At 47.2% G+C, this 71435-nt stretch overlaps 1 protein-coding gene across 1 annotated transcript; it reads left to right on the top strand.

Moving 5' to 3' along the window:
- Positions 1–27782: 27782 nt before the first annotated feature.
- SLC1A5 (solute carrier family 1 member 5) lies at positions 27783–65956 on the top strand. Its single transcript, XM_079985547.1, has 8 exons — positions 27783–28692; positions 46231–46273; positions 50082–50192; positions 52408–52574; positions 54514–54747; positions 55583–55777; positions 60009–60143; positions 62470–65956. Exons 1-8 carry the CDS (start codon positions 28160–28162, stop codon positions 62696–62698), a joined length of 1647 nt encoding a protein of 548 aa, XP_079841673.1. The 5' UTR covers positions 27783–28159; the 3' UTR covers positions 62699–65956.
- The last annotated feature ends 5479 nt before the right edge of the window (positions 65957–71435 follow it).

Here is a 71435-nt window from a genome sequence, read left to right as displayed (position 1 = left end):
TATAATATAATATAATATAATATAATATGCTTGTGTGTGTGTGTACGTGTAAGTGTATGTATGTGTTCTTTTAAAGAGAAGGAGGGGTAGGGGGGAGAGAGAAAGAGGGGGGTGAGGGGGAAGGAGGAAAGGAAAAAGGAAAAGAAAAGGAAAAGGGAGGGGGAAGGGCACAAGTAGCAATAGCACTGATACGGGGGGGGGGATATTTTTATTTTATTTTAATTTTTAGAGAGGGTGGTTAGTAGTAGCAGGACGATGGAGGGAGGTAAGGCTCAAAAACAGACAAACTAAGAAACTAAGAGCGGACTAAAAGGAAAAGAGAAATAATGATACTACTACTACTACTAATAATAAGGATTAAAAATAAAATAATAGAAATGATAATAAATGAATGAATGAATGTTCCAAGCTGATTCTAAACTTCATCGCAACACTTGAGGGACAGCCACCACTCCCTAGTGGCCTCTCGGGGCTGCTACCCCTCTGCAAACATATTTGCAAGCAATGGGTACAAGACCCTGTCTAGGCATGAACTTGGAGGGCTGCTCTCCCCCTGCAGTGGGGGAAGAGACAGAATGGTGTCTTTTAAAGGTTATACCTTTTGTCCTGCGCTTGAAGTGCTCTGTCAACAAAGCCAGCGTCACAATCTCAGCAGAACTGGCTCTTCAGGTGACTTCCCTGCAAACAACTACAGATGCAACTCTGTTTAAAAGGTGACGTCTTGGGAAGAGGGCGGGCAGTTGCGATCGGAAACATTCTGGCTCTTAACGCAAATGAAGAAGGATCACAATATGTGGGTCAGGTTTTTCAGCAGCGTCGAAAGAAGGGGCTGACCGACACTCGGTGAGCCGGCTCTGTATCTAGCTGGTCATCTTTGGGTAATGCCAAAGGTCTCTTGTAAAAAGTCATCCGTGAACTGAATGGGCTCATCTTGCTCACTTAGGGCTGCAATACCAAGCAATCCACAAATTCCTTCTGCATATGTGCTAGTGTTGCAGAAAGAACACCAGAGAGTCTTGTAGCAAGGTAAAAGGTAAAGGACCCCAGTCAAAGGTGACTATGGGGTTGTGGCGCTCATCTCGCTTTCAGGCCGAGGGAGCCGGCATTTGTCCGCAGACAGCTTTCTGGGTCATGTGGCCAGCAGGACTAAACTGCTTCTGGCTCAACGGGACACCGTGACAGAAACCAGAGCGCACGGAGACGCCGTTTACCTTCTTGCTGCAGTGGTACCTACTTATCCATTTGCAATGACGTGCTTTCGAACTGCTAGGTTGCCAGGAGCTGGGACAGAGCAATGGAAGCTCAAGCTGTCGTGGGGATTCGAACTGCTGACCTTCTGATCGGCAAGTCCAAGAGGATCAGTGGTTTAGACCACAGACAAACACATCTATTGGAACTTGAGCTTTTGTGTGCTAAAGCCCCACCGGCAAAGAAAGCCATAGTCCATGAGATGTGGCTAGAGGGCTACATTTATTTACTTACTTGGAGCGCTAGTGTCCAGCTCTTCAGCCAAGAAGGCTGCCAGAGCAGCTATCTGTCTGTCTGTCTGTCTGTCTGTCTGTCTGTCTGTCTATCTGTCTGTCTGTCTACAGGTGAAACTCGAAAAATTAGAATATCGTGGAAAAGTTCATTTATTTTAGTAATTCAACTTAAAAGGTGAAACTTACGGTATATATGAGATAGACTCATGACATGCAAAGCGAGATCTGTCAAGCCTTTATTTGTTATAATTGTGATGATTATGACGTACAGCTGATGAAAACCCCAAATTAACAATCTCAGAAAATTAGAATATTGTGAAAAGGTGCAATAGCTATTCAATCCATAACACCTGAGCCTTTAAGTGGTCTCTCAGTCTTTTTCAGTAGGAAGCACAATCATGGGGAAGGCTGCTGACCTGACAGTTGTGCAGAAAGCCATCAATTAGACCCTCCATAAGGAGGGAAAGCCTCAAAAGGATCTATCTATCATCTATCTATCTATCCTCATCTATCTATCTATATAATAATAATAATAATAAATTTTATTTATACCCCGCCCTCCCCAGCCAGAGCCGGGCTCAGGGCAGCTAACACCAATAAAATCACAACAAAAACATAATAGGGGAAAAAGAGGGGGGGGCAATTTAAAATACAGGTTAAAATGCAATTTAAAATGCAGCCTCATTTTAAAGTAGCCAATAAATCAAGAACATAAGGGGAGGGAAACATAAGGGTCAGACTGAGTCCAAACCAAAGGCCAGGCGGAACAGCTCTGTCTTGCAGGCCCTGCAGAAAGATGTCAAGTCCCGCAGGGCCCTGGTCTCTTGTGACAGAGCCTTCCACCAAGTCGGGGCCAGTACTGAAAAGGCCCTGGCCCTAGTTGAGACCAATCCAACCACCTTGCGACTTGGGACCTCCAAAATGTTGTCATTTGTGGACCTTAAGGTCCTCTGCGGGGCATACCAGGAGAGGCGGTCCCATAGGTATTTGATAGACAAGGAGGGAAGAGGAAAATCAAAACCTAGGCATGGATTTCTAAACAGCTGTCCCTATAAAAGCCAGCTGGCATAGTTCAGGGGCAAGGAGGTTCCAGCGAAGCTGATGAAATGAGCCCTCCTGCTTCCTGTGTCTCTGCCTGCCGCAGCCTGATGCAACGGCTACCCCCAGGTGACAGCTGAGGGACAAGGAGGCCTGATGGAGCTGGCTTGCCCCAGCAGAGGCATTTGGCCCCTGGGTGTCAGGTTCCTGCCCCTGCTTCAGAGAAACGCCATCCTAGGAGGAAGTAAAGGGAACAGTTCAAGCAAGTACAGTGGCGCCTCGCAAGACGAAAAGAATCCGTTCCGCGAGTCTCTTCGTCTAGCGATTTTTTTCGTCTTGCGAAGCAAGCCCATTGACGGCTTAGCGGATTAGCGGTTTAGCGGATAAGCGGCTTAGAAAAAGGGGGAAGAAAGGGGGAAAAAAAGTCGGAAAAACTCGCAAGACATTTTTGTCTTGCGAAGCAAGCCCATAGGGAAATTCGTCTTGCGAAGCGCCTCCAAAACGGAAAACCCTTTCGTCTAGCGGGTTTTTCGTCTTGCAAGGCATTTGTCTTGCGGGGCATCACTGTAATGAAATGAGAGCGGCCACCTATTTTTTTTTTTTTTTTAAATAGTATTTATTCAAATTTTGAAAATACAAATATAAATACCAAAAAAAAAGAAAAATAAAAAAGACGGAAAAAACACAAACAATTAACAAAAAAAGAAAAACAAATCAAACCTTTACATAACTTTCTTTCTTTTGCTTATTTCCTTGACCTCCTCACACCTCCCTTTTTTGTATTCTAGTTCAATTAGATGTTTCAGCAAATCCTTTCCAACTTTGTTTTTATCCTAATAATTTATCTTAATATACTGTAATTCTCGTCTTTCACCAATTAAAAAATCAATTTTAACCTAATCCTTTATATCATTTCTGCTAAAACCACATTACTTCATTCCAACAACCTTCTAACATTCCTTAATTTTGCAATGTTTCTGTAGATAGACTTTAAATTTTTTCCAATCTTCTTCCAGACCACCTATTTTTTTCTTAGTATTATTTTCTACTGGTCCCGCTTTCGTGCCTTGAACAGCAGCCCGGCATACAGAAAGGAAGTTGGCGACGTTTCTCCGCTGCAGAGCAGAAATAGTTTCGCCGGCTTGATTTCTGTAGCAGATGAAAAGGCATAGGAGCGAGTCCAGAGAAAACAAACAGATGGCAATCCTGACACCGTGTAAACACCTACAAGCTGTTCAAGCATGGCCATTCAAGGGCATCAGATGAGATCTGAGCTCATACGTAGGATTGCCACCTTTTTGGCAATCACATTTTTGAATTGAAAACTTTTCCCCCAACATATTAAACACTAGCGTTTAGGCTTGCAACCTTTAAAAATAGCCCTGTTCCTGCAACGTTAATAGCCTTGAAGCTTCCTTGGTTTTCTGGCATGGGGATGGCGCATGGGTGTGTTTTTTCTTTAAATAAATTTTATTAAGTACAAAATAGAAAAAAAAATATACAAAGAAATAAAGAATATACATATAACCAAAGGAAAATGAGAAAATATAAAGAATACAAGTATTTTACCTCTTCACATGCATATAATTATTTGCACCTCTATAAAGCCATGTTCACGGAAAAGAGAAAAAATGAAAGATGAAATATAAGAGAAAAAGAAAAGAAAAAAGTCAAGAATGTGAGGCATCTAATCATAAGCTTGCATTTTTATTAAAGCTTATATGTTTAATCAGGGCTTGTATTTTAAGAATGAGTTTAAAAATGTTCTGTTTCATGCCAGGCAGAAGACCATGCCTAAAAACCTTGGCAAGATATTTTTACTCCTAGACAAGGGGCCCCCCTGATTTATAGCAGAAAACAATTCTCAAAGTCGTAAAAACGGAATTACAGGCTGACAGCCAAGGTTACACTGACCTTACAAATTAAGGGTGGATAAATAGTAAAATGAGCCATATCTTCTTCCTAAGGTTAAGAAGGTCAAGAGCAGTGAAAAAGCATCTAGCTGGCAGAAACAGAACATTTTCTGGGAAATCTTTTCTAAAGCTGTTTGTTTCTTAAACTAAGATCCTTTTAAGATTTCTTTTCCTTTTAAAAGGTTATTTATGTATTAAATATATTAGTTTAAATATAATTATGCAAAGGATTTAAGAAATGCTAGATTCTTATTTCATATAGTTGGAAGAGATCACAGGGGCCATCAGCCATCAGCCACCCCCCTTGCCAGACAGGAGACGCCATCGAGCACTCCTGATATATGGTTGTCAGGCCTTTTGTTTAGAAACCTTCAAATGAAGGAGATCTCTCAATGTTGATGTGAACTCCTTGACATGCATAAGATAAAAATTCAAGATTAATTATCTGTTTTGGAAGGCAATAGGGCAAGGAGGGCAAGAGGTGAGCTGGTAATTAAGATTCCTTGTTGAGACACATGTAAGATATATTACTACTTATTTGTCATTTATAGATAGAAGAATATATAGCTTTTTGATTTCCATAAAAGGGCAAGAAGGAAATGGGTGTATCTTTTGTGATTGGCTCTAGCAAACAGCCAATAGGAATTTCAACCAGGCTGATTGGACAGAGGCAGCCACAGGAGGAGCAAGGGGGCTGGATTAAGGAAATATAAGTGCTGGCCAGAATGGCAAGAGGCCAGGCCAGAGCTTGGTAACCATATACCACTGTGCCTCATATTTATTTGTCTGACAAATAAATTACTATTTTAATTTCTCTATTGCTGCGTTGAATATTTCATTCCAGCTAAGCGTTAACCACAAGCAGGGTGCTACATTTTATGGTGCCTCTGTGACTCGGATAAGTGGTCTGCTGGAACGCAGCCCCTTCGCCCTACTGGGCAGGGTACAAGAGAGAGGACCTCTAAACTGCTTACCCAGCGCGCACTGGGAAATTTTTCCAGGGGAACGCAGAAGACTCGTCTGTCTGATACCCTGCTCACTGGCGGCGACGGACCGGGGGGAACCAGCCAAGGGTAAGTGCACAAAGGGGTTTTGGCCCTCCAATTAATTGGGAGGAAGAGAAGTCTTGATCAAACTTCTGCGTCTCAGTAAGGGGGAACTGAGTACGCTAGGTGGCTGGGTACATCAGATGGTGATCTGGTGTAGGGAAAGGTTGGGAGGTAGAGTGTGGTGAAGTATCCAGCGCATTGTATGTGTGAGAAAGTACAGAGCAATTTGTAGCTGACCTGAGTGTGGAGTGAGTAGTACTTCGGTTCCCAGTGAGGCGACTCCATCTGGGCAAGGAATCTCACAAAGCGTGTGTATGTGTGACTGAGTGGATACTTCACAGGGCCATACAATGGGAGTTGGGGGTTCAAAGGGGGGAAATACACCTCTTGAATGTATGTTAAATAATTTTAAGAAAGCCTTCTCAGGGGCATATGGAGTCAAAATGACGCCAGAGCGCTTGAGAACGTTATGTGAATTAGAATGGCCGAAATACAATACTGGATGGCCATCTCAGGGAACCTTTGATATAAATTTAGTAAGCAAACTTTGGTCTGATATCACCAAAGAAACTGGAGGGTGCCCAGAACAATTTTCATATATAGATTCTTGGCTGAGCACATTAAATAAAAATCCTCCATGGATAAGGGAATGCAAAGTCAAACGATGCAAATTATTGGCTGTAAAAGCCGAAGCTAGGAAAGGAATCTTGCCAAATAAACTCAAACCCATTTTTGAGGGACCAGAGGAAGAGGTGCTTCCACCTCCACCCTATGCTCCACATCAAAGGGAGCCTAATCCAAACACTCCACCAGTTGTAACTCCAAGGCAAGAAACTGGAATGAATAATGGGGGTGGAGTCACAGAGCTTGATTCCTTGATAGATTATGATAAATATCTTCAGGAGGCATTGGAGTCCTATAATAAAGCCCAAGCAGAAGTGGTTATTCCACCTGTGACTCCTAATAGACCTCCATCTACAGTCTCCTTTAGTGGAACAACTGATTGCCTACCCCAAACCCCTGTACATCCAAGTCCTAGAGAAATATTACAGAAGTTACAGGGAGACCTTGATCGGTCAGCAAGCAATACAGCCAGGCGTATAAAGCTGCTAAAAGAACGCCTTGGGACAAATACTATCCCCTATGATTTGAGGCCCCTAGAGCAAAGTGAAGAAAAAGGTCACGTAGTAGCCCCTCTTAGAAGAGTATTTGATGCACTTGAGGAGCCTGTGCTGGTTAACGGGCAACCCGGACCACGGCCACCTCGAACTTCGACCCTGCAATATATTCCATTCACGACTACGGATCTGATGAATTGGAAAACACACACCCCATCTTTCGCAGAAAAACCTCAGGCTATGATGGACTTGGTGACTTCAATAGTAAATACTCATAGTCCTACTTGGACAGATTGTCGCCAGCTCCTAAATACTCTTTTCACCACTGAGGAAAGGAGAGACATAATTGAAAAGGCACAGATATATTTGCGTGAGCAGGCCAGAGTGGGAAATATTTTTAATATTGATCGTCATCTTCAGGACAACTTTCCCTTGGAAGATCCTAACTGGGATCCAAACAATGCAATTCACCTGGCCAGACTTACCACCTACCGCCAGACACTTGTGCAAGGTATCCGCAGGGCATGCCAGAAGCCCACTAATATGTCTAAAGTCTCAGAAGTAGAACAGAAACCAAATGAGAGTCCGGGAGACTTTTTAGAGAGGCTGCAGGAAGCCTATCGTATATGGACTCCTTTTGACCCTGAAGCCCCTGAAAACAGCAGAATGATTACTGCTACATTTGTGGCCCAGTGCGCTTCTGACATTCGTAAGAAAATTCAGAAATCAGAAGGATGGGAAGGGATGCTGATGAGCCAAATTATGGCCATTGCACGCCGAGTTTATCGGAATAGGGATGAGGCTGAGAAACAAGAGAAGAAGAAGTGGCAGAAGGAAAAGATGGTAATGCTAGCCACAGCAGTGAAGCAAGATTACCGCCCCTTAAATGGAGGGAGAGGACGGGGAAAGAATCCACCACTGGGAAGGAATCAATGTGCAAATTGCAAGAAGGAGGGTCACTGGAAGCGGGAGTGTCCTGAACCCTTGAGGTTGGAAGAAGTACGCCCAGGTCCAGGCCCAGGCCCAGGCTCCGGCCCAAGAAACCAGGGACGGGGACGGGGAATGATCCGAGATGGAAGATATCAGAGACCTGGACAAGGACGGAGTAGAGACAATTTCATTGGACTGGCAGAAGAGGATTTTACCCAAGACTAGGAACGACCGGACTCCATAAAGTTAGGCTTCCAGGAGCCCACGGTCACGATTCAATTAGGGAGCCATTTAATAGACTTTATGATTGATACTGGGGCTGAATACTCAGTACTCCCAGAACTATTGCAGAAAAAGGCATCCAAAAGTGTAGTCATTAAAAGTGCCACTGGACAGTCAGCTAAGAGATCTTTCCTCCAACCTTTGGAATGCCAGATTGGGGGACATCGTTTAACCCATCAGTTTTTGTATATACCTGAGTGTCCAATACCTCTCTTAGGCAGAGATATGCTGTCCAAATTGCAGGCCCAAATCACCTTCACTCCTCGAGGTCCAGAAATGAAACTGCCATCAAAAGCAGCAGGAATAATTACCCTCTCAGTACCTAAGGAACAATCATGGCGCCTAATGTCAGCCTTGCAAGTCCAACCCACATTAGATACAGAATTAAACAAGCTCCTCCGAACTCTACAGGTGCCACCAGGAGTATGGGCCGAAAATAGCCCACCAGGAATGGCTAAGAATATAGCTCCAATTGTAGTAACCCTAAAACCTATGGCTACCCCTGTATCTGTAAAGCAATATCCCTTACCCCGGCGAGCAGCAGAGGGCATCCAGAAACATTTGGACCGCCTATTAAAATATGGTCTGCTTAAGCCCTGCCAATCAGAATGGAACACACCCCTTTTGCCTGTTCGAAAACCTGGGACAGATGAATACAGGCCAGTACAGGACTTGAGGCTCGTAAACCAGGCTATCGAGACCTTGCACCCAAATGTACCAAACCCATATACCTTGCTGAGTTTGATCCCACCAGAAGCAACATTTTTTACTGTATTGGACTTGAAAGATGCATTCTTCTGTTGCCGGCTGGCACCACAGAGCCAACCTATATTTGCCTTCCAGTGGGAAGACCCTTTGACAGGAACAAAAGGCCAGCTAACCTGGACAAGATTGCCCCAGGGATTCAAAAATTCCCCAACTTTATTTGGCACTGCCTTGGCGAAGGATCTAACAAGTTACCCCTCAATACCGGGAGAAAAGGTGGTTCTGCAATATGTGGATGATCTTATACTAGCGGCAAAGGATTTTGATACCTGTAAAGAAGGGACAGAGGAACTGCTCCACTTGCTCTGGGAAGCTGGCTACCGAGTTTCCCAGAAAAAGGCACAGTTATGTTTAGAAAAGGTCAAATATTTGGGCTTTGACATCTCACACCAACAACGAGCATTGAGACCAGAGAGGAAAGAAGCTATTTGCCTTATCAAGGAACCTACCACAAGAAAACAACTTAGAGGATTCCTGGGAACAGCAGGGTTTTGTAGACTATGGATACCTGATTTCAGCAGTCTGGCCAAGCCCTTACATGAAAGCACTCGAGGTGCAGAAAAGGACCCATTTGTATGGGGACCTGAGCAGAAACAAGCCTTTTTAGTTATCAAACAACGACTTATGGAGGCCCCAGCCCTTGGATTGCCTAATTCGGAAAAACCCTTTCAGCTGTATGTACATGAACAGAATGGGATTGCAGCGGCAGTCCTGACCCAGAGATTAGGAAGTTGGAACCGTCCAGTAGCTTATTTGTCTAAACAATTGGACTCAGTAGCAAAAGGATGGCCTCCATGCCTAAGGGCAGTAGCGGCCACTGCAAGCCTTGTCAAAGAAGCTGATAAATTTACCTTTGGCCAGACGATGTATGTGAATGTACCTCATGCTGTTCTGACACTCATGGAATATAAGGGTAGTTATTGGCTAACGAACCCAAGGATGGCTAGATACCAAGGCCTATTGTGTGAAAATCCCAGGATTCATCTACGAGTAGTGAATATGCTCAATCCAGCGACTTTGCTGCCCCTACCAGAGGTAGATGATGAAGAATCACATGATTGTCTCCAAATAATGGATGAAGTTTATTCCAGTAGACCCGATCTGAAAGATGAGCCATTGAAAAATCCAGATGTTGTATATTATACTGATGGTAGCAGTTACCTGCATGAAGGTGCCAGACGAGCAGGATATGCTGTGGTCACTAATGAGGAAGTTGTGGAAGCTGAAGCTTTGCCTGCTGGCACCTCAGCACAAAAAGCTGAACTTATAGGTTTAACTAGAGCTCTGCAATTGGCAGCTGGATGTAAGGCAAACATCTATACTGATTCTAAATATGCCTTCTTAACCCTGCATGCACATGGAGCTCTATGGAAAGAAAGAGGTCTAATCGGAGCCCACGGGAAGGCCTTGAAATATGGACCTGAAGTAGAAATCCTGTTGGAAGCAGTATGGGCTCCAGAACAGATTGCTGTAATGCACTGCAAAGGTCATGGACGAGGAAGGGATCCAATAACCAGAGGAAATCATGCTGCTGACAAAGCAGCCCGAGAGGCAGCCCAAAAGCCTGTGGGAGGATTTATAGCAGCCCTCATACCAGAGGTAGTTCCAGAAGAAGTTAAACCTCACTATACCCCAGAAGAGAGGAAGTGGGCTGAACAGGAAGGAGCGGTTGTGAAGGACGGTTGGATGATCCTGCCGGATAATAGGATTTATGTACCTCATCATCTAGCAGGCACAATTGTAAGAAATTATCATGAATCTACTCACCTTGGCGGTACTGCAACCAGAGAGAGTCTCAGTCGGAAGTTGTATATTATTAATCTATCACAATTAGCAACTTGCATTTCACAGAAATGTGTTCTTTGTGCTAAAAACAATCCCAGGCAGGGACCGGTACAACCTCCTGGAATTCAGCATGTGGGATACGTCCCCATGGAAAGCCTAATTGTGGACTTCACAGAGTTGGTCCCTTCTAAGGGATTCAAGTATCTCCTTGTGTTTGTAGATACTTTTACCGGATGGGTTGAAGCTTTTCCCACCCGAACTGAAAAGGCACGAGAGGTAACTAAGAGACTCCTCACTGAATTGATCCCGAGGTTTGGATTACCTAGATGCATTGGAAGTGATAATGGGCCAGCATTCATTGATCAAGTAGTACAAGAAGTATGTCGAGTCCTACAAGTGAAATGGAGACTGCATGCAGCATATAGGCCTCAGAGTTCAGGGAAAACTGAAAGAATGAATCGGACTCTGAAAACCCAATTGGCAAAATTAACCCAGGAAACGGGATTGGGATGGGTAGATGTGTTACCCATAACACTGTTTCGTGTTCGGTGTGCACCCACAAAAAGACTTAAGTTGTCACCTTTTGAGCTCCTGTATGGGAGGCCACCCTCCTTTGTTCAGGATATTCCAGCTGACCTTAAACAAATAGGAGACCATGTGACACAGGAACAAGTGCAATCTCTCTCCCGTGTTTTTGTTTCTCTTAACAGGTGGGCCCTCGAGCGCACGCCGTGCAGCATTGCCGAGCCGATTCATCAGTTCCAGGCTGGCGATAGCGTATGGGTGAAAGAGTGGAAACGCGATCCACTTGCACCTAAGTGGCGTGGACCTTACACCGTCTTGCTCTCTACTCCAACAGCGGTGAAGGTAGCTGAGGTGACCCCCTGGATTCATCACTCTCGTTTGAAGAAGTCTGAAGGCAGTTGGACGTGCAAAGGTGACCCCTCTAATCCTTTAAAACTGACTCTCTCCAAAAACCCCTGTATCTAGCCCTACCGGGAACGGGCTAGGTCACGGGCAACATTAGACGACCGGCCTGCTGCAGCCACAACCTGGAAGCTGGCTGACCTGCGCACGCCTGAAGCTTGAGGAGCGTCTGAACCAGTGACTGTGGACGGGAAGATTCTCTTATACAATTGATTGACTGCCCCCTTGTGGAACAATTATAAGGGATATTACTCATTGGGGATCCTCGGGATATATGTTTTGGTCTTGGTGGTTCCCCATTTTTGTCACTGGGGGAATTATATTGGGGCTAATATTTATTTGCTATCACAATAAGGTAATTTTTTGTGGAAGGAATGCATATGCTAGACATCAACATGATTTTATTATTAATCCTGATCCCTTGGGAAGGGGAAGGGTCCTTGAATCTGACCAAATTTGCTAAATATGGATTCCGCCATGACCACAATATGTGGGTAGGCTTAGCTGAGATGGTAGCCAATGTTGCAAATAGGACTAATTGCCTTGTTTGCTCTCTTGGGCCAGATGATTCAGAGGGAGGTATGCCCTTATTACCGATACCATTAAATGCCATTGGTATGGTAAGCGAAATGCCACACCAAACAGAAGTACAGAATTTCCCCGGATGGAACTCAACTAAACCAATACGAGTTATACCTGTGCAAGGGGAATTCTGTGTGCATAAATCATCAGATGCAGCTGATCCTACCATGATAGGCTCTTCTCATTGCCACTATACTTGGGATTATATTAAGAATAGTCAAACCTGGGCAAACGGTACTACGTATCGAACTCGGAATACCTTGCCCTGTGCACCTCCTTTTATTCATGCATGGAAAATGGTATGGAACATAACTGTGACAGAAGAAGGCAATCTAACATACTGCACTGTGAACTCTCTACCCCTTTTGATATTTCGCCTTCTGCACTCCACGTACCAAAAACCTCAGACCCGATGGTTGTGGTGGATATGTGGAGAATGGGCATACAAGAAACTCCCTTCCAAATGGAGTGGGACTTGTTTCTTGGGATGGGTATTACCACCAATGTGGATTATGCCCACTAGTTCGGCCAAGCGTACACGAAGAAACGCTGACATTTCTCATATAGCAGGAGGAAGTACCCAAAGTTGGAGCGGTACTGATGATTGGCCACCAGAGCGCATTATAGCCTATTATGATCCTGCCTCATGGAATCCTGGTGAGCTCATACAAGGGGCACGGGATCCTATTTATAATCTAAACAGAATAATTCGATTGCAAGCAGTAGTGGAACTTGTAACCAATGCAACGGCCCAGAGTTTGAGACTTATTGCACAACAGTTGGATGAAAGTAGAGCCGCCATTTTGCAGCTGAAAATGGGAATGGATTATGTACTTGCCAGGCAGGGAGGCCTATGTGGAGTCTTGAACTTGACAGGGAATGCCTGTTGCTTCAACATTTCTGATAATGGTGAGGCAATCCGTGTGTTGGCCACAAAGATGGAGAATATAGCACATGTCCCAGTACAAACATGGGAAGGATGGGATATGGGATGGCTCACCAATTGGTTACCTAATGTCGCAGGACTCAAAGGGATACTATTGTCTTGCTTGTTTTTCTTGACAGTAGTAATAATGGTTTTATGTATGGTGCCATGTATCATTTCATGTTTTAGAAGTACAATTAGCAAGATGATTTCAAATGAAACTCTACCTCATATCATGGCCCTATACAGAGCTTTACCTCAGGAATATGATGAAGGTCAAGCTATCAAGGACACTTGGGATGAAGGTCCTTGAGCTTGAAAGGGGGGAATGAGGCATCTAATCATAAGCTTGCATTTTTATTAAAGCTTATATGTTTAATCAGGGCTTGTATTTTAAGAATGAGTTTAAAAATGTTCTGTTTCATGCCAGGCAGAAGACCATGCCTAAAAACCTTGGCAAGATATTTTTACTCCTAGACAAGGGGCCCCCCTGATTTATAGCAGAAAACAATTCTCAAAGTCGTAAAAACGGAATTACAGGCTGACAGCCAAGGCTACACTGACCCTACAAATTAAGGGTGGATAAATAGTAAAATGAGCCATATCTTCTTCCTAAGGTTAAGAAGGTCAAGAGCAGTGAAAAAGCATCTAGCTGGCAGAAACAGAACATTTTCTGGGAAATCTTTTCTAAAGCTGTTTGTTTCTTAAACTAAGATCCTTTTAAGATTTCTTTTCCTTTTAAAAGGTTATTTATGTATTAAATATATTAGTTTAAATATAATTATGCAAAGGATTTAAGAAATGCTAGATTCTTATTTCATATAGTTGGAAGAGATCACAGGGGCCATCAGCCATCAGCCCCCCCCCTTGCCAGACAGGAGACGCCATCGAGCACTCCTGATATATGGTTGTCAGGCCTTTTGTTTAGAAACCTTCAAATGAAGGAGATCTCTCAATGTTGATGTGAACTCCTTGACATGCATAAGATAAAAATTCAAGATTAATTATCTGTTTTGGAAGGCAATAGGGCAAGGAGGGCAAGAGGTGAGCTGGTAATTAAGATTCCTTGTTGAGACACATGTAAGATATATTACTACTTATTTGTCATTTATAGATAGAAGAATATATAGCTTTTTGATTTCCATAAAAGGGCAAGAAGGAAATGGGTGTATCTTTTGTGATTGGCTCTAGCAAACAGCCAATAGGAATTTCAACCAGGCTGATTGGACAGAGGCAGCCACAGGAGGAGCAAGGGGGCTGGATTAAGGAAATATAAGTGCTGGCCAGAATGGCAAGAGGCCAGGCCAGAGCTTGGTAACCATATACCACTGTGCCTCATATTTATTTGTCTGACAAATAAATTACTATTTTAATTTCTCTATTGCTGCGTTGAATATTTCATTCCAGCTAAGCGTTAACCACAAGCAGGGTGCTACAAATGAAGATTTTAAAAGTAGATAAGTATTCACTATACACAACCATTTCAAATCTGCATTTATGTTCAATTATGTATTTTCATCTTATCCATATCTATCTTAATTAAAATATTTTTAAAAGACTTCCACGGTTTGCCCCACGCGTTTTTAATAATCCATCTGCCATATCCTCTGTTCTTCATATTTTTCCTTTAAGCCTCCTTAACATCTCACTTTATATTTTTTAGGTTACTCACAAGATTATTCCAAACACAGCCAGATTTTGGTAGCCGAGCCCTGGTTTTGTAAGTAATCATTTAGACACTTCCACTGTTTCATGACCACAATTTTGGGTTTTCTCCTTATTAGATCTGTCAATTTTGCTAGCTCCAGGTACTCGCAAAGTTTCCCCAACCATTCTCTTTTTGTTGGAATATTATTCTCTTTCCAATGGAAATGGAGAAAGCTATTGGAATGGGAGTGTTATTCATTTAATTTCTGCTCAAATGTACAAGAGCAGTGTGCCAGCCTTCCGTAGTAGGGCAGGGCAGTAAAAAGCAATCATTAACAGAAGGTGCTATTCGCCCCAGGGCTCCTCCAGACCTCTCTTACATTGTGGGTGTATTCTGCGCATTCGTGGAGTATCCATTCTGCTTTATCCAGGGCAGCTGTCTACCAACTCCACCTGGTACACAGGCTGAGACCCTACCTGCCCGCAGACTGTCTCGCTGGAGTGGTGCATGCTCTGGTTATCTCCCGCTTGGACTACTGCAATGCGCTCTACGTGGGGCTACCTTTCAAGGTGACTCGGAAACTACAACTAATCCAGAATGCGGCAGCTAGACTGGTGACTGGGGGCGGCCGCCGAGACCACATAACAGCGGTCTTGAAAGACCTACATTGGCTCCCAGTACGTTTCCGAGCACAATTCAAAGTGCTGGTGTTGACCTTTAAAGCCCTAAACGGCCTCGGCCCAGTATACCTGAAGGAGCGTCTCCACCCCCATCGTTCTGCCCGGACGCTGAGGTCCAGCGCCGAGGGCCTTCTGGCGGTTCCCTCATTGCGAGAAGCAAAGCTACAGGGAACCAGGCAGAGGGCCTTCTCGGTAGTGGCGCCTGCCCTGTGGAACGCCCTTCCAGCAGATGTCAAAGCGATAAACAACTACCTGACATTCAGAAGACATCTTAAGGCAGCCCTGTTTAGGGAAGTTTTTAATCTGTGATATTTTAGTGTATTTTTGGTTTTTATGGAAGCCGCCCAGAGTGGCTAGGGAAACCCAGCCAGATGGGCGGGGTACAAATAAATTATTATTATTATTATTATTATTATTATTATTATTATTATTATTTAGCTTGTACCACAATGTTTTCCCCAACGCTAGCACATCGTCGCTGTCCAGAGGGGGGTTTCAGCCCAACAAAACCCAGACAACCACACCCACCTACCCATCTGGACATTTGCGGCATGCCAAGTTACAATATTTCACCAGGAAGTTGCAAGATGTGCACTAACTGGAAGAGAAGTAGTGGCCGCCCCAAAACTCTCGTAGGCACGAATAGTATTGAAAGCGAGACCACATACAATCGCAGTTGTGGGCGTGAAGAAGACAGGCTGGTTATTATTTATTTTATTTCACTGTTAAATTTATATACCGGCCTTCATCCGAAGATCACAGGGTGGTTTGCAGTATGAAACACATAATAACAAACAAACAAACAAACTCATACCTATAGGATCGCCTCTCCTGGTATGTCCCACAGAGGACCTTACGGTCTTCAAATAAAAACATCTTGGAGGTACTGGGCCACAGGGAGGTTAGGCTGGCCTCAACCAGAGCCAGGGCTTTTTCGGCTGTGGCCCCGATCTGGTGGAACGCTCTGTCACAAGAGACCAGGGCCCTGCGGGACTTGACATCTTTCCTGCAGGGCCTGCAAGACGGAGCTGTTCCACCAGGCCTTTGGCCAGGGCACAGTCTGAACCCCCTCCTTCGGTAATCCTCATAGAACTCTAGCCCAATGGTTGCCATTAATTTGATTTTGAATTGATTTTAGAATGAATTGATTTTAGAATGCATTTCAATTATTTGATTGTGATTTTATGTAAATTGTGTTACTTTTATTGTTGTTAGCTGCTCTGAGCCTGGCTTCTGCTGGGGAGATCAGGATATAAATAATTTATTATTATTATTATTATTATTATTAAAACAAAAATACCCCCCAGCCCATTTAAAAGGCCATAGATTGTTTAATCAGTAAAGCCTGGGTGAAGAGGAATGTTTCTGGCTGGCTCCACTATGTTGACATTGGTTTTTCTGATCTGTGGTATAGATTTTAGTGTGGGGTCAGGCAAGAAGGAAGGATTGGGGTACAGTGCTGGCATCGCAAGAGGTAGGATGAGCTGGGATGGAGTAGCACATTGATAGACACTGCAAATACCAGTCCAGACCCTCCAAATGCCCCTATTTCCCAGCGACAACCCCAGATTTACAAAAGCCATCCCGGTTTCCGATTTGATCACAAAATGTCCTAACTTCCCTTAGGACATCCCTATTTTCATCGGAGAAAGCTTCTATCTGCTTCTTCGGACTAAAGAAGAGTTAACGCACTACAAAGCTTTTGCATGGAATTCGCTTTACAGGCAGGAAAATGTGTGTCTGCAGAGATCTGCACACATGTAGCCTCATTGTGCGTAATTACTGTACCTACATGCTGAATTTGCACCATTTCCTACAGAAATGGACTTCTATGTAAACATTCCGTGTTATGTGAAGTGGCATTTAATAGGCATGCATTTTAGTATCTAAAATACAGTACTAAAATCTGACATCTGACGCAACTGGGCCAGCTATTTCATCTTCCCTCTGCCACTGGTGGCTTTCCATTCCTCATTCGTTCTGCTTTCAAGTAGCCCAGCCCCACCATCGCTACCGGATCTCTCACTTCCTCGATTGGCTGATGCAACATGTGTGCGAAGTAACAGCAGCAGAAGCAGCAGCAAGAGAGGCAGTGAAGGGCAAATATTTACATGGACAGAATACAGGATCTTGGAAGTATTAACTCATGGCCCTGCTGCATGACGATCTACACTACTGCATAATAGTAAAAAAAGGTAAAGGACCCCTGGATGGTTGTTGTTGTTTAGTCGTTTAGTCATGTCTGGCTCTTCGTGACCCCCTGGACCAGAGCACGCCAGGCACTCCTGTCTTCCACTGCCTCCCGCAGTTTGGTCAGACTCATGTTTGTAGCTTCGAGAACACTGTCCAACCATCTCGTCCTCTGTCATCCCCTTCTCCTTGTGCCCTCCATCTTTCCCAGCATCAGGGTCTTTTCCAGGGAGTCTTCTCTTCTCATGAGGTGGCCAAAGTACTGGAGCCTCAGCTTCACAATCTGTCCTTCCAGTGAGCACTCAGGGCTGATTTCCTTCAGAATGGAAAGGTTTGATCTTCTTGCAGTCCATGGGACTCTCAAGAGTCTCCTCCAGCACCATAATTCAAAAGCATCAATTCTTCAGCGATCAGCTTTCTTGATGGTCCAGCTCTCACTTCCATACATCATACATACTTAACTGGATGGTTAAGTCCAGTCAAAGGCGACTCTGGGGTTGTGGCGCTCATCTCACTTTCAGGCCAAGGGAGCCGGCGTTTGTCCACAGACAGTTTTCCGGGTTATCTGGCCGGCATGACTAAACCACTCTATGAGTTCCTTGCAGGAAGGAGGGTACTGTAGCTCAGAGCACCTGCTGTGCAGAAGGTCCAAGCTTCAACCCCTGGCAACTCCGGATAGGGCTGGGAATGCTTCCTGCTGCTCCCAGTCAATGCAGATAATACTGAGCTTAATGGACTCTATATAAGGCAGTTTCCTATGCTCCTATAGCAGGGGTAGGCAACCTAAGGCCCGGGGGCCGGATGCGGCCCAATCACCTTCTCAATCCTGCCTGCAGACGGTGTGGCAATCAGTGTGTTTTTACATGAGCAGAATGTGTGCTTTTATTTAAAATGCATCTCTGGGTTATTTGTGGGGCATAGGAATTCATTCATTATTCTTTTTTTCAAAATATAGTTTGGCCCACACCAAGGTCTGAGGGATGGTGGACCGGCCCACAGCTGAAAAAGGTTGCTGACCCCTGTCCTATGGTGGTAAGATAGCTGCTAGTCACGATGGCTGTGCTCTGCCGCCATAGCTGGAGGCAGAAATGCTTCTGAATCCCAGTTGCTTCCTCCCCTTTTGTCTTAGTTTTGCCCTTGTAGTGCTCAGCAGGGAGGGAGAATTACCGCATTTTTCGCTCTATAAGACGCACCAGACCACAAGCCGCACCTAGTTTTTGGAGGAGGAAAACAAGAAAAAAAAATATTCTGAATCTCAGAAGCCAGAACAGCAAGAGGGATCACTGCGCAGTGAAAGCAGCAATCCCTCTTGCTGTTCTGGCTTCTGGGATAGCCACACAGCCTGCATTCGCTCCATAAGACGCGCACACATTTCCCCTTACTTTTTAGGAGGGAAAAAGTGAGTATTATAGAGCAAAAAATACGGTAGGTGACTCCACCCTGCCATTGACTCTGGCCCTGCCTGTCATTGCCTCCAGCTCTGCCTGCTTTAGGCCTCTCTCTGCTTTCCACCTTACCTGTTCCAATGCGCACTAGCTGCCGCTTGCACAGCCAGCAACCTCTGCAGTAGCAGCAGACAGAGGCAGGTACTTTGCTGCACACCCTGCAAACGGAGCCCAGCGCCTGGCCCCTTTATCAGGCAGATAAATGTGTGTGCAATGGAAAACCGAGACCCCGCGGAGGAAAGCGCCAAGGTGACGAACATCTTTTCTGCAGCTCGGAGCCAAAGTCAAACAAAGTCAAAGACAAAAGAACCTGAGTCATTATGAAAACAAAGGCGACTGAGCAAACAGTGCGCAGTGCCAGGAGGCTGACATTTTTACACCAGAGCAGTAGAGAGGTCAAGGCAGCTCTATGCAACAGGTTGTGCGCTGGGCAAAGTTCCCCCTCTTCTCTGCTGCTTCGGTAGCGTTATCAGTGGTGGTGAAAAGCTCTTGGGGTACATTTGCACCATACAATTAAAGCACATTGATGCCACTTTAAACAGTCATGGCGTCCCCCAAAGAATCCTGGGAGCTGTCATTTGCTAAAGGGGTGTTAGGGAGACCCTCACAGAGCTGCAATTCCCAGAGTTCCCTGGAAAGAGGAACTCCCTGTCCAAACACTCTGCCCAAAGAGAGGCATTTAATAGGGTCTGCCAAATATAAATAATTAGAAGTCACTTGAAAGCACCAAATAGGCCTAGGATTGAATTAGGATTTAATTGTAAGTAAGTTGGATTTGGGATACGGGTGGCGCTGTGGGTTAAACCACAGAGCCTAGGACTTGCTGATCAGAAGGTCAGCGGTTCAAATCCCCGCGACAGGGTGAGCTCCCGTTGCTCGGTCCCTGCTCCTGCCAGCCTAGCAGTTCAAAAGCACGTCAAAGTGCAAGTAGATAAATAGGTACCAATCCGGCGGGAAGGTAAACAGCATTATTACTCTTGCTATAAATATCCTCACCTCACACCAAAATGATCTTATCATCGGGCAGTTAATCATCATATGTACTAAGTTAGCATTTTTAGCATTTATAGTTGTTCTGATTTTGTGTGGAGTGCCCTACCTGGGTGGATGGAGCAGCCAAGTAATTTTCGTTGTCCCTGAGAGGGGGCAATGACAATAAAGATTTATTATTATTATTATTACTCCCATATCTCCAGCAGTTGTCTGCACTTGTTATTCTCTTCAACAAGGATTTGTTATTTGCTTCAGTTCTACTGGGGGTTCGGCCAACAGGAGTCATCATGCCGGCCGTTGTGGAAACTCTGATATATAGCATGTGGGGCACACAAGTTTGCTGTTATTGCCCCAAGTGGGACAGGGACACTGCACGTGCTCAGAAGCATGCCTTCAACGTGATCCAAAGCTTATGCTTCCTTCACATTTAAGCCCTGAATGGAGCTCTTATATTCTTAATTGTATCAGCGCTCGTTCCAAGGCCTCCCAGACATTTAGGTCCTGTGGATCATTATCCACCTCCTTCACCCCACCGCTCAGAAGCGATGCAAGTCACGGCTTGGCAAGCGGGGCATGATGAGACTGATGTTCTCAAGTGATAAAGGATCCTCAGCGCCCATGTTTTTCAAGAGGAATCCTGCAAGAGCAAGCACCCTAGAATAACAGCTTTATAAGAAAGGGGCAAAACTTACAGTTGAGCTGATGATGAAAGGGCATATCTGAGATTTAATTTCCTCTATCTCTGCATCCCCGTGGGTGCCATAGCACTGGGAGGGCAAAAGGCCAGGAACAACAAGAATCAGTTGCAGAAGGAGAGGCGTCCTGTCAGGGAAGGAGCTTTGCCACTGTTGTGTGACTACTAGTGGGCCAAAAAATGCCTGTCCTGTTTAAACAAGGCATAATTGAGATGAATTTTCTTCTTGCGGAGAAAATTTCCTTGTCCCCGGAGCTAGGGCAGAGCTGGTAATTATGAAGTTATGGTGTAATTATCGTGAGAATGTGTGCAATTAGGCAAGCGCAGGCCTTTCTGGAGTTCCTGACATTCACGCCTCGACGGAATGATCTGGCAAGGCTGACCATGGGGTGGGGAGAAGATGTCCCAAAGACACCTCTTTTCCTTCTCCTCTTCCTCTCTTGGCTTGAATGAATGCTTCAGATTTCAGGGCTCTTCCAACAAAGCCCTATAGGTGCTCAGCAGGTGAATCAGGAGAGCCTGGAGTCTCCTGGAGCTAAATGTGAAAAAAAATCCCATCCAGGCATCCTTTATTTTGGGCCTTCATGATGACATGTTCATGATGGTGTCCCGTATGTCATATGCAGTCTCACTTTCAATCTTCTTTGCACCTGCAAAAGTTTCCAACGAGTGTGTGCCCTGCGACTTCCTCTTGAAACTTTCTATACTATAAATCAGGCTTCCTCAACCTCGGTCCTCCAGATGTTTTGAGACTACAGTTCCCATCATCCCTGACCACTGGTCCTGCTAGCTAGGGATCATGGGAGTTGTAGGCCAAAAACATCTGGCGGGCCAAGGTTGAGGAAGCCTTCTATAAATATTCCTGGGGTTTTCTTGGTCTTGCCAGTGTGGTGTAGTGGTTAAGAGCGGTAGTCTTGTAATCTAGTGAACTGGGTTCACGTCTCCGCTCCTCCACATGCAGCTGCTGGGTGACCTTGGGCCAGTCACACTTCTCTGAAGTCTCTCAGCCCCACTCACCTCACAGAGTGTTTGTTGTGAGGCAGGAAGGGAAAGGAGAATGTTAGCCGCTTTGAGACTCCTTCGGGTAGTGATAAAGTGGGATATCAAATCCTCTTCTTCTTCTTCTTCTTCTTCTTCTTTTTCTTCTTCTTCTTCTTCTTCTTCTTCTTCTTGCTTCTGTTGTGCTGTAGCGCAAGAGTGCTCTTCTGGATGGCAATAACGCAGTAACACTGATGAAGCATTGAAGAACAGCTAATGATATGTGGGTAGTCCAGCATAGGCACCCCCAAACTCGGCCCTCCAGATGTTTGGGGACTACAACTCCCATGATCCCTAGCTAACAGGACCAGTGGTCAGGGATGATGGGAATTGTAGTCCCAAAATCATCTGGAGGGCTGAGTTTGGGAATGCCTGGTCCAGCATAATGACATGTTGCATAATGTACCCACCAAAAAATTCACCAAACTGGAGGGAACCAAAACCTTATTTTCTTAACAGAAGACCATTCCTGCTCAGTCAGGCCACTGGCCCAAGTAGTCCAGGATCCTGTTCTCAGTGTGGCCAACCAGATGCCTGGATTTAGAAAAAGAGACCTCTTTGCAAGATTAGAAAGCTGCCATGCTGGGGAACTCCTTCTGGAGAGAATAACGAAGGAACTTGTAAGCCTCTTAACGTGTCGCTTAATGAGGTATGAGGTTGCCCGTTCACCCTTCCAATTTCTCATTTACAGGCTGGGGTTCACAAGGTCCAGTGTCTTCTGTGAGTGACCCTGGATTTGGCCAAGCCTGGAGGACAGAAAAGGTCGCTGTGCAAAAGCTACGTGCGTGGAATGCATCCACCTGGCAAGGGCTCTGCAGCTTTTAATTAACAAGCAACGGATGTTTCTCGTTAATAACAAATCAGAAGGCTGACCTGTCCGTGTTCTGCGAGGCCGTTTTCAGAAAGTGCACCCAGCACACCCCACCGTTCTGTGATAATTTTTTGCAGGATTAAGGGGAGGAGACTTGCTGACTGAAGACATAGTTCATCCATACTGCTGAGAGAGCAGGAATCCCAGAATCAAATGGCATTTTCTTCTGCAGGAAAATGGAGCAGAGTGGAAAAGGGAGATGGGATAACGCTACCAGAAAAGCTTCTCACTCTTCTTCCCTTGAATGCTAGTTTAATGAAATGTGGTGAAGGTTTAACTGTAATATGGTGAAGGCGCTAAAAAGAGACACTAATGCTTCCTCCTTGAAATATGGTTCCCAGGGTTTCTTAGGGAGAGGAATGCTTATTAATTCAGTTTAGATGTATACTTTAGACATGTTTTAACCCAGGATCTGTAATATTCATGATGCTGCTACTGTCGCTCTCTTCTGCCAGCTCTTCATCCCTCCTCTAAACAGTTGCTTCTCAATCTCCCAAATTGCTCATGTTTTTCTCCAGAACTCACAGGTGTGTTCCTTTCTGATGGCCTCAACAATTCAAAATGGGAAATTTTTTTAAGAATGCAGAACTGAAAGCTGTCATTGGAGGGTTCAGCCTGGGTTGACAGAAGGGAGGTTATTGCAGCCTTGTGTTCGTGGGGAGTATTTTCCAGTACCTCTTGCTGAGTTCACAAGTAAACTCCTCTTCGGAAGGATATAGATAACCAAGAAGTCAGGGTCTAAAATTACCAGCTATATAAAGGAGGTGGTTGTGTAATATGTGGAAGGGAAATGAGTCCTAGCTGAAGCACATGGCTTCAATATGATTTAACCTGTGCAAGATGTATATAGGGAATTAGAATTATTATTTTTTAGTTTTACTATATACAGTGGTACCTCGGGTTACAGATGCCTCAGGTTACATATGCTTCAGGTTACAGACTCCGCTAACCCAGAAATAGTGCTTCAGGTTAAGAACTTTGCTTCAGGGTGAGAACAGAAATCGTGCTCCGGCGGCACGGCAGCAACAGGAGACCCCATTAGCTAAAGTGGTGCTTCAGGTTAAGAACAGTTTCAGGTTAAGTACGGACCTCGGAACGAATTAAGTACAGTACTTAACCCGAGGTACCACTGTATATGTCAAGTATATATGCAAATAATTTTTCAGAAAGGGAGCAGGTAGAAAATAGATTATACAATGTTTGGCACAGTACTTACTGACAAACTCATCCATATGATTCAATCTTGTTCCGCTACAACAATAAGAGTCTCTAACAATCCATAAGTGTGTGTGGTTTCCGCCCCCAATGAGAATTTATAATAAGAAATTTCATTAGCATCACCGTGATGCTAGATGGCAGCCTATCAAAAAGTTTCAGCCCATTTTGGTTCCTGATTGGCTAGAACTCCACTGGCAGTTAGGTTCCACCTCCTACACTATACATCTCCTCACAGAACTACAATTCCCAGAGTGAAACCCAGGATTCTTTTTGGGGGGAGCCACAACTGTTTAAAGTGGCATGATGGGGCCTTCATGTGCTTTTGTGCATCTCCTATAAATTTAATATCAGTGGGCTTTGCACTTTGTGGGATGGTACATGCCCCATAAACAAGAGCCAACTTTTCTGGGCTTGTGTGCAGATACGCAAACCAGAGACACTCTTGTGGGTACCACACAAACATACATATCATATCTAAGCACATATAGTGGTACCTCGGATTACATATGCTTCAGGTTACATACGCTTCAGGTTACAGACTCCGCTAACCCAGAAATAGTACCTCGGGTTAAGAACTTTGCTTCAGGGTGAGAACAGAAATCGTGCTCTGGCGGTGCGGCGGCAGCGGGAGGCCCCATTAGTTAAAGTGGTGCTTCAGGTTAAGAACAGTTTCAGGTTAAGAACAGACCTCCAGAATGAATTAAGTTCTTAACCCGAGGTACCACTGTACTATTCTCTGGGCTCCAACAGAATGCTTCTTTCAAGCTTAACTCACCAGGAATGTCCGCTCAGGGCACCCGTGGGCACCATCATGGCGGTCTCCGAACTGGATGTTCCTATTACCCTTAATTATACCCCAACTCCACCTGAGGCAGCTTCACCTTGCCTGGATCATTGCCATGATTGATTAAGGACATGACACTTAGAATCATAGAGTTTGGAGGGACCCCAAGGTCAACAAACTTACTGCGCCTCGGACCGGTGTCTCCAGCGCCAATCGCGCAGCGGACCGGAGGGTGGGGGTGCGCGCGCCCATACACATGTGCACACTATTTCCAGCGGAATTCCGGGTCGGAGGAGGCCCATGCACATGCACACAAGCTATTTCTGGTGCTCCTCCGATGTGATGGCCTGGGAATCCGATTCAGAGGCTGAACCAGAGGAATCTCAGCCTGCACAGGAGTCCCCGCCTCCAGGGCCGGCTGAACTGGGGCAGGGCCTTGATTCTGAAGCGCCTGCACCTGTGCCGGATCCTCAGGAGCAGGAACCAGGTGAATCCACTCTGGCTCCAGAGGTGGTTGAGGACTCAGTGCCTACAGGTGAGTCTCCCCCTGGGTCCAGTAACCCTTCAGCCTCTCCTGAACTGCAGAGGCGAAGGACAGAGAGGCGAAGGGAACTGGTTTCTCCCAGGAGGAGTGCTCGCCTTAAGGCCAGGAGAGGCGGGTCTCCTGGGGGCCGGGACCGCCCCTGGCCTCAGAGAAGATAAAGGCCAGTCAGCCCGGTCCCAGGTTGCGGGAGCAACGTCGTTGATGAGCTGTTTCGGCCAGCATCCAGTCCTGTTTCCCCCAGAGTTCCTGTCCTTGCCCGGCTTCCCTCTGTGGACCCCGCTTCGCCCGAGGAGGACTGTCTGCCGACCCTCAACTCAGGTCCTGGACCTTGCCCCACGGTAACCTCCCCCCCCCCGGACCAGCACATCCGACCCGGATGTGTACCGGAAATAACGCTTGTGCATGCACACAATGCTTGCACATGCACACAAGCTATTCCAGTGCTCCTCTGACCCAGAAGTGGGCAGCCGCACAGCGTAGCACCGGTAAGAGCGGGCGGTGGCAGCAGGCGTTGCTGCAGGCCGGATAAACGAGTCCCTCGGGCCTTCTCCGGCCCACAGGCCTTAGTTTGGGGACCCCTGATCCAGTCCAACCCCCTGAAATGCGGCTGTCCCATTTGGCGATTGAACCTGCAACTTTGGCATTATCACCCCAACCTGCCCAGGCTGGCTTGGAAGACAGGCCTCTGCCTCCGAAAGCTTACAATCCAAATTTAACCAAAAGGCAGGGAGAGAGAAATATGAACCCGTGCAGTTTCACGCCCGTCATTTCTGCAGAAACCGAGGAAGAAGGGCTGAATGAAAATGTTGCAATGTAGGAGGAGAACAGCAAGCATAGCCTGGAGCATTGAAGTTGGGCTCTTGTATTGCAACAGTGGCGCTGCCATGGGGCTTCTCTTTCCTTTGCTGTCTTGGAGCCAGGTGAAGCAAGATGTTCTGGGCCATCCTGTGGGAGGAGGCCGGACAGCAGCTCTTGCCCACGTCAGAGCTGACCTTCCAGAAAACTCAATGGGGGAAGTTTGAGAAGGGAGAACGTATTGTAGTCAATAAACTCTTTGCTGCTTCAGCCGTTTTGTTCAGATTGCATTTTAAGGAGCGGGATTAAAGGTTTTAGGACCCACTTCCCACAGGGTATCCGGCTGCTTTGGGACTACAATTCCCATCATTCCTGACTGCTGGCATTGATGGCTATTCCACAGCTTCGCTCTGCCCTGAGGATCCTACCCAGGGTGACCTCATCCGCATGGCGGCTCTCCTACGTCAGCCTGTCTGGCTCTTCTCTAACTTCTGCAGGGTTTGGTGCAGCTTGCATGGCCAGCAGTCAGGAACGATGGGAGTTGTAGTTCACAAAATCTGTGGGTGGGCTAGTACTGCCACTAGACAAAGTTTCAATAATTTCCGGTGAGCTGCTTTTCCAACTCGCTTGTTGGACTCTCTGCATACCGGAGAGGCTGGAAAATCAGTATACAAAATCCTTGCTATGATATTGTTTTTATTTATTACATTTATATCCCATCCGCAATGCTTACTGTTAAGTTGTGGTTGAACATATCAGACGACACAGTGATTCTTCAAACAGCTGTTTATTCATAGGCCAGAACAGAACTGCTATATAAGCAGCCAGCCTGCTTATATAGAGCTCCAACTACAACGCAACAGTAACCACTTTCTGTAACTATCCAATCACTGAATGTCACTTTCAATCCCTTATTTGCATATGTGGACCTGAGTGAAAACTATCTACAGTATCCCCCTGCTGGCCCAGGGCGAGAACTTCAGTACATAACAGTTACTAGCCATGACAGCTAGGCATTAAACCCCTGAATACAAGTTGCTGGGAACTACAAGCGAGGAAGTGTTAGTGTTGCACTCAGGTCCTGCTTATGGGTTTTGCACACGCATCTGGTTGGCCACTGTGGGCTCAGGATGCTGGTCTAGGCAGGTTTCTGGCCTGATCCAACATGGCTGCCCTTATGCTAAACGTGCAACTGATAAACCTGTCCCTGGAGGAGGGAGCTTCCCTCACCCTTTGAATAATATTGAAATATACTCAGAGTCGCAAAGTGATTTCATGCTCTTTATTCAGCTCATAGTGGTGAGGAGGAATGAATGAATGAATGACCCCTCAAAGTATCTGCTTTATATACATTATTTACACAATGGGCTGCACATGATTGGCTAATTCCGGAATTCTACTGTAAGCCAATCAGGTTGTGGATTCACTTCAATCTGCAACATGATTGGGTGGTTCCTGCCAACCAATCATACTGCTGCATTGTTCTAGGACCAATCAGACTGCTGCATTCTGAATCCTATTGTTCTAGGACCAATCAGACTGCTGCCTTTTGGATCCTATTGTTCTAGGACCAATCAGACTGTTGCAGTTTGGATCCTATTCAACTCAGTACATAACAAATATGTTTATGGAAATGTTGTTGTTCACATTAATGGCTTTCTGGTATGCGGGGTGGGTAGGCCAGGTAGTTAATTTAGTTAGCCTAAGTTAATTAACTCAGAGCTCCGGGGAGGGGCCTCCTTTTTTTGCGCGGTCTAACCGCCGGCTGAGGCAACATCCCTTCGCCCTGAGGTAAAAAGAAGCTCAAAAGGCCTGTTGGGCGGGAAACCTCGTCAGAGGCTCATTGGGCCGCCCATCCCCACCAATCCCCGCCCATTTTCCCCCTCCTGAAGAACATGACGTCAAAGAGACCCCGCCCCCTTTCTCCCCCCCGCCGCCCGTGGTAGGGAACACTTTATATCGATCGCGCCCCGCCCTTCATGACGTACATCCCCTTCAGCCAACCCGGTTCCGAATTTCAGGAGCCACCGCCCACGTCCCCGCCCAGAAGGGGCGTGTCCTCCTCCCCGAAAAGAGAAGAGCCGCATGGGCACTCCCCCGGCACTTCCCGCGTGGCGGAGAGCGGAGCCGGGTCCGTTCAGCGGGGGATCAGGGCGGCCACGTGGAAATCGGAGCCGGCAGTGGTTTAAAGGAACTTCCCTGGGGAGGAGACTGAAGCAGCAGGAGCAGCAGCAGCACGAGGAATCCACTGGATCCCGCTTGACCCACCTGATTCCGCGTGGCGCTTATTCCATTGTGCGCCAAATCGCATCCTGATTTTGGGACCTTTACGCGTGGGAACTTGGCCGCAGCTGCAGCTTCTTCCTTAAGAAACTCCTTATTTGGTGCATTTTTACCAGATCTCTTTCCATTTCCGCCCTCCTTTCTTATTTTTGTGTGTGTGTGTGCTTTTAATTGCTCCGCGATGGCGGCGGAGAAATTCCCCGGCGCCTCCAACGGGAGCATCGGGGCTCCGGCGCACGTCGGAGTGGAGGTCCCCGAGGGCGGCGGCAAGAGCAGCCTGGGCGCGTCCCGCCTGCGGGGCTGCCTGCGGGCCAACCTGCTGGTGCTGCTGACGGTGGCCGGGGTGGTGGCGGGCGTGGTGGTGGGGCTCGGGGTGCGGCAGCTGCCCGGCGGCGGGCTGAGCCGCGTGGACATCCTACTCTTCTCCTTCCCGGGGGAGCTGCTGCTGCGCTTGCTGAAGATGATCATTTTGCCCCTGGTGGTCTGCAGCCTGGTAGCGGGCGCCGCCAGCCTGGACCCGGCTGCCTTGGGGCGCTTGGGCGGCTGGGCGATGCTCTTCTTCCTGCTCACCACCCTGCTGGCGTCCTCCATCGGCGTCGCCCTGGCCTTCATCATCAAGCCCGGAGAGGGGGCGTCGGCCCCCAAGCTCTTCGGTGACGAGGCGGCCGTGCCCGAGGCCAAGCAAGTGGTCGACTCCTTCCTCGACCTCATCAGGTGAGCGGGGAAGGGGAATTCGGGTTTCTGCAGGCGTCACATGCTCAGAGGCACTCTTGGAATCGTAGAGTTGGAAGGGGTCCCCCGCAAAACAGGAGCCCTGCGCACAACCGCCCCTGGCTGGGCTCGATCCGGCAACCTTCTGGTTAACAGCCAGATGCAGTGGCGTAGCGTGGGTTGTCAGCACCCGGGGCAAGGCAAGCAATTTGTGCCCCCTAACCCGCACGCCTGGCACCCCCCTCCACAGTGGGCGGCGACCCGGCGGCTCGGATCGGATTTGCACAGCAGTGAGAGAGAGTGAGTGAGCCAGGTAGGGGCAGAGAGCTGCGAGTGCGAGCGCCCCCCCAGATGTTGTGCCCGGTGCGGCCGGCCCCCCCTGCACCCCCACGCTACGCCACTGGCCAGATGTACAGCTTGTTGCTGTTATTTTTAAAAGTATAGCTAGCATTGCGTTTTATACTTTGTACAATTGCACATTTCAGCAAAACAAAGCAGTCATGTAACTCTGGAAAGGAGCAATTAATTTGAAAGGGAATATCACCTGTACATCTATGGCCAGAAGGCAGTGATGTAAAACCCAGTGCGAGGAACGGGATATCGCTTCCCCATAGGCACTCCTGTTTGTCCAGTGTTAGTGCTGTTGCCCACCCTCCAGGAGGAACTCCATCAAGGCTGAACCCTGGGGTTAAAGCCACACGTGGCAGGAGCAGTTAACTGCATCTTAATGTGGCGGTTCATTTCTGCCAGCTAGGCGGATCCTCCTGAGAAAGCCATGCCCCATGGGTAGTGTATTCTGAAAGCGGATAGTCGTGGTTGCTTTGCAGGCTGACCGGCGTGTGAATACCAAAGGTTTTTTTAAGGCCTTTGCATGTTAATCACTAGCCATAAAATCTTGACCATATAGTAGCTCGTGCACTTAGCGATCAAACCTTACAGTGGGTAGCTAGTTATGCAATTTGTAACTTGGATGTGTTCAGGGCACTGTCTCTTTATTGCTTAAAATGCACAAATTCTTGCTCAGATAAAGACTGGGGAGAGAGAAGAGCAACCCCCTTGAGGCTCATATATGAGGTGTGCTGTGGGGGGGGAGCTTCTGTGACCCTTAGATCCCTGCCTAAAGCAATAGGTGCTTCCTTTGCAGGGCAGGCGGTTAAAAAAAAGGGGGGTACTGTGTTCCAACTATTCCCTTGGCCAAAATATGCATTACTTTAGTGGAAACAGAAGGAGCATGTGTTCATGCGTCTCCTCCCTCTTGTTTGTGGGACATGGCCCTGGAATGCTTCTTTTTTTAAAAAACCCTGGGATGGTGTGTCATGCGAGGACAAACATTGCCTCTCTGTCTTCTCGCATTTTCTTGGATCTGTTTATTCCACCCTCCATGTCACGCATGCCTTTATGAGCTGGAATATAATCCAGTGTAAGAGGATCGCATTTCTCCCAACCAACGGGAAAGCCCTCCCCTGCCCCCTCCAGAGAACCAGAGAAAAGGGCCGAAATGTCTCAATCCCGGCTAAAATACGCCCTTCCAGAAAGGCCATTAGTCACAAGGTGTAGAGTCCTCCCCCCCCCCTCCACCGATGGGGGTACAGAATGTTCTAAGATGGTCATCCTGCTCTGTCATGGCTCTTTTCCCGCTCCCTTCCTGGCAGTTTTTGAAATAATGTCATCCTTCCTGACGAAAATGGCCTGGAATGTGCCGGGATTAGGGTGGCGTCTGCATCTTCTTACTGAATCCAGGGTGGTTGTGGTGGGCCGGCTGGCCTTCTCTGGGCGGTGTGAAAAACACTTTGTCAGGGCAGAGAGGGCTGTGGCAAGGAACAGCTGCTTCTGTAGCAGAGGGATGTGGAGACCTTGCGCCAGGTTTCTCTTCCCGTCATGCCCTCCAGATGTTTTCATTTACAACTCCCTTTGAGGCCCCAACCAGCACAGTGAGTTGTAGTCCAAAACATCTGGAGTAGCACCAGCTTAAGAGACGGCTGGTACACGGTTTTATTTGGTGGCAGAAAACACAATTGGCTGGCAGCCCCACTTAGAAAAGGAACTTGAAGGTATCGAATCGCCATTTCTGATTATGGGCCACTTCGGCAAAACTGGATGGCGGTCTTAGATTAGTAGTCTTCAACAGATGCAGGCCTTGTATTTGTGGACCCCATTCTTGTTCTTTTAGCGTACGGTGCTCCTGTTAGAAAGGAACTTGGATATATAAGCTAGGTGCTTTAGACCAAGGTTACAGTCACCAAAATGGAATGTCTAGCTGCCATTTTTCGGCGGCTCTTGAGTCTTATTTTTCCAAGGAAAGCCAGACTGTGGTTGATTCTCAGTTAAACATCTGGCTAGTTCAGAGGACAACCTTGAGCTGGGTTAAGACCTTCGAGAACTTAAAAGAAGAAAAGTCACTTGATCCCGAGATAGTCTACGTATATATTGGCATATTCCTGATCTCTTCTTCTTAATAGTGACTGCTCCTGCTACCCAGGCATCTTCACTTGGTCGCAAGTAGTTGAAAGCCAGGTGCAAAATGTGCCTGGTCCATCACTGCTGCTCATCTGCAGGTCAGGAGAGCTGGTGGACTGAAGATGTCATAACCCAGAGCATGCCAGCTTTGTACTGAGTACCTTGCGGGGTTAGTCCAAAGATCCATTGACCGTTTACATGCCTCCTAGGAGTAATAGCAATCACCCAAAAGCCTTTCCCTCTTGGGCTCATTCTGCCGAAGCGGTGCTATCTTTGAATGCGTCTCCCCTGGGGAGGTGATTCTGGTCCACGTTGCTGTGGCTGCAGTTCGCCTTTTATTGAAAATGCTCCCCCCCCCCCCGGCTGCCCAATGCTAGTTGTGCTGCTGGTTGCTGTGGCAACCATGCAGCGCTAATTTCCGCAGGTTTAATGATAGTTGTGCAAAGATAATACGAGGCTGTAATCTAATCTACGGGTCCTCTAGACAGATTTCCTCTTGTGGGAACCTGACAGGCAGAGGGGTGAGCATCTACTGGGATGCTTGCCGACATTAACCTGGCAGATTGAAACCTGGCAGGTAGCTGTGGCATGTCCAGCGCCTCTGCCAACTGGGCTGGCTTTCTGTTGCAGAGGGATTTAACAACAACAAGAAACCCCATAAATGTGCAATTGCTGCAGTGTGTTCCACCACCTCATTCTGGTCATACACAGGCCAGGTTAGAATTGTTTCAAGGAAGCACGGATCCTCAATGGAATAGAACAGTCTTTCACAAAAGGACCCAAGTTCAGTCTTTGTATCGCTGGTTAAAAATAGAATCGTGCATCAGGTGATGAAGATGTTTTCTGCCCGAGATCCTGAAGAGCTGCAATATTGGTGTGTTTGTGTCACCATCCCAGATAGAAAATTATGAGAACCACCTTGTTTTTCTTTATCTGACCTGGATCTTAGAAGCACTGGAACATCCCGTCCACGCATAAAATAGATTTATTTTTTATCTCATATTCTTTATTGAAAGATAAAAGAATACATAATGACATGCGGACAGGGTAAGATAAGACACAAAAAGGAAGAAAGGAAGAAAAGAAACAGTAGAAAACAGAACAGAGCAGCAACAAATGTATAAATTACAAGAAAATGTTGTAGTTACTCAGACCATTAGCTAATACAGTATTTATATAACAGATTTTTTTGGCTACAGAGTACTTGAGAACTTGCGTAGAGACCCCTGCTCCCAGCCCAGCCTACCAGCTGGAACTGACACCCCATGTGATGCATGCACAATAGTTGGCCCAATGTTTTGTGATCATGTGGGTTGTTCTGGGTTGTTCTCTTCCAGTTTTCCTCCCACTGTTGCAACCTCTGGGCACCTGCCACAGCAAAGCACTTGCCCAGGCGCTGTGCCCCTGAGACACAAAGTTCCAAGGAGCTGGGGAAAGCTAAGATATAGCAAGAACCAGTTCCCCCACTTCCTCTGCCCAGACACATGCTCCCAGTCCAGGATCTGTTGCAAGACCTTTTTTCCGCATAGCTTGGAGTTGTGGGTGCCACGTAGAGATAATTTCTACCCTCTTCTAGATGGGCATCTTTAATTTCAGGGCTGGCTGGGTTTTAACATTCCCCACCCCGGGTGGGGGTATAGAAGCCTTTTTATATACCTGCCCATTACCAAATTTGGTATTCTGGTAACCCTTGCCCCCTACTTTCTTCCACCTCACCCCCCCAAAAAACCCCCTCTCTGTGTTTAACAACTACCACAAACTAGACTGTTGCAGGAGAATGTGGATTGGTTGAATTGCCTCCAGGATAATGGGATTTCAGCTCATTTTCCACAACCATTGGCCCTTTGGGCAGGGGCAGATGGGAGCTGGAATCCAAAACATCTGGAAGGCACAAAGGCGTTAGCAGGGCGATCTATAGCGTCGAGCTACTGCCTCTGCAAGCAGTGTCTTAATGCCGAAGAGAGAAAATCTAATAAAATTGTACCGTGGCTACCAGTTAACCTTGGTTGCAGCTCTTTAGGATCTCAAACACAGAAGCATTTCGCAGCTCCCACATACAACCAGTGTTAGAAATTAGGCAGACGTGTTTTGCGACTGGCGCGGGTCCCATTGCGACCATGTGAAGGTCTGGGGAAAGCCAACCGTCACACAGAGAAGGATCTGAAATATTTCCCTCGAAGCTTTTGTTTTGTTCTGGATTGTTTGGCTTGACGTTTCAATGTGCTGCAAGTCTCTTCGAGATCTGTTCTTTACAGTATAAAGCAGCATAGAAACGGAGATAGAATAAGAATAAATTCCATTGTCTTTTAAAAACGAAGGATGCCCAGATGTTTGGTTGTGGTGACTGTAACCTAGGTTTAAGGTGCCGTTTGGCCATTGGCTTATATATCTGAGTTTCTAACACTGCATATGATACATGTTAACTCTGCCTTTGCCAGCTTGGTGCCCTCTGGGTATTACAAGTCCCATCAATTGGAGTCCAGCAACATTTGGAGGGCACCAGGTTGAGGATGGCTGGGTGGGAGCTCAACTGCATTCTTTACTGTGTGTGCTTCTCTCCCCGCTAAAAAAAATTGCACTACGTAATCCATTTCTGATGCTCTAGCAAGCACAAGCCTTGGGGGGGGGGGGAGTTCCCCTGTTTTTATCAGCTTACCTGGCATTACACACAAGTGGGGTAGCTTCCTCTCCCTGCCTAGATGGAGTCTCTCTGACTTTGCTCACCTTTGCCAAGTCAAAGATGTGACCCATGTCCAGCTTTTTCAATTTGGACCATTTCCAGTTGAAGGAGAGACAATCTTATAAAGACGGTTGCCCTGCCTGCTTGCAAATAGGCTATTGACTTCGCCTTGCCTTAAGACCAGAGAGGTCATGCAGTTTCAATTGTTACATTGGCCACAATCCGATTGGTGTGTCCACCCTCCGGAACAGCTGCTTGCATCACCCTGGTGATAAGCCCAGAAAAACAGTTTTGTTCAGAATTTTGCCAAAATTCTGTATGGGGGAAGCTCTGCTCCCCTTTTTTGTTTTTGTTTTGTAATACTTTTTAAAATTAAGTTCCCCTCAACATTTTCACATCAAATAGTTTCGTAAATTGACTTCCCGCTCCCACTTCAGCAGTGTTCTTACTCAAGTTGTTGGAATGAAGTAATGTGGTTTTAGCAGAAATGATATAAAGGATTAGGTTAAAATTGATTTTTTAATTGGTGAAAGACAAGAATTACAGTATATTAAGATAAATTATTAGGATAAAAACAAAGCTGGAAAGGATTTGCTGAAACATCTAATTGAACTACAAAAAAGGGAGGTGTGAGGAGGTCAAGGAAATAAGCAAAGGAAAGAAAGTTATGTAAAGGTTTGATCTTTTTTTTTTAATTGTTTGTATTTTTTCTGCTTTTTTATTTTTCTTTTTTTTTTGTTTCTCATTTTTTCTCTTTGTAATCTTTAAAATTTGAATAAATACTATTAAAAAAAAAGCAGTGTTCTTACTCAAACCTTTTCTATGGCACTATATCTTTATTACACAAAGTTTCTCTATTACAGTTTTGTTATTCTGCTTCCGTTGCTTCTATCTCCTACCCTGACCGTGATTTCGTTTGACTATAGTATTTTTTTTAATAGTCCAAGAAAGGCCTCCATTCTTCTGCGAAATGTTCATCATTTTGATCTCTTAATTTCCCTGTCAGCTTTGCCATTTCTGCGTAGTCCCTGCTGTTTCTGAGCTCGAACGCTGCAGCTCTTTCAAAATAATTTGGCGCCATCAGATTTGGAAACTTGTCCTGTAAGAGCTTCCAGAAGAGGAGCCCCGATGCAGTCATACTTTGGTTTTCAAACACCGCAGTTCTCAAACGTTTTGGCTTCCAAACACCGCAAACCCGGAAGTGACTGTTCCAGTTTGCGAACGATTTTGGGAAGCCGAACGTCTGACACAACTTCTGCAGCTTCCGATTGGTTGCAGGAGCTTCCTGCAGTGAATCAGAAGCCGCACTTTGGTTTCCGAACATTTTGGAAAGGCGAATGGACTTCCGGAACAGATTCCGTTCGACTTCCAAGGTATGGCTGTAGTCCGTTGCATCAGAAGTGGCGGAGTTAAGAGATGCATGGAGTTAAATTTCTGCAAATAAAGTTACTTTGGCCTTGGGTTCACTTTTGGTCTAAGCTGGCGATAAAGCAGAATAATAGAATTGTCACTTGTGCTTTTGATAAGCTTGAGCTCCAGCAGAGCTAAACCCCTCGCTATACGAGGCAGAGATGGGAGGGGAGCTTTATTAATGCTGATATTGAGCTTGAGCCGGGTTAGCCCTCTGCCTCTGCCACTCTGGGGGAAACAAAGAGGGTGTCTTTCAGGTTGACCTCAATCTGGGGCTCCCCGTTTGTGGGTGGAGCCGTATCGACTGATTACTGCTGTGGGTGGAAATCCAGTTTTCCGCTGTGACCTACCAGTGGAAATCCAGTTTTCTGCTGTGACCTTCCAGAACCTGGGGTAATGCTGAGCAACTCTGAATCGAGCCATTGTGGACGGATGGAGCAAGCTGGCAGTGGTTACGTAAAGGCTCTGGCTGCAGAGAAATGGGATCTTTCCGGGGGCAGAGAAGACCGCTCAGCGAAGGGGGTGGGTTTCTCCAGGCATTTCTGGGAACAGGAATGCTTTTGGGAGATCCTAACACAGCCTAGTGCCCTCTGGTGCAGCTGGCTGAGAACGATGGGAGTTGTACCCCAAAAACATTTGCAGAGCAACAAGTTGATGAAGACTGTGATAGAACTCTTTTCCCCCCCATGTCTCTGGAAGGGTCATGATTTTGGGTTTTGGTTTTTTTGCATACAGTAAAGACAGTGGACGCTCAGGTTGCGAACGTGATCCGTGTCGCTTCTGTGCACGCGCGGGTTGTGCTTCTGCGCATGCGCAAAGTGTGATTTAGCGCTTCTGCACATGCGTGGCCGCCGAAATCCGGAAGTAACCCGTTCCGGTACTTCCAGTTTTTGCCGGTTTGTAACCCGAAAAAACACACCCTGAAGCATCTGTAACCCAAGGTATGACTGTATCAGAAAATGGAATGCACACACGGTTTAAGAGTTGCTGAGTCACCACACAACAAAAGTTGCTGAGTCACGCTCAAAGGAAGGCCCTTTAAGAAGATAAGTTTTTGGTTGCTGCCTAAAGGCAAGAATGCTTGGGGTTTGCTTAATTTCAGCCAGAAGCTGATTCCAGAGAACTGGAGCTGCAATTCTCCCGGAAAACTGTACTGTTACACCCAAATTTGGCGAACCACGCTGTGCTTTGCCCTCCAAGTCAGAACCATGGCATTGGTTCATCTTGCTTCTGCTGAGTCGCGGCTTTCCCCCTCTCCATCCTTACATGGAAATAGCACAGACTGACCTTGGGACCTTTTTGCATTTAATTTCTCTGCTCTCCCACTGAGCTCTGGGACTTCCCTAAAGAGGCATGTCCCACTGCTTCTCTTGCACAACAGCCTTGAACTTGCAACCTTCAGTGGCTCTGAGCAGCCGGCCGGCCTCCAGCTGGCGAATTGTGCCTCTGTTTTCTATTTGGGAGGCAAGCAGCAAACTCTCTTCCCAAACCACGAAATTGGATTAAGTGTATTTGGGGAAACAGGGAGCAGCAGGCAAGTCTGAGGCTGGGTGCTGGTGCTCAAGCCATGATTGCAGCTGTTGCATTTGAATTTCACTAGACTTTTGAAAACCCCATTGGCCCAAGTCCTTTTCTTGCTGAGTTTAGTCAAGGTCAAGGGACCCCTGACCGTTAGGTCCAGTCATGGCCGACTCTGGGGTTGTGGCGCTCATCTCACTTTATTGGCCGAGGGAGCCGGCGTACAGCTTCCGGGTCATGTGGCCAGCAGGACTAAGCCGCTTCTGGCAAACCAGAGCAGCGCACGGAAACGCCGTTTACCTTCCCGCTGGAGTGGTACCTATTTATCTACTTGCACTTTGAGGTGCTTTCAAACTGCTAGGTTGGCAGGAGAAGGGACCGAGCAACGGGAGCTCACCCCGTCGCGGGGATTCGAACCGCCGACCTTCTGATCGGCAAGTCCTAGGCTCTGTGGTTTAACCCACAGTGCCACCCGTGTCCCTTCTTGCTGAGTTTATGCACCCCCTAATCCTCATTCAGTAGAGCACGAGGCTGTCAATCTCAGGGTTGTGGGTTTGAGCCCCCCATTGGGCATTCACAAAAACAGTCAGGAGATAGCCATGTGGTCATTGGAGGATAGGCTATTCCACTTCTTAGAATTGTGAGATTCGGCTGGCCTTCTGCGAACACGATAATAAATCTAGCGTCCTTTGCCTACTGTGTTTTGTTTTTTTAGACAAACAGCAAATCGTTCTTGAATACCATGAGAATTCAAGAAAGGCAGAGTGGTCCATTTCCCTCGCGTTGTTCACAATGTGTCATCACCCCTCATTTCTCTCCCCCCCCCCCCAAAAAAAAATTGGTTTTCCAGCCCATCAGGCTCTTTTGAAAACAGATAGGCAGAGAACACATTGCTGAACTTCATGAACCCTGGGAATAAACCTCTCTGCTTATTTCCAAGCAGACAGTTCACTACCACGAGATCCTTGCGGTGGCGATGATTTTTACACGCAGAGTCAGAAGCGCCTGTAGTTTATGAGTCGCATGGAATCTTGAGTCATGAAAGCTGACATTTAAACATCTGCCATTAGAGGGAAGGTGCTTTGAAACGATGTGGGGGAGAGGAGCTAATTCTGAGAGCTTTGTGCAGGGGGTATTTTGCGCAGGGTCTTCCAGCAATTCGGCTGCTCATAATGGAACTTGGGCACTGTCACGATAGAAAGGAGAGACAGTTTGCAACGATGCTTTTTGGAGTAGGTGCGGTTATTTCTGTGCACCGTCTGTTTCTTTGACTCGGTTCGTTCTGAAAAGGGGGTGGGACCAGGATGGTTTTGTCCTCCTAAATCTGATGCAACATGCGCCGGGTGTTGAGTTTCCTTGATGATGTCATGAGGTTGGGTTTTTTGTGTGTTTCCCCCCCCCCAAAAAAAGCTAAAGAACAGTTCGTTTAGGCTAAAAAGATGACTTATTTCTGGGCTGAGAGCAAAAGGAAAATTCCAAATTCCTGAGAATTAGGGGTGGGTGGAAATCCTCAAGAGCCACAGGTGGCATTCAGCCAAGTCTTACTATGTATTGAAATGAATGGGCCTAACTTAGTCATGCTCATGAATTTAAATGCGTCTACTCTGAGTAAAACTTAGTTGAACACACATTTTTTAGATCGGGGGTCCAAAATCCTGGGAGCCCCAGGCTGACATACAGCGGTACCTCAGGTTAAGTACTTAATTCATTCCGGAGGTCCGTTCTTAACCTGAAACTGTTCTTAACCTGAAGCACCACTTTGGCTAATGGGGCCTCCTGCTGCCGCTGCGCCGCTGGAGCACAATTTCTGTTCTCATCCTGAAGCAAAGTTCTTAACCTGAAGCACTATTTCTGGGTTAGCGGAGTCTGTAACCTGAAGCGTATGTAACCCGAGGTACCACTGTATATAAGTCTAAGAAGCTTACATGTGCACTGCAGAATGCATTCGGACCTCGGAAGTCAAACACCTTGCCAGTCGAATGTTTTGGCTCCTGAACGTCGCAAACCCGGAAGTGATTGCTCTGGTTTGCAAATGTTCTTTGGAACCTGAAGATCCGTCGCGGCTTCCATTTGGCTGCAGGAGCTTCTTGCATCCAATCGGAAGCTGCGCCTTGGTTCCCGAACGTTTTGGAAGCCGAACGGACTTCCGGTACGGATTCCGTTCAACTTCCGAGGTATCACTGTACCCTGTGCACAGAAGAATACCTGGTGAGGCTTTGACACCCCCCCCCCCCCGAAAAATAGAAAAGGCAAAAGCCTTACACTGCCCCTCCTGGTGCAGAAGGAGACGGGAACCCTCAAACATTTAGGATAAAAACCACCTCCCAGTTACAAGAAAATGAACAGGGGTGGCTGGGAACAGAGGCCTTGACAGACATTGGGGGGGATGCTATCTTGTGGGCTGCATGGACCCCAGTTTTACAGTATGGCTATGACATTTATTCATGCATTGAAAGGGGTTGGACTAGATGATCCTTGGGACCCCTTCCAACTATGATTCTATGGAAAGCGTAATGCTGGGGGTCAACAAAAGAGGTTTAAAGACTGTCTCAAGGCAAATCTAAAACAATGTAGTACTGTATAAACACCGACAACTGGGAAACACTGGCCTGTGAGTGCTCCAGTTGGAGAACAGCCTTTACCAAAGGTGTCATGGACTTTGAAGACACTCGAACTCAGAACGCAGGGGAGAAATGTGCTAAGAGGAAGGCACGCTTGGCAAATCCACACCGTGATCAACTCCTGCCCAGGAACCCATGTCCCCACTGTGGAAGGATGTGTGGGTCCAGAATTGGCCTCAACAGTCACTTACGGACTTATTGTTAAAACCGTGTTTATGGAAGACAATCTTACTCGGCTACAGGTGATTGCCAAAGAAGATGATTCTCTGATCTAAACCAGCAGTTCTTAAATGAGTCTTATACTGAGGACTGCTTCTCTCTTGCTTGGTGTCTTTGGGTTCCCGAGCTTTCTAAAATGATAAGTCATTATACGGGAGGGTATTTGGAAGGTTTTGGAATTCAAACCTTTCTGCTGTTTGTCCTTTGTGGCCACAGTCTAACAAAGATGTACTTGTTCTGGGCTGGGGCGATTTTGGAGAGGATGTGCCAGGAGTTTCTTCAGAGAAGCTGCCTCAGACGTTGCTGGCTTTATTTATTTTTTATATACATTTTTATTGTGTGTGTTTTTTGACATATCATTTCCAACAATCCTATAACATTACTTCTTATCTTATACAATGTTTTAGACTTCCGTCAACACCTCTGATGATTTTCCGTTCTTTATCACTTATTCTGCATTTCTTAATTTCTCTGTTAATCTTAATTATCATTAACTAATAATTCTCCTCATAGTCTTTCTTGCAATATTTTCAAATAGTCCTCCTTACAAAACTTCTTGCAGTCCTACTTGCGTAATCTGTTCATTACAATTGCTTTTCAAATATTTTGTATATTTACTCCAGTCTTCTAAGAATCTCTGTCCCACAGGTTTCGAATCCTTCCTGTTAATTTATCCAGTTCTGCATAGTCCATCAATTTCGTCCGCCATCTGAAAGATGTTGCTGGCTTTATGCAGGCATAACCACGGTCAAATGCAAACCGCTTTAAATTGTGATTCCCCATGTCGGTTGATCACCAGCCTTTGGCCACGGTTCAGGCATATGGCTTAACCATGGTTAAAACAAGAGGAACCGTGTCTGTTTTGCTAGTGATTGAGACCATCCAAATCTGGGTGGGCGAGCTGGAATGCCTGAGATCCCAGAATGTGGAATGGGTGAGATTCAATAGGATATAAAAACTACAGAAAGGGGGTGGAACAGGTGGCGCTACTTTAAATCGTCGTTCTCCAACCTGGTGCCCTCCAAATGTTTTGAACTGCCATTCCCACCAGTCCTAGTCAGCAAGGCCAATAGTCCGGGATGATGGGGTTTGTAGCTTAAAACATCTGGGAGGCACGTGGAAAGGTTAATGGAGGCATTGGGAGCAATAATTTGAAAGACTTAGGCAGGAGCAAGTACAGTTAGTTTTGTCCTCTTCCCTAAAGCTGTAAGGGTGATACCTGAGGAGGAGAAAGATGCTCAGGAGATTGCTGGAAGAGGAAATGGGAGACTTCATCCCAGGGTAAATAGCTGCTCAGTTATAATAACAGACAACATTTCAGATACGATTGTGCCTTTCGGAAAGAGATAAGAGGAGACTCGACCCTTCATTCAATAATGAGCAGTGTGCAGGGCAGGGCCATAACCTGCTTTTCTCAAACATGGCATACCTGCAAGTAGAAAATAGCCTGGTTGGTGCAGAGCAGTCGCCTTGGGTTTCCGAAGAAAGAATTTCTCATAAATGGAGGCATGAGATAAAAGGGAGCAACGAGTCGGGAAGGTCAAATTCCTTTAGGCGGTGGCTCAGATTCACTGTAAGAGAGGTTCAGATGAAATCTCCATGTGGGTTGCATACATATATCAGTGTTCGAAATTAGCCGGGCGCCAGTCGCATTTTGCCAGGTTGCAGTCAGCTGGTGTGCTGGGCACCGAGGCAGCAAATGATACCACACTGGTTTTCTTTCTGATCTGGTATCCAGTTTCTCCCCTTTTGTGTTTCTCAGTAATATCCCCCCCAATAAAATAAAATAAATCTATCTTAGCACAGGATGCTTCTGTCAAGTTCTTTGCTAGAACTGCGATATCTCACCCTGGCATCTTTGCAGCATTCAGCCAATGTAACAGCGCAGTTCTTTGCATAATTTTTTTGCTCCTCTAAGTTTAGCGTCTAGTGCTGCACCCATGGGTGGCCACCCATGTCTTCCAAGCATGAAACAGAATGGCGCGTCTTCCACAGATCAGTATGCAGAGTTCTGAGAAGTTCGATCGTGGTCTGATAACCCGTTTGCCTGTGGTTGATATGCCGCAGTTCTGCTTTCATGACAGCCATGAAGAATTGAAAAATTGTGTTTCGGATGTGAGGCCTCGGCCCACTAATGCTCTTCTCATGTGGAGTGGGGTCCGCCAATGTGGCGCACCCGACAGAACGTCCTGTGAAAGGTCTTAGTGAATTCTCCCCCTGAGAGAGAGTCCATCACACTTTCCCCTCAGTTTCTGAGGTTCAGCCTCTGCTTCTAAGGAACATCCCTCCCTGAAACATGCCCACATTTCTCTTGAGGCCAGGATTTGACATGCCCACCTGCCCATCTGTTCAGGCTGAGGAGGGATTGCAGAGTGCTTCTCTATGCGCAAACATAGCAGTGGCTCATGCAGGTGCATTTCCCTCACTGTTTAATACGGGCGTGGGGCGCACCCACATTTTTGCGGCCCTCTTTTCTGTGTTTTTAGATGGGGCGGCCATTTTGTGACATGCAGCGGCCCCCGCCCCAAATGGCAGCCATTTTGCCACTTTCTCAAAATTCCAAATGCTCCCACCAGCCCCCCAAAATGGGAAGGGCTGCTCCTCCCTCGCGTCATATTTGGAAGGGTGCGGGAGTGAAAAAGTCCACTAAAAGCAGGATTGTTGGAAAGAGTAGTGTGAAGGAAAATGAAGAGATCTAGCGAAGAAGGAAATGGGTGGGGGGAGAGAAAAGGAGACGCTTAAAAGCTTGGAAGAAACTGCCACAGCCATCTGACATAATGGCTTAACCAACATCGTTGACTTGGGAATCCAATAAATTTGTCTGCCCCAGTAGCCAGTCACTGTTTCCCAGCCTAGCCTACCTCGCACGGTCTTTGTGGGCGGCTGATAATTTAATTTATGCTAATATTGTTCAATTATGGGTCAAGTTCCTTTCAACTTATGAAGTAATGATGCACTTTTATGCTCCACAAATCTAGAGTGATGGCTGCCCAGCTCTCCTCACGCCCCGTAGCAAAAAGCCCTGAATCACCATTGCATCTGGCGTCCCAAAAGACAGCTAAATAGCCTTTGGACGCCAGGTTTAACAGCCCAGCTCTTTATGGAGGCTTTAGGCGGCTATATAACCTTGTTATTTCTGTCTCTGGTCCTGATCTGGATTCTTTCCTGCTTCTGTTTGCTTTCCACCGCTCCTGATTTGATTATAGGGTGCTGATTAGATTGCTCTTCTTCTGCTGATGGGTTGGTGCTTTGGCTCCTTGTAGTGAGCCGCACCTGTTGAATTCCAGCCTGTCGGGAGGCTATTGAAAAACGATGGGGAAATAACAATGCTGGCGATGTGGATTGCTGCGCCTTGATTTTGTTTTCCTTGTGCCGGGGTGAGTGGGGATGTGCTTGTTCTGAAATAGAATTTGGGGTGCAGGGAGACGGAACAAATCGCTGCATGTGCATAACTGCACCCAAAGTCACTTGTTACAAATAACAGGATGAGTTGGGAAAGTGAGGGGCTGGTCTGCACATGCGTAGCTCCCTGTGTGCTTGGGGGGCGGCTTCTCCTTGATCTGGCATGCCACCCCTTTCTGTGCTACAAGAGTAGAAAGTATGGCTACCCCCCTAAGTGCTGATGGGGTCTCCACTCTCCAAATTCTGCTCTATGGATCCAGCCACTCGCTCCTGGCATTGGAGTCTTAATCTTGTTTGTGCTGCCCAGTTAATCCTCTGGCAGTTCCAAGCCCTGAATTGATGGTGCGGCGACCAGAGGGGATTAGGGCGCGGGGAAATTCAGGAGCCTAGTGAGCAAAGGTGAAGACTGTGATATCCGATCTGTCCAGGAGTTACGGCAACGGAGCAGGTTATTCTCAGCCAAGGCTCGGATGACCCAGAAAGGCGGGGGGAATGGAGGGACAAAGGCTCTGAAATGAACAGTAGCTTGTGAGCGACTCAGCAGTGGGGAGCAGTGGAAGTCCCCTTGGGGCATGGGCTTTCTGGGTAGCTGTAGGTAGACACTGGCTACAAAATGTGGGGACAATAAGCACACTGACACATAATAATAATAAATTTTATTTATACCCCACCCTCCCCAGCCAAGACCGGGCTCAGGGTGGCTAACACCAGGTATAAAAACAATGGATTAAAATACAACTTAAAAACAAGATTAAAATACAACATTAAAATGCAGCCTCATTTCAGTAGAAACTCAAATTAAAAACTTTTTGGGGACGAAAACGTCAAATCTTCACCAAGGCCAACTATCTAGACTGGTCCTACGTGGGCCAGAAAAAAGCCAGGGAAGTCCCCAAATAGGAGTTCCATCACAGAAGGAGAAAGGAATCAAGTTGATTCCAAGCCAAAGGCCAGGCGGAACAACTCTGTCTTACAGGCCCTGCGGAAAGAAATCGGATCCTGCAGAACCCTGGTCTCATGAGGCAGAGCGTTCCACCAGGCCGGAGCCAGTGTTGAAAAGGCCCTGCCTCTGGTTGAGGCTAATCTGGCTTCCTTAGGGCCTGGGACCTCTAGGGCGTTGCTCTTTATGGACCTTAAGGTCCTCCGTGGGGCATACCGGGAGAGGCGGTCCCATAGGACAGAGGGGAAACTGTGATCCCATTCCTTTGCTGCCTTATGGGAAATCTTTGGGAGAAGAAAAGGCTTAGGAGCAAACCCTGCACAAATCTGGAGGGGAGTCCCTAAGGCAGTTGGGTGGTGCCTTGCATTCCTCCTTCAGGCAACTCCTGGGGCCAAATGTCTTGTTCTGCTTTCCTTTGGACACATCAGTGGGGCCGAGAGGGGGGTCTTGTTGTCTTGGCAGCCCAGCCCAGGACCTCCAGATACTCTGCCCAGGCTTGAATCCCAGGGAGGTCACTTCCATGCTGCTAATGCAGTAGTTTGACTTCACCCTCAGAGGCGCACTCCATTGTGTCTCAAGACAGATGGGTGCTACCTGGAAGGATCTGGTTAACCAGCAATGAAACAGGATACTGGAATAAAAGGAGCTGCTCTGGTTTGACCCAGTAGAGCCTGGACATTCCTATGAGAGGCAGCGTGGTGTAGTGGTTAATGTTGGGCTAGGACCTGGGAGGCCAGGGTTCGAATTCCCACTCAGGCATGAAGCTCACTGGGTGACCTTGGGCCAGTCAGTGTCTCTCAGCCTAACCTACCTGACAGGTTGTCGTAGGGATTCATTGAGGAGAAGGGAGAACCACGTACATCATCTTGAACTCCTTGGAAGAAGAGGTGTCATTATATAGCTAATGAAATAAAATAAATGCATTTTGGGAAGCGTTATGGAGGTAGCGTCCTGGAGAGCTCTGTAGAAGGCTGGCGTTTTTGTCACCATCGTCGAGCTCGTGGTCACCGGCCAGGGAGGAGTTGGAATTTGCTTGCAGGCAAATCAGCCTTGCAAACGAGTCTCCAAAAACTGCAAGCCCAAACGCATGCATGAGTGTACACACACACACACACACACAATGTTTACAAGCTTTTTTTAAAAAAAAATAATATTTATTAAAGTTCCAACAATCACAGAAAGAAAAAGTAAACATATACCACGTTAAACAAAAAGAAAACAACACACCACAATATAAAAAAGAAGAGAAAGAGGGGGAAAAAACAGAGAAAAATAAAACCCATTAAACAAAAACAAAAACGCAAAAAAGAAAATGCCTCAGATCTCCTCATTGCTATTCTTTCATTAGCTTATTTCCTTGACCTCCTCACACCTCCCTTTTTTGTATTCTAGGTCGATTATCTATTTCAGCAAATCCTTTCCCTCTTTTAAAATTTTTGTCCTGTAAATTGTCTTAATATAATGTAATTTCACTTTTCCTCCTTTCACCAATTAACAGTCAGTTATTCCCAAATCCTTTATATCATTCCTGCTAAAATCATATAATATTATTCCAACATCCTTCTAACAGATATTAATTTTACAATGTTTCTGTAAATAGTCTTTAAATTTCCTCCAATCTTCCTCCACCGACTCTTCTCCCTGGTCTCGGATTCTGCCAGTCATTTCCGCCACACAATGTTTACAAGCTTTGCCATCGATACGCAAGAGCTAGTCAACGCTTCTGTGTGTATGTGTGGATTTTCAGCTTCTGCTGATTTTTGTTCTTTGGTCTCGATGCAGTTTTCGGGAGCACCCTGTTGCCCTTTAAGTTGGGAGAAGTTTTTGGAGGTCTGCAACTAGTGCATGGGGGGACCGACTCGTGGGACCCTCCAGATTAGCCTTTCTCAACCTGTAGGTCCCCAGATATTGTGGAACTACAACTCCCATCACCCCTAGCTAGCAAGGCCAGAGCTCAGGGATGATGGGAGTTGTAGTCTAACAACATCTGGGGACCCACAGCCGCTGCTCCAGATGCTTCCCTCAGCCACAGTCAACATGGCCAGTTGTTAGGGAGAATGATGAGTCCAGCAACATCTGGAGTACCACAGAAGGGCCATCCTTGAACCCCTAGCTGCCTTTGGGGTGTATGCAGGACACTGAAAATAGAAACTGCTGAGGGCGAAGGTTGGACTTGGGCTACAAGGGTTTGGGGAATGTGAAGAGGGTGGGTTAAGAGTACCCTGTTGATTGAGAGAGGCTATTTCCCTCTGGAACCCTGTTTTTCATGTTTGGTTTTCTCTTTTTCCGCACAGGAACATCTTCCCCTCCAACTTGGTGTCAGCTGCATTCCGATCGGTGAGTTGCTTAACTCCTCCCAACCTCTCCCTCCCATTGAACCCAAGGCAGGCAGTGCTGGATTGTGCACCAAACACATCACACAAAGCAACGCCACTGCATTTGTCTCCTTGTGATCCCAGAAGGGGCTTTCACAATCGATTGATTGGCTTTTTCTAACAAAGCTTGACCATTTGCATTGTGAGCACTTAAGAGGGGCCCGCTGGATGGGGCCAGTGGCCCATCTAGGCCCACATCCTGTTCTCACAGTGGCCAACCAGATTCCTTGAAACAGGATTCAAGCACCAGAGCACTCTTTCATCTGGTAGTTTCCTGCGACTGGTATACAGAAGCTGTGGAGGCAGAGCCCAGCCATGGCTAGTGGCCCTCCATGAATTTGCCAAATCCTCTTCTAGAGTCATCCCGCTTGGTGGCCCTCACTGACTCTGTGATGACCAAGCTAGATAGCTTAATTCGTCTAATCCTCTTCTAAAGCCACATAGAGAGCCCTTTCAGGAGTTGTGATTCTCCAGAAAAGGGAGTGGGAGGCTAAGAAAACCGGGGAGCAGGTGCTTCTTTCCAGAGTGGAGGAAGCTAGAACAGGCAACTGCTCAGTTGCCAGGATACGCAATCACTTTGGGACACAAAGCGTACCTTTGCTTCGGAAACCTGAAATAATTTCCATGGGGAGAAGTGCAATGTTCTGGCCAGATCTCAAAGAAACCCTTCCCAGCCAGCGTTCAGCATAATATGGCATTGCTACAGAGGTATAAAACTCCTTAACCAAACCTTCCCCAACCTGCGGACAGACCTAGCCAACGCGGCTGGTTGATGAAGGCGGCCCAATACTGCTTTCTGTTGCAAGCAGCCGTCCAGGAAATGTGGGGTCAATGTTTGGAAGAGGCACCTGGCTGGCTGTGGGGAACAGTATCCTTGACTGGATGGACCTTCTCATCTCATCCCGCTGGACTCTTCTTGCATTCTTACGATTTCCCTGTAAACACCTTGCCCTGACTGCTGCTGCTGCTGCTGCTGCTACTGCTGCTAATAATAATAATAATAATAATAATAATAATAATAATAATAAATAACAATAGCAATAATTTTGTTATTTATACCCCACCCATCTGACTGGGTTGCCCTAGCTGCTCTGGGTGGCTTCCAACAAATATAAAAACATTGTAAAACATCAAACATTTCCTGTACAAGAAGAAGAAGAAGAAGAGGAGGAGTTTGGATTTGATATCCTGCCTTTCACTCCCTTTAAGGAGTCTCAAAGCGGCTAACATTCTCCTTTCCCTTCCTCCCCCACAACAAACACTCTGTGAGGTGAGTGGGGCTGAGAGACTTCAAAGAAGTGTGACTGGCCCAAGGTCACCCAGCAGCTGCGTGTGGAGGAGAAGGGAATCGAACCCGGATTCCCCAGATTACGAGTCCACCGCTCTTAACCACTACACCACACTGGCTCTCCAGCCTCTCTCCAAGGCTGCCTTCAGATTTCTTCTAAAAGTTGTGTAGTCCTTTATCTCCCTGACGTCTGATAGGAGGGTGATTCTCAGGGAGGGTGCCACTACCGAGAAGGCCCTCTGCTTGGTTCCCTGTAACTTCACTTCTCACAGTGAGGGAACCACCATAAAGCCCTCAGAGTTGGACCTTTGTGTCCGGGTTGAACGATGGAGACGCTCCTTCAGGTATACTGGGCCTTTGAGGCTGTTTAGGGCTTTAAAGATCAGCACCAACACCTTGAATTGTGCTCAGAAACTTACTGGGAGCCAATGTAGATCCTTTAGGACTGGCATTGAATGGTCCCAGCAGCTGCTCCTGGTCACTAGTCTGGCAGCCGCGTTCCAGATTAGTTGTAGTTTCCGGGTCACCTTCAAAGGTAGCCCCACGTAGAGTGCAAGGCAGTAGCCTAAGCAGGAGCTAACCAGTGCATGGACCACTCTGGCGAGACAGTTTGCAGGCAGGAGGACATTGATTTTCAAATCTGGGTTTGCATTGAGTGCCTAATTCCCGAGACTGCAAATGCGTTTTGAGCAGAGAACATGAACCGGAAGAGAGAACATCAGGCGTGAGTCTGGAGAGACTCCGGTTCAGATCCCCTCCACCACAGATCTCACTGTGTGACCTTGGGCTAGTTGCCACCTCCTGGCTTAGCCTTCCTCCCAATGATGCTTTTAACAACACCAGTAGAGCCCCACAGCTGCATCGTCTAAAAGCCCATCTCTGGTCCAGCCCCCTGTTCTCAGTGGCCACGGAGATGCCTCTAGGAAGCCTGCAAGCAGGTTATGCGTTTCATTTTTTTTTATTTTAATAATATTTATTGAAATTTTAGAAATTACAAAAAGAAAAAAAAGATTAGACATAACAATATAACAAAATACAAAAACACAAACAAAAACACTACATAAAACATTGAATCAACAAAGTAAAACAAAAAGAATTAAAAACACTTCCAATATTTGTAATCCTAACTTTCATGCACTTGTCTCATTGACTTCCTCACGCCTCCCTTTTTGTATTCCACTTCAATTAATTTCAGCAAGTCCTTTCCATCTTCATCTATTTTCTGTCTTATAATTAATTTTAACATATTCTGTCTAACATTCTGCCAAAGCCATCTAGCTTCATTCCACCTTTTTTCTGAAGCTCCTTAACTTTACAGTATTTCTGTAAATAATCTTTAATTTTTTTCCAATCTTCTTCCACCGACTCTTCTCCCTGGTCTCGGATTCTGCCAGTCATTTCCGCCAGTTCCATATAGTCAAGCAGGTTATGTGTTTCAAGCTGCAATGGAGAATTGGTGTGTCTGGCAGGAGGTCTCTCGGGTCTCTCCCAGACTTGTAAATCAATATGCCTCTGGCTCCTCTGCTTGTTGCTTTGAAGACAGTGACCGAGAAGTTACGAGTTTCCGTATCTGCAGTGAGCAGTTGCTTGCTACTTACTCTCACATGCTACTGTCTTAGCAACGTGCTAATTAAACGTCTTCCTTTCCACCAGAGGCTTAAAAAAAAGAGGCCTTTTGTGTGTGGTTACAAAACGATACCCTCCATTAATGTTCCCCTGCTTTTTATTGACTGTTCTTTGTGATGCATTAATCCTCTTTAGGACGCAGGCAGGGTATGGGCAACGAAGCCAGCTTGGCTTAATTTTTAATAGCCTTGTTAAAGGAACAAAGGTGAATTCCCAGGTCAGATCGCAGGGGACAGATCCAGGCAGCACATGGCGGAAGGATAGCTTCTGCCTGCATCTCCCACACATTCAGCTTGGAACTCTTGGCACATCCCTGTAAGGTCTGCTTACCCACGGCTGAATGTCTAGGGGATGAATAATCTGAATTCTTAACAGATAAATCGATCGGTTAATCTTCCCACTTGTCGAAAAACTCCATACTGGTGCCTTTTTGAGATACAGTATTTTTTGCTCTATAAGACTCACTTTTTCTCTCCTAAAAAGTAAGGGGAAATGTGTGTGCGTCTTATGGAGCGAATGCAGGCTGTGCAGCTATCCCAGAAGCCAGAACAGCAAGAGGGATTGCTGCTTTCACTGCGCAGCGATCCCTCTTGCTGTTCTGGCTTCTGAGATTCAGAATATTTTTCATCTTGCCAGTTGGATTGGGATTGCGGTGGGATATATTGATAATCTGTTCTTCCCCAGCCGTAGGGGAGCAACCAGGGTTTGCACCTTCTGAAAGGGGAGGTGGATGAACTAACAACCTGCCATTTTCCTGTCTGTTTTGGAAGCATCCACAGAACCCCATGCAAGTACGAAGGGAATTTATTTTCAGCCACAGCTGATGTCGTCTTTCCCTCTTTGTGTTTCTCCCCAGTATGCAACCAGTTATAAACTGGTGATAGAGAAGAAGAACAGGACAGGAGTCAGTGAGAATATCACATTTGGTGAAAACGTAACAGTTGGTGAAACCATCATAGAGACGAAGGTAAGAGGAATGGGATGCACTTGGAACATATATATTTGGATGTGTTGCCTCAGAAAAGAAAACTGAAGCACGTTGGGCTCATTTTCAAGCCCCATCCTTGGCAAACAGCTCCCATAATCCTTTGGGGGGAAACCACGACAGTTTAAAGTGGTATCATAGCACTTTCAAAGTACAGTGGTGCCTCGCAAGACGAAATTAATTCGTTCCGCGAGTTGCTTCGTCTTGCGATTTTTTCGTCTTGCGGAGCGCGGATTCCCCGGGTATTAACGGCTTTAAGAAAAAGGAAGCAAACCCGTAAGACGTTTTCGTCTTGCGAAGCAAGCCCATAGGGAAATTTGTCTTGCGAAGCACCTCGAAAAACGGAAAACCCTTTCGTCTAGCGAGTTTTTCGTCTTGCGAGGCATTCGTCTTGCGGGGCACCACTGTATGGTATGAATGGGGCCTTGCTGTTCCACTATTTACCCGTGGCTCACGAAAGTTAGCGATGAACACTGGCTTGCTTTCGTTTCCGCTGTGCCTTTAGCAGGCGACACCCCTGCTTGTCTGAACTGCGCAAGAATTTCCCACACAGGCCGTTTTATGGGTCTCCTCTTTGCTATTGGCCATGGGACCAGCCACAAAGGCCTGTCCCCTCATTGCCACTGGGTCTCTCGGCTGCCACTGTGCCTCTTCTGGCTTGGTGACCACGTGTTGCCGGGTTCTCTGAGGAGTTTGAAGCCGGGAGTAGTATGGATGTCCTTTATCTTAGCTGTTTGAAGAAGGGGAGTCAGGGCTGCGTTGAGTAGGGGGGACCATTTGATTCTTTTAGCTGCGGATATGCCAAGATTTGCATTAGGGATATATTGCAGTTTTACGATAGAATTGTTGAGGAGCAGACCTGCAAAAGCCAGAGTTAAGGGTAAGTGGTCGCTTTCAAGGTTATAGCCCACTTGGAACTCTGTGACAAACTTGTATGCAAATCTTGAGATTAGGATATAATCTATGACACTACCGCCAAACTTTGTGAAGTGGGTGTATTCCCCAGGGCGATCTCCCTCTATATTGTCGTTTAATATCAGCAGGTCCCTCCGCTTTGTGGCCTGGGCTAAGCAAAGATCTTTAGAAAGATCTCTAAGATCTTTAGAAAGGCGGGCAGTGCCTGTATCGAAATAGATGTCAGAGTCCAGAAACTGGTTGTAGTGGGTGTATAAGCTGTAATCATTAGCACCCATGCGTGCATTGAAATCTCCACCAATAATGAGCGGAGCAGCAGGATGGATGGATTCGAGAGAGACTATATAGGACTCTAAACTTGCCCAAGTGGCCTTAATTGTAGATTTCTTCTGGCAAGGAGGTATATAGACGTTGACCAGCAATAAAGAGGCTCTCCCTCTTCCGGGAGAAGTATTCCCTTTCTGAAAAGCACTTGCTGGGCCTTGTTTTCCTGTGGCCCAGGGAGTTGTCGTGGAAGGATACAGAAGAGGCACTCCCTGTGGGTGAGGTGGCAGCTGGTGCTGTTACGCCTCAATCGGTGGTGCCACAGATCGAGAAAAGGGTGGCAGGAGCAGTTTGGGGGGGGGACAGTTGCTGCTCTCCCCCAGTTGTTGCTGACTCGGTGTCAGGGACTGGACTGAGGGGGAATGGTGGAGACCGGCCTCCCCCTCCTGCTGCACTTCCCAGAGAAGAGGGAGACAGTATAGATTTAGAACAGTGGTTTGCAGAAGGTCACAGATCAGAGGTTGCAGAGTGGAGAAGCTGGAAAATACTGGGAGAGGAGCAGGAGGAAGAAGCAGTAGGGGAAATTCAGCTAACAGACTCAGTGTCTTTGGAAAGCGTGCCAGACTGGTGGGCATTGAGGGTAGGAGAGCAGAAAGCTAAGAGGCAGAAAGCACAGATTAGCTGATGTAGGAATGGCGTATAATAGGAGAGACACGGAGGGGGTGGGATTTTACTCGGAGCAACGTCACTGTCCAAGAGGCGACATCTCTACATCTCTCTCTGTGAATGTTGAATAAAATACTTTGGTAAGAACGTCTTGTTTTCCCATTTCTGCAAACCTTCCCCCAACCGCTGCATCCTCAGGACAAACGGCAAATTATTTGCTTGCTTATAATCTCAAGGATATGGCTGTTGTGTGCAGACGTCTGCCTTGAGGGCAGGGAAACCCTCGACCGCTTTTCAAATCCCTGGCTGTTTTTGTGACGGAAGCCTTTCCTCCCTCTTGCCATCCCCTTAGATCCCCACAGGCACAGAGGTGGAAGGGATGAACATCCTGGGCCTGGTGGTCTTTGCCATCGTCTTTGGGATTGCTCTGCGGAAGCTTGGGCCGGAAGGCGAGAACCTGATCAAGTTCTTCAACTCCTTCAATGAAGCCACGATGGTGCTTGTCTCCTGGATCATGTGGTAAGGAGGCTACCCTATCCACGTTTCCCCAGGAGTCTCCTAGGGGAACAGCGCAGGTGGGGATAAAATGTTAACACAGAAGAGTTGGCTGCAAGGCCTCTGGGCTGGGTTTTGTGCATTCCTGTGAAGTTCCCTGCCAAACTGATGTAGCAAAAGCTGATTTCTGATACAGTGGTACCTCGGGTTAAGAACTTAATACGTTCTGGAGGTCTGTTCTTAATCTGATCGCCGCCACACAATTTCTGTTCTCATCCTGCAGCAAAGTTCTTAAACCGAGGTACTATTTCTGGGTTAGTGGAGTATGTAACCTGAAGTGTCCGTAACCCAAGGTACCACTGTACACATATGTGGTGCAATCACATCTTACGCGGAAGTTTGTTTCTAAGGGTTCCACGTATACAAGTGAAATCTTGTGAGTTAAACGCCTGTAAGATGCAATCGTACTGTACAGCCATACCTTGGAAGTCGAACGGAATCCGTTCCGGAAGTCCATTCGACTTCCAAAACATTCGAAAACCAAAGTGCGGCTTCTGATTGGCTGCAGGAAGCTCCTGCAGCCAATCGGAAGCTGCGGAAACCCCGCTGGATAATCAGCTTCTGAAAATAATTCGCAAACTGGAACAGCCACTTCCAGGTTTGCGACGTTTGGGAGCCGAAACGTTAGGGAACTAAGCAGTTTGAAAACCAAGGTACGACTGTGTATATATTATGCAGACTAAGGAAATTAGAAAGACGCACCAGTTATTCTGTATTTGCTAATGGCTATGGATGGGGAGGCGTTGAAGTACTGCCTCATGACTCCTAGAATTTCTCCAGCTTCTGAAATCTTGCCAGGTGTTGCTCGTGGCCATAAAGGCCACTTGGCAAGTGTTGTAGCTGAGTAGAGATTTTCTTATTTTTCTCTCCTGTGCTTGCTGTTCTGCATCACATTCACCCGGTGCTATACCAACTGCACTGGCTCCCGGTGGAGTACAGGATCAGGTTCAAGGTGCAGGTTTTAACCTTTAAAGCCCTATGCGGCCTAGGACCTTCGTACCTACGGGACCGCCTCTCCTGGTATATCCCACGGAGGACCTTACGGTCTTCAAACAAAAACATCTTGGAGGTCCCAGGCCACAGAGAGGTTAGGCTGGCCTCACCCAGAGCCAGGGCTTTTTCGGCCGTGGCCCCGATCTGGTGGAACTCACTGTCACAAGAGACTAGGGCCCTGTGGGACTTGACATCTTTCCGCAGGGCCTCCAAGAAGAGCTGTTCCACCAGGCCTTTGGCCAAGGCACGGCCTGACCCTCTCGTTCGGTAATCCTCACAGAACTCTAGCCCAATGGTTGCCATTAATTTTATTTGAACTGATTTTAGAATGAACTGATTTTAGAATGTTGTATTATTTTACTGTTGTTAGCCACTCTGAGCCCGGCTTCGGCTGGGGAGGGCGGGATATAAATAAAATTTGTTGTTGTTGCTGTTGTTGTTATTACAGTGGTGCCTCGCAAGACGAAATTAATCCGTTCCGTGAGGCTCTTTGTATAGCGGTTTTTTCGTCTTGCGAAGCAAGCCCATTGACAGCTTAGCGGATTAGCGCTATTAGCGGTTTAGCGGCTTTTAGCGATCAGCTGTTAAGCGGCTTATCAGCGGATCAGCTGATAAGCAGCTTAGCAGCTTAGGAAAAGGGGAAAAAAGGGGGGGGGAACCCGCAGGAACTCGCAAGACATTTTCGTCTTGCGAAGCAAGCCCATAGGGAAATTCGTTTTGCGAAGCGCCTCCAAAACAGAAAACCCTTTCGTCTAGCGGGTTTTCCGTCTTGCGAGGCGTTCGTCTTGCAGGGCACCACTGTAATAATATTTTTTATTATTATTATTATTATTATTATTATTATTATTATTATTATTATTATTAGGTCTCGGTGGTGTTCTTGCTGATCCTCCTCTCCCTCTCCTTCCAGGTATGCCCCCCTGGGTATCATGTTCCTGGTAGCTGGCAAGATTGTGGAAATGGAGGACGTGGTTGTCCTTTTCACCAGCCTGGGCAAGTACATCTGCTGCTGCCTGGTGGGCCATGCCATCCACGGCCTCATCGTCCTGCCGGTCATCTACTTCATCTTCACCCGCAAGAATCCTTACCGGTTCCTTTGGGGAATCTTCACTGCCCTGGCCACCGCCTTCGGCACTTCCTCCAGGTATTTATGATCTGGTTGCAGCTCCAGAAAGCAAGGAGAACGGGGTGGGGTTTTAAAAGGACCCCTGTTGCATAGCCAGAGGGGGGGAATTTGCTCGGAGTGAATGGTACTCGAATGCCAGGCAGGGAGGTTGGCTGAATCTCTGCTTCCTTCCCCCCTCCCCCCCCCTTAAATCCTTTATTGGAATTCATAGATATCATACAGTGTCTTAAATCCACACATACAAAGAAAAAAAATAATCTTACATAAATTTACAGTTAAATATTAAATTACTCTTTCCATTTTCTAACTAAGCTAAGATATTATTATTCTTATTGTTATTTCTGTTGGGAGCCACACAGAGTGGCTGTGGAAACCTAGGCAGATGGGTGGGGTATAAATAATATATTATTATTATTATTATTATTATTATTATTATTATTATTATTAGGTTTGCTTACTAAAATACCTACTTACTTTCCCGTTCCCTTGCAAAGTCGACCCTCGAGGAGCCATAAAAAATTGACAATCACTAAAACAATGTCAGGAAACAGTTTCAGCAATAATAATAAAAAAGCAAAGGCACATAAAGTCTGTGTGAACCATCCCCTGGAAAGCTCATGGGCACAGAATTAACGGGGGGGGGGAGCTCTCTTGAAGGCAAGGAACTGTGCAGCTTGGGTGCCACCACTGAGAAGGCTCACCTTTGCATGTGGACGGAGGCAGCCCTTAAGGGGTCCTGCACAGTGATTTATTCCATGTTGGAACCGGTGGGAGTTGTGCTGCGCCTGTGGGCTGTTTCGGGAGCACTCTCTCTCTCTGCCCACGTTCTCAACCTGCCTCTTCCTCCTCGCAGCTCTGCCACCCTGCCCCTGATGATGAAGTGTGTCGAGGAGAAGAACGGCGTCTCGAAGCACATCAGCCGCTTCATCCTGCCCATCGGGGCCACGGTCAACATGGACGGAGCTGCCCTCTTCCAGTGCGTGGCTGCCGTCTTCATTGCCCAGCTCAACAACATGCCTCTCAACTTCATCCAAGTCATCACCATCTTGTGAGTATTCTGACCAGTCTCTCTTCGGACTCAAAGAGTGGTCCTTAGAAGCCCACGCAGCTTGCACAACCTGTTCCCTCCCCTTTCCCCAAACAGACAAAGCCCACCACCCATAGACTGCGGCCCACCTTATCATAGAATCATAGAGTTGGAAGAGACCACAAGGGCCATCGAGTCCAACCCCCTGCCAAGCAGGAAACACCATCAGAGCACTCCTGACATATGGTTGTCAAGCCTCTGCTTAAAGACCTCCAAAGAAGGAGACTCCACCACACTCCTTGGCAGCAAATTCCACTGTCAAACAGCTCTTACTGTCAGGAAGTTCTTCCTAATGTTTAGCTGGAATCTTCTTTCTTGTAGTTTGGATCCATTGCTCCGTGTCCGCTTCTCTGGAGCAGCAGAAAACAACCTTTCTCCCTCCTCTATGTGACATCCTTTTATATATTTGAACATGGCTATCATATCACCCCTTAACCTCCTCTTCTCCAGGCTAAACATGCCCAGCTCCCTTAGCCGTTCCTCATAAGGCATCGTTTCCAGGCCTTTGACCATTTTGGTTGCCCTCCTCTGGACACGTTCCAGTTTGTCAGTGTCCTTCTTGAACTGTGGTTCCCAGAACTGGACACAGTACTCCAGGTGAGGTCTGACCAGAGCAGAATACAGTGACACTATTACTTCCCTTGATCTAGATGCAATACTCCTATTGATGCAGCCTAGAACTGCATTGGCTTTTTTAGCTGCTGCGTCACACTGTTGGCTCATGTCAAGTTTGTGGTCAACCAAGACTCCTAGATCCTTTTCACATGTACTGCTCTCAAGCCAAGCTGCTGGCAGGCTCCCTTCGCTGTGTGTGATTTGCGTTCTTCCTTTCGCTGTTCACCGTGGGGTTGCTCAAACACCCACATTCTCCTAAGACTTTTCTGCAAAACCAGCCTACCTGATCTGCACCAGGTGGGCCTTCCATTCCTTGCACTATGGGTGGGGAGGAGAGGCCAGACAAGCCACAAGCAAACAGCAAGCACATTACCAACCATGACAAGGAGTGGACGGAAGCTGCAGCAGCAGCAACGTGACTAAGTCGTTGAGCATAAACATCAGGGCAAATATTCCTCTACATCAGCACAGTTTAATAATGTAGAATTTTGAAAGGCGGAGGACGGGTGGCTGGTAGCCCCTGCCACATCCTGGGAATTAAGGGGAAGCAAGAGGGCAGGTTGAAGAAAACAAAGAGGAGATTTCCTTTCCCGAAATGATGGTTCCCGCACAAATTTCTCGCAGTGATTTCCTGTCCTAGAGCTGCAGGAAGTGAGCTTTGGGAGCGAGGAAGTGGGTTTGTCCAGCCCATTCAGATAACCAGCTCCCAAAATTTCAACTTCCTGCTGGTCAAGTGGGTGGTGATAATCCACACAGGTTCTAAGACCCCTCTGCCCTTTCCTTCCTGGTAGAATGAGAGTGTTAGTCTGCCAGAGGGCACGTGCTACCTTGATGCTTTAGTGCAGGGGTCGGCAACCTAAGGCCCATGGGCCACAAGCTGCCCACGGGGGTCGTTTAACTGGCCCACTAGCTGCCTGCTTGGCGAGTCCCCGTGTGCTGCGCTAAACCAGCACAGCATGGCACGGGGACTTGCTTCCGCAGCACCGGAAATCGTGGGCGCGGTTTGGCCCACAGGAGGATCTCTGCTGGAGTGAACTGGCCGAGGCAAGGTAAACCTTGCTGACCCCTGCTTTAGTGGGATATAAAGTTGGCTGCAGAAAAGGGATCATGAGGCCGCTGCAGAAACAAAGGGGGGACTTGTGCTGGGAGGTAGCCTTGGTCCACCCAGAATGGATGGACCTGGGGGTTTGGGGAGATGAAACCTTAAAAAAAATTGTGGCAGGAACAACCAGAGTTTGGTGTGCAGTGAAGTGACCGGCTGGGCAGACCAGTGTAGCTGAGCATTTGACAGGCACTTGACTTGACAGGCTGTCTCTGTAAAGCTCTCTGGGTCGATCTTAAGGACTAGGAACCTGGACTTAAATTGAGGCCATTCAGCATATAGTGGGTTGGTTCTGCACCCAGTACCAAATTCTGATCTTGTTCAGGACTTGATGCGGCAAACACAGAAGCTATTTTCTAGTCTCTACGGTTTTATTTGCCTGGCCAAACACTAGACACCTGCCGCTTCTCCAAGCTCCTCTAATCTTTAAGCCTTCTGCTGTTTCTGCCACGTCAGTACCCAATTCCTACAATGATGATGATCAGCTGGACTAAATTGTCGAGCACCAGCACAAATGCTCCTCTACATCAATACTGTTTAATAGTGCAGAATTTTGAGGGGTGAATAGCTGGTGGTTTGTGGAGCTGTACATCTCTAGCTCCACCCCCCCCCCAATATCTCTCACACACTCTATGCAGTGCTTGATTGTAATCATAATAAAAAACCACTCACAACGCAATTTACAAAAGATTAAACAGCAAAACCTACAAAAATGTACAACCCTGCTTTAAAACTTACAAATATATCTTTAAATTCATTCAGGTAGCATCTAGAGAAGGGTCCCGCAGCTAGTGTAGAGTCCTGAGCCCTTGCCACTTTTGTCAGTGACAAAGTTCTAGTCCTCATGACTAGAAGAGATGCGCTCAGCAAGGCTACTTGGGCTTCTGCTTGGATTTGCCACTCAAGCCCTTCTCCTGCTGCGCTTCTCATCCTCTTCCTCCCCCTATCAAAATGCTAACTCTTCTTAAAAACTCCTCTATCTAGGTTGGAATAAAATAGGGGTCAGCAGTTAGATTGACCAAGGAAAGGCTAGAGACTTTTCTTGGCACAGGATTTTGCTTTTTTTTAACAGACGTGTCGAGGGCAGAAAACCTTTGCAGACTGTTTTTTTGGGTGCATTTTTTTAAAAAAAGCAATTGCAAGTAAAATATTGTTTTCTCCAGTTCAGGAGGTGGACCTGTCCCTCCTGGCCTCGAGGTGCTTAATCATCAACTGTGTCTGAGGCCCTTTGTTGCGGCATAGGGCAGTAAGAATATTGCAGGCTTAGGCAGAACTTGAGACCAGAAGGGGTCCGGGAGGGAGCTGGGAGGTTCTGCTCAAGTGACCTCTGCTCTGCTGGAGGCAGGATTTCAGCTGGGGCTGTTTTTTGCTCCTGGCCGGTCATCCGTCCATGTTTGTTCCTCTGTCTTGGGTTAAAAGTGCAGGCACCCCGCCCCCCCCCCAGCAAGATCCAGCTCTGCATTCTGCAAACCAAGTTCCAGTCCAGTTTGTGTGTCTCGGTCAACACCATCACGTGCCGCAGATGTGGCAAGCTGCTTTTGGACCCTGAGGGGATTCTCAAGAACGCTTTTTGTCACTGAGCGGCGGCCACGAGGAACCCAAGCAATTCCTTGGGGCTGCCATGTGGTTTTTTTAATGGGTGCTGAGGAAGCAAAGGGAGAGCTGTGCCCCTCTCATCACCCTCCGTTGCATTGCAAAGGATCCCACAGCAGATGAACCTCTCAGTATTGCCCCCCTTAAGAAGACTGCTGTCCGAAAGGGGTGGGGGACACACAAAACCTAAGAGATTAAATAATAATAATGTGTATTTACCCTAAAGTAGTTCTTTGGAGTCTAGACCAGTGTGATTTTCTTTTTCATTCATTATACAGTCATACCTCGGGTTACAGACGCTTTGGGTTACGCGATTTTGGGTTGTAAAGGTAAAGGTACCCCTGCCCGTACGGGCCAGTCTTGACAGACTCTAGGGTTGTGCGCTCATCTCACTCTAGAGGCTGGGAGCCAGCGCTGTCTGCAGACACTTCTGGGTCACGTGGCCAGCGTGACAAGCTGCATCTGGCGAGCCAGCGCAGCACACGGAGACGCCGTTTACCTTCCCGCTGGTAAGCGGTCCCTATTTATCTACTTGCACCCAGGGGTGCTTTCGAACTGCTAGGTTGGCAGGCGCTGGGACCGAACGACGGGAGCGCACCCCGACGCTCCTGTTTGCATTGGGTCACCCCAAATTCACCATCAGATCACATGTCTGTGGCCACAGCATGAGCCACAAAAATCATACAACCACTGTTTCGTTTAGAATATTTTTTTCCTTGTTTTACTCTAAAAACTAGGTGCGTCTTATGGAGCGAAAATTATGGTGCCCTCCAGTCTCGCTGATGCTTTGGGTTTCCCCCACACTCTCCAGATAAAGACCAAATCCTGCACTTGAGCATCGAGAAGGACACATCTCTTAACCTGCCCATTTCCATCCCACAGAATTACTGCGACGGCGTCCAGCGTCGGAGCTGCTGGGATTCCTGCGGGTGGCGTCCTCACCCTCGCCATCATCTTGGAAGCTGTCGGGCTGCCCACCAACGACATCTCCCTCATTCTGGCAGTGGACTGGCTTGTGTAAGTACCGCGAGAGCAAGGTTTGAGGGAGAGGCTCGGCGACCGGCGATTTCCCTGGCTGATGTTCATAGCTTCGCAGGGTTGGTAGGCTGGCTAGTCCCAACTTCCCTGTTAAAAGACAGGATCTTTTTCCCTCCCGCCTCCTTGCTAGTCCCCCTTCAGGTCCTCTTCCTCTTGTCTTGGCCTCATTCTACAAGCAGAGAGGAGGGACTTTTGCAGCAAGTGAGTCGCTGCCTTGAAAGGGGATGTAGGTAACCAGTTGAATCTTCTGCATATAATCCTCTAAGGACAATTTTTGGGGGCGGGGCATTTGACTGGACAAAGTTGCCATGGACCAAGGCCACATTTGCACCATACACTGTTAAAAGATGCCAAATCATGCCCATTCCGCATTTATAAGAATTCAGTCTTTTAGCGTGGCAACACCTAAACTTGAACTCGCTGCCTGTTGACATCACCCGTGCTCCCACACTGTTCTCTTTTTGTCACCTTCCGAAGTTTGTTTTATTGATCAGACAAGGCAACCCAGATACATAGAACGTTGATGTGTGTTTTGATCTGTTTTTAGTTTATTGCTGATTTTAATTCTTAGTTTTTTCAGCTGTTTTTGCCATTAACTTTACTGTTTCCTTCTTGTAAACCACTTTGAAGTTTGTTTTAAAAATTTACAAACAAGCTGTGTATAGGTTTTATGAAATACTAAAAATCAATACATTTAAAGGGTTATGATTCTGCTTTAAACAATAGCTTCGGCTGGAAAATCCTGGGAGCTGTAGTTTATTCAGGGTGCAGAGAGTTGTTAGGAGACACTCCTATTCCCCTTCACAGCTACAATTCCCAGAGTTGCCTGTAAAGAAGGACTGATCATTAAACTTCAGTGGTGCCTCGCAAGATGAAAAGAATCCGTTCCAGAGTCTCTTCGTCTAGCGGTTTTTTCGTCTTGCAAAGCAAGCCCATTAGCGGATTAGCGCTATTAGCGGATTAGGGGCTTAGCGGATCAGCTGTTAAGCAGCTTAGCGGCTTAGCGGATCAGCTGTTAAGCGGCTTAGTGGATCAGCTGATAAGCGGCTTAGCGGATCAGCTGATAAACGGCTTAGCGGATCAGCTGTTTAGCGGCTTAGTGGATCAGCTGTTTAGCGGCTTAGCGAATCAGCTGTTTAGCGGCTTAGCGGATCAGTTGATAAGCGGCTTAGCGGATCAGCTGTTAAGCAGCTTAGCGGATCAGCTGATAAGCGGCTTAGCGGCTTAGAAAAAGGGGGGAAGGAAAAAAAACCCGCAGGAACCCGCAAGACATTTTCGTCTTGCGAAGCAAGCCCATAGGAAATTCGTTTTGCGAAGCGCCTCCAAAACGGAAAACCCTTTCGTCTAGCAGGTTTTCCATCTTGCGAGGCGTTCGTCTTGCGGGGCACCACTGTACTCTGGGAATTGTAGTTCTGGGAGGGGAACAGAGTCTCCTGACAATACTCTGTACAAACCACAGCTCCCAGAATTCTTCAGGGGAAGCCATTCCTGTTTAAAGTGGTATCAGTGCGCTTTCAGTGGATGGTGCAGATGTGGCCATTGGTCTGTTCACCCCTGTAATCAGAGTGGAAGTAGCAGCTCTCCAAAGATTCAAGCAGGGGTCTTTTCCAGTTTCGCTGCCTGATGAGGTCCTTTCAAGCACGGATGCAGTGTTGACTGTGGAACCTTCTGACTCCGAGCCATTTTTCTTGCATTTTTTTTTTTAACCCAGTCGCTCTGGGGAGGAATCAAGGATCCTCTCCTCCAGCTCTCCTTCAATATGTCCCCGGGATGCCTATTCCCCCCCCCCCCGCTGAGCAGTGTGTTTTGTTCATGGCAGCCAGGGGGTGTATTTGTCCAACGGACTTGTCCAGTATGGCTGGCTGGGCCAGGTGTGCTGAGGGTCCCTGGGGGGCCTCAGAGGAAAGGTTAAAAACAGCTGAGCATTTAGCTTTTCCTCCTGTCGCTTGGGGGAATCTGCACATGGCGCAAGAATACAGGAAGGGCCCGGCTGGATCTGGCCCAAAGGTCTTGCCTGGTTCAGCAGTCACATGCCTCTGTGATAGCTGTCAACATTTCCCTTTTTAAAAGGGAAATTCCCATATTCTGAATAGGATTCCTCATAAGAAAAGGGAAAAGTTGACAGCTATGGCCCCTGCGTTTTCTTAAGCGGGGCACAAAGGTCTCAGCCTTTCCCTGCTGTCCGTCTGGTTCTCAGAGATAGATTGCTCCTGAACATGGAGGCTCTGTGTCCAGTGAATGTTGCTAACAACCCTTGTTGCTTAACCCCGAGCACCTCAGTCATTGCCTCTTTCTTTTGCACCAGGGATCGCACCTGCACTGTCCTAAATGTGGAAGGCGATGCTTTTGGCGCTGGGCTCCTGCAGGTGTACACCGAAAGGACGGAAGGCAAGGCAGAGGCAGAGGAGCTGATGGAGATAAAGACGGACACCGGCAAGGAAGTGGGGGCGGAAGAAGGCTCCCCCCTGATCAAGAGGGACGGGCCTGCCCCCTTGGAGGGCATCAACTCCTGCGAAAAAGAATCCGTGATGTAAAGCAGCCTACGAAGAGGCTAGACTTCGTTTTTTTTAAAGTTAGGGTTCCATTTTTAAGGACAGCTCCCGAATCTGCTCCACCTTTGAAAGACTTCTGTTTCCCATAAGAAGCAAGGGCAGGCGGTTTGGTGATGGGGAACTTCTTCAATTTTCACCCAGTACACTCCTTTCCACCTTTTTTTAAATGACTGATTTTTCACACAGTGCTTTGAAAATTTCAAACGGGACTCCCCCCCCCCCCAAAAAATGTCAATTTTGGGGGCTTGATGCTGCCTGGAAATAGCTCTGCTTGGCTGGAAGCCTCTCCCTCTTTAAGGAGATGAGGGTTGGGGGTGCTGTTGCTCAGGAGAAAGGGCACTCTGGATATTCTCAGAGGCACAATACTTTGCACGTTCCAGGCTGAACCCTTAAGTTTTTTAATCTGCAATGTGGAAATTGGTAGCAGTGACTTTGGAGGTCTCTTAATATCACTCTTTTCCTTCTTCCAGATCTCTAGCTACCTTTGCTGCTTTTTATTTTATTTTGTGTTTTGGACCAAGCAAGGGGGGTGGGTGTTGTCCTTTCCGTGTCTAGTATCTTTGACTCCCTCCCATTGTCGTCACCCCCCTTTTTAGTTACATTTCATTGCAGGAAGAGGAAGCAGACTGCTTTATTCCTGGACAGATTTATTCTCCCCTGGCCCCACCCCACAATTCAATAACTTGAGCAGTGCACCGCTTGAACCTATAAATACCTATCGTCAAACAGGAATGGGGGGAGAGAGAATTTCTTTCTGCCTTTTACAATTTCTTTGCCTTGCAACTTCTCTTCAAATCCTTATGCCAGGGCTGTGCGATGTGCAATTGAACATTGAGAGTCACCACTGGGTCGCTGGAATTTCTGCCATTCCCTGCAAAGCCAAAATTTTCCTTGAACTGCTTAAAACCTACATATTTTCCTCCCTTCTTCCCTGCTTGGGTCATCACGTGCAAGAACTAGACAGCACTCCAGTGCTTTCTTGAAGTGGCAACTCCTGGTTCCAGCAGCTGCGATGTAATTTAATTTATTTCTGGAACTTAAAAGGATCCGAATGGTGTTTTTTCTCTCCACGCTGGAATTAAAGGGGCCGGGCAGCGTTGGGAGGTCAAAGAAAGTGAGAGAGAGTGGAGTAGCTTCAGGGGTGAGAGTTAACCTCTGTGGCTTAGTTTCTCATCACTTTTATTCCAGTCTTGTGCCGAGCAGCCGCTGATGTGCAAGTGGTCAGGCTTTGCAGAAGGAGCTGGTGAGTGGTGGCCCCCCTGGACCAAATTTTCAGCAATGCCTGGCCTGTCCAAAGCCCAGCAGACGCTGAAGCAGACATTGGCAGTGTGGAAGAAAGGAAGTACCACTGATGATGGGATAGAGTAGGGAAAGTGGTGGGGGAATCTCTTTGGATAGGTGTGCATGCGGGAGGTGAACCTCCAGGGCCCTTCTGTCTTCCTTGCAGTGGCTGACAAAGGCCTGGCAGCACCCCCACAGAGAACTGCAGGGCCTTAGCTTAAAGCAAATATATGCTTATGCACACACAGGGTCACTTGGAAACCGTGGCCGGGCCTGCAGCCTTGTCCTTGTCTCACACGCAGGCTTAGACTTTGACCAATGGAATCTTTTGTACCTTTTCAAGTGTCTCTGCAATCTTGAGGACTGGGAACTTAGCTGATTCTCCCATACGGCCTCGGTCCAGTATACCTGAAGGAGCGTCTCCACCCCCATCGTTCTGCCCGGACACTGAGGTCCAGCTCCGAGGACCTTCTGGCAGTTCCCTCGCTGCGAGAAGCCAAGTTACAGGGAACCAGGCAGAGGGCCTTCTCAGTAGGGGCACCCGCCCTGTGGAACGCCCTCCCACCTGATATCAAAGAGAAAAACAACTACAGTGGTGCCCTGCAAGACGAACGCCTCGCAAGACGGAAAACCCGCTAGACGAAAGGGTTTTCCGTTTTGGAGGCGCTTCGCAAAACGAATTTCTCTATGGGCTTGCTTAGCAAGACGAAAATGTCTTGCGAGTTCCTGCGGTTTCCCCCCTCCCCCCCCCTTTTCCTAAGCCGCTAAGCCGCTTATCAGCTGATCCGCTGATAAGCCGCTTAACAGCTGATCTCTAAAAGCCGCTAAACCGCTAATAGCATTAATCTGCTAAGCTGTCAATGGGCTTGCTTCGCAAGACGAAAAAACCGCTATACGAAGAGCCTCACGGAACGGATTAATTTCGTCTTGCGAGGCACCGCTGTACTAGACTTTTCGAAGACATCTGAAGGCAGCCCTGTTTAGGGAAGCTTTTAATGTTTAATAGATTATTGTATTTTAATATTCTGTTGGAAGCTGCTCAGAGTGGCTGGGGAAACGCAGCAAGATGGGTGGGGTATAAATATTATTATTATTATTATTATTATTATTATTATTGGCATTGGATTCTACCCGGCCATATCTACTTCCATATGTTGTAGCTTCCGGAGCCTTTAGATCGGAATCCAGATGCTGGTGTCTTATCCCTCCACAATGCCCTGTGCAGATCCAGAATGCATACTATAATAATAATAATAATTCATTATTTATACCCCAGCCACTCTGGATGGCTCCCAACCAGAATATTAAAAACACTATAAAAGATCAAAGATTAAAAACTTCCCTTAACAGGGCTGCTTTCAGATGTCTTCTAAAAGTCAGAGAGTTGTTTATTTCCTTGACATCTGATGGGACGGCGTTCCACAGGGCGGCCGCCACTACCTTTTGCTGATGAAAATGTGGGTTTCGCCGCAGGCGCTCATAACCTGGCCAATAGCTGCCTGAAGCATATCAGTGGAGATGTTTTGCAGTCTTAAAAAAAAAAAAAATCAGTAAAATGTCAGAGCTTTTAAATCCGACTTCAGTGTTTTGAACTGTAGATCTTATTGATTAGTCTCTTCCATTTTGGCCATGCAGGACTCCTTAGTAGGCTTTGTGTGTCAAAATTCGGAGGTAGGCTTCAAATGGTGTCTAGGCAAACACCAATTGCAGCATGGGGCAATTAGGTTTTGGTCTCACAATGCACTGGAAGCAGATATTCTGGTAATGTTCCTTTAAGATCTTCCTGCTTTTGAAATGTTACTTGATGGAAGTGCTAGAGAAAGGGCTGGCTAGTCCCCTTCTTTAGTTACTCTTCTAAAGCATGTAAGAAGTTAGGGAGAGCCATCTGTTGGCAAAATTGATCAACCTGTTGTTAACCGCCCTTTGATCTTTGGATGAAGAGCAGTATACAAATTTAAATAGACATCATAATCTCTGACGGGTTTATGCTCCTCCATCTAGCAACTTTCTCCTTCAGAAGTTCTTGTGGTTGTGCAAAGGAGACTTAAGGAAGTGGTGAAAAGGGCTGTGTGCACCCTGCAGAGAAACGCACAGCGGAAAATGCTGGATTGGTAGACGATGTGTGAATTAAATATACTGTATTTTTCGCTTCATAAGACGCACCAGACCATAAGACGCACCTAGTTTTTGGAGGAGGAAAACAAGAAAAAAAATATTCTGAATCTCAGAAGCCAGAACAACAAGAGGGATCGCTGCGCAGTAAAAGCAGCCATCCCTCTTGCTGTTCTGGCTTCTGGGATAGCTGCGCAGCCTGCATTCGCTCCATAAGATGCACACACATTTCCCCTTACTTTTTAGGAGGGAAAAAGTGAGTCTTATACAGCAAAAAATACGGTATTTACTTTGTGAACATCATAATAATGTTGCAAGGACGGCACACGTAGGTATTTTCACCTCTGACTGCTGAAAGTTGTAGATTCTGAAATACTTATACAGTGGTACCTTGGGTTACATACGCTTCAGGCTACAGACTCCGCTAACCCAGAAATAGTACCTCGGGTTAAGAACTTTGCTTCAGGATGAGAACAGAAATCGTGCTCCGACGGCACGGTGACAGCAGGAGGCCCCTTTAGCTAAAGTGGTGCTTCAGGTTAAGAACAGTTTCAGGTTAAGAACGGACCTCCAGAACGGATTAAGTTCTTAACCCTAGGTACCACTGTATAAGGAATGAGTTAGGAACTTCCTTTCCCCCCAAAATAAAAGCTAATCTTTTGTGACTGGTTCACCACCTGCATGCAATAGCACATAATGTCCAAATATGTGCAAAGTTTTCCTGGATTTCTCCCTTCGTGCCAACAGAGCTCCCCACCTGTTTGGGCAGGAATGGTGTTTTAAGTGTTCTCTGAGTGGGCCGAGATCGCTGGCATTAAACAGGAGCTCTCTAGATTGCACCTCCACATGGGTTTGTGCCAAGGCTTTCCCTGCTAAAGCAACTTTTATGATAATGCCTGTTGATCAGATATCTAGATGAGGGGGGTGGAAACATCTGCCGTCACTTTTGGGTGCATCAAAGCCAAAAGCCTGCAAGTTTTGGAGGTTTGAACTTTTGGTTCTAGCAAGTCCAGGTGTGACTTAACGGGGAGAGAAAAGTGTGGGACTCTGGGATGGGGGAAAGAAGCAGAAGCTTCTGGCAGGGCTGTGTGTTCTAACCCTCATTGCTGCAACGATATAATTCAAAGCGGATTAGTGGTTAAGGTTCACAGCCCTTGGGTGTGGGGCTCCAGGGTCTTCCTCCTTTCCGTGGCTAGCAAAGCCAAAATGAAATTGTGCACAGACTGCAAAATAAATTGTACAAAACATGAAATGACGCCAGTTTTATCCGTGTGCCTGATTTATATATAGGATGTGGTTTTCCTTGGTACATGATTTTTTGCTTTTAGCGCAGAACACATGCATTCCCTGGCGTTGGGTGATCATAGGAGGCTGGCTCCTGTACCCCTCGTTCCACATTCCACTTTGGGTAAACCTTCAAATGCCAGTGACTGGTATCCAGCTGGCACTTCAAAATAAACATGGGTTTTGTTTTAGTGCCAAATATGCCACCCTCTGTATTCTGCAGGTGGATTGTTCCAAATGGGAAGCTGTGGGTGCAAGTTGGTACTCTTCACGCTGCTTTAGTTAACAGTCGCTACCTCTTGTTGCTTAAAAGTACCCTCCGTTGCTGAACGCCGTTCAGAATTGCCCTCAACCCACAAAGAGGGAGACTGCGGACAATCATTGGGGCTCTCTCAGCCCCATCTGCAAAGGGGTTTGGGTGCACATGACAGCTGACACTTCGGTGATCCTGATCCACAAAATTTGGGAAAGGAACCTACGGGGTCTTGCTGCGTGCCCAGAGAGAGGATCATCTGCTTGCTGCTAAGTCTTCTCAGCTGCTCAGTGAAAACAGGAGATGGGCATAGCCTCAGTCTCTTTCCTTCTGCTTATGCTGCTATTGCAGTTCTCCTGCCCTCAGTTCCGATCCTGTACGGAAAAGAGCCTAGCCTGGAGGCTGCCTATACTGCTAAGTGTTATTGGGTGGTGCACTTGCTTTAGCTTCTGTTTCACAGTCAACAGAGATGCAGAACGGCACCATCTCTGTATGTCGGGGGCGTATTTGACGCCTAGGTTAAGAGCTGGCTTCCCTAGGAAGCAGCTATGTTAACTTTCTTCCCAATATCGGAACAGGTGAGCCAGGTGGGCTGTTGTGGCAGCTGGCATTTTTCTCCGATGTTGAACCTGCTGGGCTTTGGCGGGGGCAGAGGGGTGGCGGCGGGCTTGCATTTCTTCAAACCAGGCCCTGCTCTTCTGTCTTTAGTAACAGCCTGATCTGCAGGGAGCTGCTTCTTTCTGTGCTTTTAAAGCTGCACCTGCAGATCAAACTGCTCTTAAAAAGATGCAGGCAAGGAATGTCGTGTTTCTGGTGAGCTAGCGACCCCCCAAAGTGGTGGCGAGACTGATTTTTGGGGGGTGGGGGAGATAAATCAGGTTGGTTTTTATTTGCACACAATCTCCTTCCTACATTATGGGGTGGGGGGAGGAAACGTGCAATTGCCACATCGTAAAAGGTAAAGGTAAAGGTACCCCTGCCCGTACGGGCCAGTCTTGACAGACTCTGGGGTTGTGCGCCCATCTCACTCAAGAGGCCGGGGGCCAGCGCTGTCCGGAGACACTTCCGGGTCACGTGGCCAGCATGACATCGCTGCTCTGGCCAGAGCCAGAGCCGCACACGGAAACGCCGTTTACCTTCCCACTGGTAAGCGGTCCCTATTTATCTACTTGCACCCGGAGGTGCTTTCGAACTGCTAGGTTGGCAGGCGCTGGGACCGAGCAGCGGGAGCGCACCCCGCCGCAGGGATTCGAACCGCCGACCTTTCGATCGGCAAGCCCTAGGCGCTGAGGCTTTAACCCACAGCGCCACCTGCCACATCGTACAAGATAATAAAAACAGATTTGGAAGCAATGTGTGTCGGTTTGTTTTCTTCATTAATGTTAAATCGTTTTTGTGGCACTTCGCCCGCGGAAGGCGATTGCGTTATCACTTTTTACGCTTGAGGCTCCCGATGTAATGTGTGGCGCAGCAGTTGCCAGCAGGTTGCCTGCAGCACCCCAGGTTTCCACAGGTCTCTGCTGATGAAATTAGGTTTCAAAGCATTGTCTGTAGTCAATAGAATCTTCTGCAGTGTCTAAGAAGGGTGTCCGCAATAGTTTTTTCTGCCCATTAGTCCAAAAGCAACCCCTGCCAGTGATGCTGACCACTGCAAACAACGGCTTGTTGTTGTTGTTGTTTAGTTGTGTCCGACTCTTTGTGACCCCCTGGACCAGAGCACACCAGGCCCTCCTGTCTTCCACTGCCTCCCACAGTTTGGTCAAACTCATGCTGGTAGCTTCGAGAACACTGTCCAACCATCTCGTCCTCTGTCGTCCCCTTCTCCTTGTGCCCTCCATCTTTCCCAGCATCAGGGTCTTATCCAGGGAGTCTTCTCTTCTCCTGAGGTGGCCAAAGTCTTGGAGCCTCAGCTTCAGGATCTGTCCTTCCAGTGAGCACTCAGGGCTGATTTCCTTCAGAATGGAGAGGTCTGATCTTCTTGCAGTCTATGGGCCTCTCAAGAGTCTCCTCCAGCACCAGAATTCAAAAGCATCCATTCTTCGGCGATCAGCCTTCTTTATGGTCCAGCTCTCACTTCCATACATCACTACTGGGAAAACCATAGCTTGAACTATACGGACCTTAGCAATGGCTTATAAATTACTAAAAATGAGAATTGTTCCAACAATTTTTTTGTCTTATTATTACAGGAACTTCCATGATAAATAAAGTACTACAAGCCATTGCCTGCACGGGTTGTCCTCTTCCTCCCCCCCCCCCCAAACTCTTATTTGCACTTCCTGAGTTTAGTGGAAGTGATGCTACCCTAAGGTAGCCTTCCTACCTTCCTTCTACCTTAGGGAGAAGGAAACATGGGAACCTGCCTTACACCTGGTCTATTTGTTCATCTAACTCAGCACAGTACTTTAATGGGCAGTGGGACGCGGGTGGCGCTGTGGTCTAAACCACCGGGCCTCTTGGACTTGCCGATCAGAAGGTCGGCAGTTTGAATCCCTGTGACTGGATGAGCTCTCTTACTCTGTCCCAGCTCCTGCCAACCTAGCAATTTGAAAGCATACTAGTGCAAGTAGATAAATGGGTTCCGCTGCGGCGGGAAGGTAAACAGTGTTTCCATGCGCTCTGGTTTCTATCACGGTGTTCCATTGTGCCAGAAGCAGTTTAGTCATGCTGGGCACATCAGCCAGAAAGCTGTCTGTGGACAAACTCTGGCTCCCTCGGCCTGAAAGCGAGATGAGTGCTGCAACCCCATTGTTTAGTTGTTTAGTCGTTTAGTCATGTCCGACTCTTTGTGACCCCATGGACCAGAGCACGCCAGGCACTCCTGTCTTCCACTGCCTCCCGCAGTTTGGTCGAACTCATGTTCGTAGCTTCGAGAACACTGTCCAAACATCTCGTCCTCTGTCGTCCCCTTCTTGTGCCCTCCATCTTTCCCAACATCAGGGTATTTTCCAGGGAGTCTTCCAGGGACGAGATGGTTGGACAGTGTTCTCAAAGCTACGAACATGAGTTCGACCAAACTGTGGGAGGCAGTGGAAGACAGGAGTCCCTGGCGTGCTCTGGTCCATGGGGTCACGAAGAGTCGGACACGACTAAACAACAATCTCTTCTGTATCTTCATTCCAAATACTGAAGGGGAACATTGCAAGCCACATCATGTACTCTTGACTGTAGCTACATTTCTAGCTGGTGGCAGGTTGGAAGCCGGAACCACAGTCAACTCTGCAAGAAAGCCAAGGGGCGTCTGCTGTCTCTGCGGGCTGCATTCGGCTCAAGGCAAGTTCGGGTATCCTGCAAATCCTGGCCTGCCCCGGCAAACTCTTAGAAGCTGCTCGTGCCTGGGCTGAATAGCTGCGTGGGTGCAGCTCCTGGGTATTCGCCAGCCTCTGAACAAAGGAACGCAGGGCTTGAGGTACAAGGAAAAACAGACCTTAAGGGAACACGGTCTTCTGTCCTCTGTTGACTTGCTGCAGCTTGCTTCCCACTCTGCTCTTTTGGTACCTGGCAAGGTTGAAGCACCTGGCACATACACGACACACCCAAACGGCTGGGTGTGTAACAAGGGGAAGCTGTGTGCACAAAGGGAGAGGGAGGCTTGGCTGGGGAGGCACAGGCCCGACACTGCTTGGCTGCGGGGCTGCAGTTTTTATTTCCCATTAAATAAAAAATTAAGGTCATATATATATATAATAAATGTTCATGGATTAGCCAGGCAAACACGTACATAAATGTATAGGCCACATGTTTGACGCAGCACAGGAGGGCAGTCCTGGAGCCATTTTGACTCCCAAA

Source organism: Podarcis cretensis (genome assembly GCF_951804945.1).
Source record: "Podarcis cretensis genome assembly, chromosome: 8".
NCBI classification, from domain to species: Eukaryota; Metazoa; Chordata; class Lepidosauria; order Squamata; family Lacertidae; genus Podarcis; species Podarcis cretensis.
This window is presented reverse-complemented; position numbering and strand designations above follow the sequence as displayed.

Excerpts from the sequence above, each read along its gene's own strand:
- SLC1A5 (XM_079985547.1), top strand. The coding sequence starts at position 28,160 with ATGGCGGCGGAGAAATTCCCCGGCGCCTCCAACGGGAGCATCGGGGCT. Across the intron at positions 28,693-46,230 it reads TCCTTCCTCGACCTCATCAG|GAACATCTTCCCCTCCAACT; the intron begins GTGAGCGGGGAA and ends TTTTCCGCACAG. Across the intron at positions 54,748-55,582 it reads GCCTTCGGCACTTCCTCCAG|CTCTGCCACCCTGCCCCTGA; the intron begins GTATTTATGATC and ends TCCTCCTCGCAG.